Below are 66,653 nucleotides of genomic sequence, written 5' to 3' on the forward strand. Positions count from 1 at the left end.
TGGTGGCAGATAGTGCTATCGTGGATTGCGACTATTGGCAAACAGGATCCAATTTTTTGGGTATAATGAGACCAGCTATGAGTGCTTTCCATGAACTTGGTAGCATGATAATGCTGTGAAATTTAGTAGAGGAATGTGTTTTAGCTTAGATTCTTGAGTCGACAGAAAGATGACATGTTATCCTTCAGTGCCAAAAGCACCCACTGTTCAGCGCTTTTGGGTCCTACTAGTTGAAGGAAACTACAATGTGGATCAGTGAGGTTGGAAAGATATATTGTTGAGATATATAGTCTCACATTGATTGTGTGGGCAACTAATGTGGTCTTTATAAGGTCTTGGGCATTCCCACCTTTTGAGCTAGCTTTTGGGGTGGTGTATCCCAAGGTTCTTTACATGGTATCAGAGCTTGAGTGACCATAAGTTCACGAGTTCGATCTTCACGGCCCCCCACTTTAAAGTGGAATTAAAAATAAAAAAGCACAAAAAGGTAAACCAAAAATTGGGCCTGTGCAATTCCACGCTTCAAGCCTAAAGGGCTCTTGCGTGAGGGGGCGTGTTGAGATATATAGTCCCACATTGATTGTGTGGGCAACTAATGTGGTCTTTATAAGGTCTTGGGCATTTCCACCCTTTAAGCTAGCTTTTGGGGTGGTGTATCTCAAGGTTCTTTACATATATCTTGAATTATCACAAGAGTACATAACGAATCCATAAGTTTTAAGGGTTGAGAGTGTGAATAAAGTATATAGGTTTAAATAAAAAATAAAATAAAAAATAAAATAAACTTAAAAGTGAATTTATTAATTAACGGTTTAAAAATAACTATATTAATTTTAAATATAACACGTCACAAATGAACTTGTTGAGTTCCAGTTTGCCCAAATTGGGCTGTACTATTTTATATTGAATTATCCTAATGTGTAAAAAGACATTGTTATATCAAAGCATAATAGTATATCTCCAAAGCTCGTAGTTAAGGCTGCCCTCCTTTCTGCTATACAAGACTTATATAAGAACAAATATAATGCGACAAATGTTAGAATGAACTGATTAAGGGGGGGTCCGTTAATTGGACCATTTGGTCCACCTACTAACTAATTATCAAAGCTATATAGAAGTAGAAGAAACAATGATAATCGGTTTGGAGAGAAACAAAAAGAAATAAAATGGATCATTATTCGTGCCTCTAATCAGAGTAGCTAGCTTAAGGTGGACAGGGGTATAGATAAGGTACACAAATACGAATTTTTTTCTTCTGGGTCATAACATAAAGACAAATATAAGGCACGAAAATGTTGGTTAAGCTGATTGAGGGGGCGAATTGGGACCTCCACCGAATAGGCCGTGGCAGCGACTATTAGAATCTTATGATTAAAGATGAATCTCTTCGAAATCAGAGAAAATTGTTAGTAGGAATATAAAAAAAAAAAAAAAAAAAACGAAGTCTATTGTCTTTCAAATCAAAGAATCAGGGATATGGATCGTCTTATATTTAAAAAATATGACATCATTATCTAAGAAATCATAACCATACAAAAATAGATCAATGGTAATAAAAGAAGAGAAAAAAAATATATTAAAAAAAATATTTTCAAAATTATAATCGTTGATTCACGTTTGTATGATTGTGATCTTTCTACATAACCATATCATTTTTTTTTTTCCACGGCACACGAGCTTCAGAAAAGAAAGTAAACAAATGTCTGCATTAATTCAGCCCTATTAACTACAACTCTCATATCGGTTATCTCTAAATATTATTTAAGGTTGTAACTTTGATTAAAGAAAAATCATCAAGTTCGATAAGCCGTATGATATATTTAAAAGATACAAGGACTTCAACCGAAGTTTTAACGTAAAACATAGGAGGGTCTACGAGAAAATTAATTATAAAGAAAATACACTTTTCTATCTAGAAAGGTAAAAGGAAGAAAAGAGAAATTGCATGGGACTGCGAGGTTTGTGCACCGTAAGACAAAGCATGCTCAACAGGAGAAATGGCGCGCAACGCATGCTAGACAACATACGGACCCACCAAAACTCCCCATGCTAACCAACGAACACGATCAATCTAATTCATGCACCACTCTGTTTATACTTTATATAGTTTCAAATGTGTGATTGGTGCTACTTTTCATCCTCAGTTCTTGACTTCAATTTTAACTTTTCCCCCCCACATTCTTTTGGTTGCTTTTCTTTCCGTCCTTTAGGCTTGTCTGGTTATCAACTATTGTTCTATTTGAACTTGGAGTGCATGGTCCATTGTCTCTTTTTTATCTTGCTTCTACTTATGAGTATTGATCATAATTATTGAACTTGTGAATATTCATTGAATTCACTATTATGAAGAATAATACAAGGCTGAAGTCTTTATATACAACATCAGCTTGAGTAAATACTGATAAAGTAAACAAACTAATCTACAACAGAATCGAACTAACTCTATCTATGAAGTTAACGGATTAACTGCATCTGCCACATCAGTTTCTATTCTTTGGTGATTAGTTGGGTCACGTGGAGAATGAGTTGGAAGTATATCTGCACTGCTGTATGGCTTTGATACGTGAGAGCTTGTATGTGGGTGTAATACCCCCCCGCAAGCTGGAGTGTGTATGTTAAGCAAACTCAGCTTGGAGAGGAAACCAGAAAACAGTGATGGGACTAATGGTTTAGTAAAAATGTCAGCAAGTTGCAATGAGCTAGAGATGGGAAGTAGATGGAGTAAACCAGAGTGAAGCTTCTCACGTGTCACATGACAATCAATGTCAATGTGCTTGGAACGCTCATGGAATGTAGGATTTTTGGCCAAGTAAATGGCAGATCGACTGTCACAGAACACGGAGGCAGGTCGAAGCCAAGGTATGTGAAGGTCGTTGAAGAGATATTGCAGCCACTGTAGCTCACATGTCAAGCTTGCAAGAGCCCGGTATTCCGCCTCAGAAGATGAACGGGAAATGGTTGATTGCTTCTTGGAGCGCCAAGAGACAAGAGAAGTACCAATAAGGACACAATATCCAGTTATGGATTTGCGCGTATCAGGGCAGCATGCCCAGTCCGAGTCAGCAAATGCAGATATGGTGAGATCAGATTGAGAGGAGAAAAATAGACCAGTAGAAGGAACTCCATTTAAGTACCGAAGAACTCGTTTTGCTGCTGCTAAGTGAACATCAAATGGACGAGAAACAAACTGGCTTAGTTGATGTACGGCAAAGCAGATGTCGGGTCGAGTGGTGGTAAGATAAAGCAAGCGACCAACAAGTCTTCGATAAGGTGAGGGATCAGCAAGAGGAACACCATTGTCATGAGAAAATTTCGTTGAGGACTCCATAGGAGTGGATGCTGGTTTAGCTGCCAGCATACCTTCATCAAAGAGTATATCTAACACATATTTTCGTTGATTGAGGAGGATTCCAGTTTTGGAGCGTGCAACTTCAAGGCCAAGAAAGAATCTGAGAGACCCAAGGTCTTTGATCTTAAACTTGATGTCCAGAAAACCTTTAACACGATTGATTTCATTCATGTCGTTGCCAGAAAGCACAATATCATCGACATATATGAGGAGTACTGTGAACGATGAACCAGCAGATAAGGTGAACATCGAGTGATCAGATTGAGCTTGAAGATAGCCAAGAGAGCATAAGGCAGAGGTAAGTTTGGAGTACCATTGACGACTTGCCTGCTTTAAGCCATAAATGGACTTGAGGAGTTTGCAAACTTGGTTTGGCCGTGTAGAGGAGAGACCAGGGGGCATTTGCATGTATACCTCCTCATGAAGATCACCATGCAAGAAGGCGTTATTCACATCTAATTGCTCAAGGAACCATCCCTTGGCTGCTGCAATGGCTAACAGAGTGCGTACGGAAGTTAACTTTGCTACAGGCGAAAAGGTATCCAAGTAATCAGCACCTTCTAACTGAGTGAAGCCTTTGGCCACTAGGCGCGCCTTAAATCGTTCAATGGAGCCATCCGATTTATATTTGATGCGGTACACCCATTTGCAGCCAATGGGGTGTTTACCATGTGGAAGATCTACTATGGACCAAGTGTTATTTTGATTGAGGGCAACTAATTCTGCATCCATTGCCTTTTTCCAGTTCTCAGATTTGAGTGCTTGAGTATAAGTGTGAGGCTCAGAATGAACAGAAACATTAAGACAAAAGGATTTATAATGGGGTGAACAAGAATCATATGATAAGAAATTAGATAAAGGGTAAGGGGTAGTGAGTGAGGAAGTACCTGTATGTGATTTGGTATGGTGAGCTGTGGAAAGGCCATAATGATAGTCAACAAGATGACGTGGTGGCCCCTTGTCACGTGTTGAACGTCGAAGAGCAGGAGAATGAGGATTAATGGAAGTGGTATATGGTGGGATAGTAATACTAGTAGGTTGAGTGTTGCTGATAGGATGAATGTTGCTGGTAGGTTGTGATGGTGATGCTGGTAATGGATTGAAGGGTAATGGTTCTGGAATCTGGGTAATTGGTAAAGGAATGTCAGTGTCATAAGTTGGTGGGATTGGTATTGGGAAGGGAGTGGTATGTGGTTGTAGTGTTTCGTGAAAGGGAAATTGGGTTTCATAAAATGTAACATTTCGGGACAAAAATAAGCTATGGGAAATAAGGTCATATAAAAGATAACCTTTAGTACCTTCTTTATAGCCAATGAACACAGCCTTTCGTGCTCTAGGGGAGAACTTTGTGCGATTGGAATGAAGTGTGGAGGCAAAGCAAAGACATCCAAACACTTTGAGATGGGTAAGAGTGGGAGCAATTCTATGTAACAACTCAAAGGGTGATTTCTGGGCAAGGTTGGGAGAGGGAACTTTGTTGATCAAATGGACAGCATGGGTGACAGCATAGCTCCACAAATTGCTTGGTAGTTTGGCTTGAAAATAAAGTGCACGAGCTGTATTTAAGATGTGTTGATGCTTACGTTCAACAATCCCATTTTGTTGAGGACACTCTACACAACTGGTTTGATGCAAAATGCCCTTTTTAAGGTAAAACTCACGCATGAGAAACTCCTGGCCATTGTCACTGCGTAAGTTCTTAAGCTTGGTATTGAAATGGTTTTCAATAAAAGCAATGAAATTCTGTAGGTGCATGCGTGTTTCGGTTTTGTTTTTCATCAAGATAATCCAAGTGAATTTACTGAAGTCGTCGACTAATGTGAGAAAATATCTATGGCCATGTATTGAAGCTATAGAGTATGGACCCCAGATGTCAGCGTGCAAAAGTTCAAACACTTTGCTACTTTATTAATACTTGTACAGTAAGGTAGTCTCCTCTGTTTAGCTAGGTGACATATGTCACAAGGGTTTGGGTGAATACAGGGTATGAAAGGAAATTGCTGAGAAATATTGCGTAAAACATCTTCTGAGATGTGACCCAGTCGTTGATGCCACAAGATGGAGTCATCTTTATTGACAGCATTGCACTTTATTCCATGAAGAGTACCAATGTGCTGGTTGTTATCAACCACGCTGTTGACTATCACATAGAGCCCATTCCTGAGCTCAGCAGTACCAATCATCAGTTGGGTACTTATCTGCTGAATAACACAACAATTGTCAAGGAATGTCATGGAACAGTTAAGGGAATTAGAAAGTTTGGATACTGAGATAAGGTTTACATGGAATTCAGGTGCATACAAAACATTAGTAAGAGTTAATGTGGGTGATAACACTACTGTGCTAGAATAGCAAGCAATGATTCGTGAGCCATTAGGTAAAATTATAGCAATTGGAGGAATCTTGTTTAGTAAAGAAAATTGAGATTTAATATGATCAATATGGTCAGTTGCACCTGTGTCAACTATCCATTGTGCACCTGAGGGCTGTGATTGTGAAACTGTTTCTGCATTTGAAATGGTGACCGAGTTCACTGCTGCATGTGTTGTTTCATTGTTCTGACTCATGCTTGGATTCTGTAAAAGATCCATAATTTGCTGGTATTGACTGTGTGAAAGGTTGACTCCTGAATAAGAGCCATCATTTTCTGGAACTGCCGCATCAGTTTCTTGATTGAATGTTGTATTTGCTATGTGTGGAACATTGATATTGGTTCTATAACCTGGTGGAAAACCGTGAACGTGGAAACAAGTATCCAAAGTGTGATTTCCTTTGCCACAATGAGTGCACATGCGATTAGGTGCTGAGTTTCTTCCTCCGTAGTTAAATCCTCTTCCACGGTTATTAAAACCTCCTCGATTAGGTGCTGATCGACCACCATTGTTGAATCCTCCTCGATTGTTATTGAATCCTCCTCGATTGAATGGAGTAAAATTACGATCTCTGTTGACATTCAAAATCTGAGTAATTGCAGAATCGTTTGTGTGACTTTCAGTCATGTATTGTCTTTCTTGTTGCACAATCATAGAAAAGACTTTGTTCACATTTGGTAAAGGATCTACCAGCATAATTTGTGATCGGACTGGAGCATATTGCTCGTTCAATCCTTTCAAGAACCTGATGGCATGATCACGTTCACGATAATCTCGCATCTTGATAATTGCTCCACAAATGCAAGGAATTGGACAACTACATGTTGGTAATGGCTTGAGATTCTCAAGCTCATCCCACATAGTTTTCAACTCAGTAAAGAATTCAGTCACACTCTTGGATCCTTGCTGCAGTTTATACATTTCTTCTTGAAGATCCGATGTACGAAACAGATCGGATTGAGAAAAACGTTCTTGCAAATCTAACCATGCTTCACGAGCACGTTCAATCCATATTATGGATTTTGTTATCGATTCCGAGATGGAACGGTGTATCCAGGCCATAACCATGTTGTTACAACGCTGCCACACTGAAAAGATTGGATCTTTTGCGTTTGGAACTTCAATGCTTCCATCAACAAATCCAAGTTTATTCTTGGAAATTAACGCTACCTTCATACCTCGCGCCCAGGTATGGTAATTGGCTCCTGTCAGTGGAGGAGAAACTAGCACCAGTGAAGGACTTTCATTTGAATGCATAAAGAAAGGACTTGATGAATCTATGGCTGGATTCGCCATTGTTGGCAAAGAAGAAGAAAGAAAATTTTCAAGAAAGAGAGAAAATGTAAAGAACTAAAGGGCGAAATACCATAGCTCTGTTTAGAGCTCTGATACCATATTGAACTTGTGAATATTCATTGAATTCACTATTATGAAGAATAATACAAGGCTGAAGTCTTTATATACAACATCAGCTTGAGTAAATACTGATAAAGTAAACAAACTAATCTACAACAGAATCTAACTAACTCTACCTATGAAGTTAACGGATTAACTGCATCTGCCACATCAGTTTCTATTCTTTGGTGATTAGTTGGGTCACGTGGAGAATGAGTTGAAAGTATATCTGCACTGCTGTATGGCTTTGATACGTGAGAGCTTGTATGTGGGTGTAATAATAATACCTAAAAGCGAATTAAACTACACAGTTCTTCGAATAAAAGATTTTAATTTATTAATGTGTTGAATAGTGTCATAGAAATATAATACAAAATTATTGAAAATCGTCATTTAACACCATTGAAGACCCAACGCTTAAGAGTTTGAGCTTTTAGATGAGATAATTATTTATCAAATAATTCTTTAAAACTTTTAATTGAACATGACATGTAAATAGGTGATTATTGAAGATAAATAGGTGATTATTTAGGCCTTCTCCGTTGAAAAAGGTTCTACTTGACCGTGGTGATAACTTGTGGTAGAACAATCTAGTAAAATTAACGGTTTAGAGAGTTCTTTGTAAAAAAAATCAATTTAACACAAAAGCTGTTTATATTTTTTCTAATATTCTCCGTGGTTTCTAGGCAAAAATTGCATGCATCCCAAGATGCAAGTCTTATATTTTCTTTCTCCCTCTTTTCTGTTTATTTGCTTGCCCAAGAAAAACATTGCATAATTTTTCCTTTATTAGTTTATTTATAGATCATGAATCCACGATTTTTGGCTAACGAATACCAAAACATTCACCTAACTTTTACACTTATTTCTATATCAATTGTATGTTGACCACTAATCAAGTCAAACCATGGTTGTAACTTGTTCAGAATGAATATCCAAAAAATAAATAAAATGAAAGTTTTTGAGAATTTTTATCTTTTTAAAAAGGCCCATACCTCCCTATCCCTATATATTTTCATAGTTTGTTGAGAAATGTGGTTAATCACGAGGAATGACTGTTGGCGAAAGACGGTGTGGTTTTTAGTGCTTCTGGTAGAAGAATTAATATGATGGTTCATCACTAACCCTTAGCCTAATGACTTGGTGAAGGATCGAGCAAATCATTGAGGCTTTTCGTCAAATATTGTTGATTAACTAGCTAGATCAGTGCTTAAATTGTTCTACGAACGCACGCATCTTCAGCCATGGTGGATGTTTTTGGCAATACCGATGAATAGCTGTTGTAATATGAGAAGGCTTCTTTGTCACTGCTTGTGTAGTAAAACATTACGGCGTGTATCATTTCTAATAACCCAACTAATAAAGGAGCTTAATTAGCATTAAAAATTCAAAATAAAATAAAATTGGAAAGATAAAAATGCAATTTTAGTATGCGTACGTTAGCATAATATAAATTAATCAGATATGTATCTCAGACACAAACATATATGGATTCGTATAAAATAATTGAATTCACCTATGAATAAATCTATTTTTAACAGTTTTTTTCTGCATACACTATAAGTTCTTATACTTCTTACATAAGGTAGATGCATAGTAATTAGTAAATCCCTCGATAAAAATCAAGTTAATCTTATATAAGAATGAAAATATAATAAAATTGAGGAAGTGCAAATATCAGAATCCAAGGTAAGTACATATATAAGTACGAACTGAAGAACTTTGTTTGTAAAGGAAGCAGCGCGTAATTAATTAGTTTGAAACATGTCGCTCATGATCAGTTGCATGCACTAGTGGAGTTTTTTTCTTCTTCTTTTATAACCTTTATCGATATTAATTATATAGATTAAACAAATTAATAGTTCAAAAAGCTTTAACGCACTAATATGGTTATATAAGTGGCATTTGAGCATTCATTCCGCGTACGAGCTTTGAAATTTTTACTATATTATACATAAAATTAAACAGTGAGGATTACATCATAATATTTCATTATATATATGGGGCATGCACTACATAGCCGACTATAAGTAAATATATATCAACCTCCAATATAAATACATTCTGAATCGCGTATATATATTTTGTATTTTCCACGTGTGTTAACCAAAAATTCTACCAAAAACTAAGTTATTAAGTAAAGGTTAATGACTGACTTAACATACTTCTTAGAAAACATAATTTTCAATCTGGCCTTTTATTTTTTTTTAATTTTATTTTTTTTACTTTAGTCAATAAAATGGAAGCCAACCAACTGGTATGACAGTAAACAGATATATCTATTTTATCCATTCATTAATTAATGCGTGCGAGGGGCCTCATCCTAACTTTGAAAATCAAAGAAACCCATTCATGCATCTTGTAAACAAACAATCAAAGAAAGACTAATGCAGAATAATTTTACAACATGCTTAAAGACATGAGTGCATAGAAAAAGGTTTCTTTTAACCAGAAATTGAAGAACACATGCATTTAATTTGGAATAACAGGAAAAGTGTGGAGGATCACTTTGTCTGCTGTCACAGCTGCCATCTCTTCGTCTTAGGCTTGAGAGCCAGAGCCTAGAGCTAGGACTCATTTTATGGCATGACTATACCGTACCTGCTTGTGATATATAATAAACTTAAATATAAAACTATCTAGATTCTAGAGCCATCTTAACGCATGCATCTCAATTTGCACACACACACACACACACAACTGCACTCACGCAGAAGGGCAGAGAAAGTTTAATTCTTCCACACATATTTATACAAAAATATATAATATGTCTCAGCATCCATCGAACAATTATATGGTAATAGCTACCAGTAGAATCGTTTCCATGCACTTCTTGTACTTCATTTTTCAAATACGCATATCCCAATATCACAGTCTGAGCTTGTACTTAAAAACGGGCTTAACTTGTTCCCTTCATCCCTACTACTCTGCAGTAGAAACAAAGCCATGTCCGAGCTGGTATTGGTTTCAAAGCTTGAGAGTGCGTTAGTTTCATGCATGTCTTCTTGACTCAGTTGAGAAGCCACAAACTTGTCAAGAGCTCTCCAGTCAGTCACTTTCTCTGTGTTGTTGTTGGATAATTTGTTTTGATTATCATCTTCGTTATTGTCTGGTATTAAGGACACTGTGTTTGGCCTCTTTAATAATGGCAAAGAAGGGCTTTCTAGCTGAGGAAGCTGTACAAATTGGTCTTGGTTCATGAAGCTCATGTTATCTGCTTCTATCTCTTGCTTACACATGAAACTTTGAGCTAAAAAGCTTTGAGGTTGCCGTGAGAGGATATCAAGTGGATCAACCACGGTGCTGACCCCACTTGCTTCTTCATAGAAGTAGCTTGAGTCCCATCCTTCAGCACTCTTCGTTTGGGCAGTGGCTTTTTTCTTGAATGCTCTGCACACAACCCATCCTTCTTCCTGCACAAACACAATTTAAGTTTGAAAGTTGAGATGAAACTTTCTGCACTTCTTTTTCTTTCTGTTGTTATGAAAGGGGGAAAAAAAAGAAAACATTATTTTTTTAGTGTTTTTCCTTTTATGTTCGTTTTCACTTTAGCTTTTACAAATTTGCCATTTGTTTGGTGAGAGGTAGTAGGTGTAGTCAAATAATTAATTACATGGAGGTTTACGTTTGACAATGAAAATGGCAAAAAGCCTCTTTTGAAGAAAAGGAATTAGGAAAAGAAGTTCAATTATTCTCTGTTGAAAGTAGTGACTTTTGACTTCTTGTTGGTGAAAGTTATGTTGCAAGAAAGCGTGTACGTACGTGCCTTGGTGAATATTCAGATGTTAGTGGTCTATGAAAAAAAAAGAAAAGTGAAAGTGAGTTTAGAGAAAAACGAACCAAATGCATGATCTGCATTAACTTAAGTAACACTAATTAAGATCTTTTTATTAATTCCTACGAAGCACTAAGAGGGTGACTACTATACAGAACAACAACAGAGAAAAAAGCAAAAACAAAAACAAAAACTTAAGAGAATAAATGATGCTCAATCTCCAACTTATGTTTAGGTACTATGTGTATGAGTGTTTGAAAGAGCAAAAAGCAAAGGAATATGTCATAATTAACGGGAAGCCATCTAAAGCCACTAATGAAGTTTAAACGTAACGTTTCCAACTCAAGTACTGAAACTAAGTAAGCAAAAAGAATAGTCAAAGCGCGTAAAATTAAGAATATATGGTACATATGAATATGCAGTAATAACATATATGCTTGCCTGAGGAGGTCCATTCTCATCAGATTCAAGCCTATACTCATGCATGATCCAATCAGTTTTCTGTCCATTAGGGGCTCTTCCTTTGTAGAAAACAAGTGTCTTCCTCATTCCAATTAGTTTTGTCTTGTCATACACTGCCTTATCTCTTCCTGTGGCCTTCCAGAACCCAGCCATGGTAGCTCTGTTAGTTCTTGTTCCTGTTGGATACTTTTTATCTTTGTGGCTGAAGAAATACCACTCATTCTGCTCTTCATACCCAATCCTGCAGCTCTCTGCAATATCATTCATTCACTTCATGATTTCAGAAAATAAAATAAAATAATAATAACACAGATCCAGCTTAGTAATAGTTTACCAAGCGAGAATTAATGGGTCAGATCAAATATCTAGCATTTAAAACCCTAATGTTTGATTTGGAAAGTAGTGGTGAAGAGGAGAAAATTAAGAGTAGCATGCAGTATATGTATTTTGTATATATATATATATATATATATATATATATATATGTATGTATATGTATGTATATACCTTGGAGATCCCATGGTTCAATACGATATAGATCGATGTCTCTGATAACGTCAAGGTCAATCTTCTGAGAAGCTATTTTCTTCCTCAGATAATAACCAACAAGCTCTTCATCTGTAGGGTGGAACCGAAACCCCGGTGGGACACATGACTCCATCGACTCCATCATAGCAATTACTGGTACTGCATCAAATTCACCACCACCATTAATACCCACCACACTTGACTTTCTTCATCATGTATAAATTATAGCCAATGAAATATGTGATGTGAGTGATTGAATGTAATTATATATGAGAGAGAAGAGAAGCCGAGAGATAATACTCTAGTAAGTGAACACAACATAAATAAAAAAAGTTAAAAAGGCAAACCCCAAGAAAACAGATTAAGGGAAAAAATAATATATTTAAGCCCTTTTAGTAAAAAGGTGACAAGTGTTGTCAGAGATAATCATCAGCTCATTTGGTGGTGTGCAACACTCACAAAAATTAATAGAAAAGGAAATAAATATAAGCGCGTGTTATAAACAAAACCCCATAATTTCAGAAACAATGATTTTTCTTCCCCGGGCCGGGTTAAAAGATGAGGAGTTGAAGAGAGAGGGAAAGGGAAAGAGAGAGAACCAAATCATGAGAGTTTGGTTTTGATAAAAAAAAAAAACCATGAGGAGATGGAGCTTAGCCTAGCCCTTGTGTTTGTTGTGTAAGGGTAAGAAAACGGACAGCTACAGGCTTGTGCTAATGATGTTGTCTTGTGTTAGTGAATGGTGGGAATGATTCATCAGAGAACGGGGTTCCCCATTCCGCATTACTATTAATAATTATGTATATTCACAAATAATTAGATACATAAGTTAACCCGTTAATTAACCTCAATAAAAAACATATATGACATGGATAAAACAAACCAAAACAATAGTTCTAATATGCTTATGTCTGACTTAAGAAAAATACCAAAGCTAGACCTATCTGAGCAAGCTAGGTAGCGAGCGAGGAACTGGAGTCGTTAAATGAGATGTATATATAAATAAAGAAAGAAAGAATTGTATAAGATTTTAAATGTGATCTTGAAATTATGAATAAAGAAAGGGAATGCCAAATGGGTAGAGTATGGATTGGGATGGGAGTGACGTTATCACAAATTGGGCACGCGTTTCTCGAAAGAGAAAAGGTTGAGAGACAAAAAGAGAGGTACCATTCTATTGGATCAAGGCCTGCGGATGATAAAAAGCTAAGGTTGAGAAAGAATAAAAAAAAAGGGTGTGAGGATAGAAGCACAGTACTACTACTGTTGAACTCTTAGGCATATAGAGTCTTCGTTCGTCTCATTGCGGAAATTGGGTCTCTGACTTTGTTGTCTCTTTGTCGAGAATTTCCATGGCACACATCTGACCTCTTACCTTAACGAACTTTGAGAAAAATGCTGACCCCAATAAAAACCAGCACTTTTATGGATACCCCCCATACCCAATATGTGCAGGGTGAGTGCAGGTGCACCCTTCTTTCTTATAACTTTGGTTTTTCAATCTCAGCAATTTCTACAAACACTCATAAGAAATTACTACAAAACGAAAAAAAAAGGGTAGAACTAAAGCTTTACATGAGATGAGGTTAAATATAATATATGTAATTTTGTATATGATTGTGGGATGGAGATGCAGAGGAACAATATATGAGCTCACCTGATGAGTTAGTAGTTTAATTAAAGACAAGTGGAATGAAGAGAAGAAGAAGAAGAAGAAGAAGAAGAAGAAGGAGATAAGAAAAATTCCATTAGGAGTGAGGGAATTGTAAAGAATATAAAAAGAAAAGAGAAGAAGGACCGCTGAATTGCGCATGGCTTGATGGTTGTCCCCCCAGTAGGCGACGTCATTGCCTAACTTCCTACACCCATTACCTTTTTCTTTTCTTTTTGTTTCTTCTCCTTTTTCTTTCTTTCCCTTCTCTCTCTCCTATATTCTCCTTCCGTATTTATTTACCGTATATATCACTAGGGATTATATGTATATACATAAAAAAAAAAAAAAAGACATTTAACTGTAATTATTAGCTAAGAGAAATAGGAAATAAAAGTGGAGGCCTTTTTCAGATGATCAGGTTTTTAAACAATTGTGCTACGCGTGTAAATCATAACTGAGTTCATCCACTTCCAAATTTTTTTCTATTTTCGTATATTCCATGCATTTTTTGTAAAAAAAATATAAATTGAAGAAAAAAAATCATTATGAGAAAAAGTCTGAGTTTGTAAAAAAAAAATTTAAGTAGTATAACTGAATATTTAATCAAATATTTCATTGGGGTTATAATTATATTTAGGGATGTAAATGAGCTGAGTCGAGCCAAACTTTAACTTAAACGAGCCAAGTCTATGAAAAATATTTTGAGCTTGGCTTGACCTATTAGGCTCGTACGAATTAAATTCTAGACTTGGTTTGGCTTCTTTATAAAAAATAAAAGATTGACTTTTATAAAATGTATTTTTTCAAACTCACGTACGTCCAAATGTTGAGACTATAAATGCATCAAATTCTATATTCCTTTGTCAAAGAAAAAATAATCATAAAACTCACTCGGTTCACATATAATTTACATAACATCTTTCATGCTATCTAGCTGGAACAAAAAAATAACATTTTCAATACATTCAATATCCCATTAGAGATTCAATTCATGGACTAGTTTGGAACCAATTCAAGATACATTTAATTATCCCATTAGTTTTTTTGTGAAACTGTGACCGTGAGAGAATGTCAGTAGACAATAGTAAAAAATAAGGTTAAAAAAATAGAGTTAATCATTCAATTACATAAAATTTTTATTATTTATTATAGTAATATATCAGGCCAACTCAGGGGCTTTTAAGCCAAGCCTCATTAAATTAGGCTTGGACTTGTTTGCTAAACAATTTTTTTTTTAAACTTAAACCCGTTCTATTTATTAAACAAACTAGACCAAGTCTAGCCAAGTTTAAAGCAAGCCAAGCCGTAAGCCCTAACAAGTTGTCCGACCCATTTACACATCTAATTATATTGCATACAATAATTGTCTCCATTAATGTGTTTTATTGACATTTAAAATGATGATTTTTTTTTTTATAATACTAAGATATTATTTTATTTTATTTTGGTAAGCACAAAGATATTATTATTTGGCTTATAATTTACATCTTCGTACATTTTATTGACATTTTTTTTTCATGGCATAATACTTTTCATTTTGTACAAATGAAACTTCGAGGACTCTTTAACCTCCAGGTTCATTTTGATGGAGATTTTAGTGAGTTAGAAATTAATTATTAAAATAGCTCAAATTGAACAATGGAAAGGGGCCAAGTCATGAGACTAGATTTTTTTATAATTTTTTTATTGAAGTGATATCATTAGAGTATTAATGGAAATAGGTTAAGTTCAGATGATTCTTTATCTTAAATAAACTTGACGTGTTTTATAAATATAAAGTCCTTGTTATGTGACATTAGATTTTTTTTGGTTAATGAAACTTGACTTTTTTAAAAATCTAACTTCCGGTGAAAACTTACTTGAAAGATTATTTTGCATTAAGATTTTAAAATAAGTTGATAACTCTACTTTTAAATACATTGTTGATCAATACATTAGCAAATTGGGCTTTTTAAATAGACAAAATAAATTTATGATATGAAAATTATATATAATTATAGTATATGTTCAAAAATCCATTCCAAAGATTTGAAACTTGAGATACTTAATTAAATGGGGGTAGGTTACGTTTACAACTTTTTTTGTTTACAATTTTTTTTGTTTACAACTCTTACAACCTCAACTATCTTCTCCCGGGAGAACACTACTGGAGAGTGATCTCTCGAGAGAACATAGTTGAGGTTGTAAGAGTTGTAAACAAAAAAAGTTGTAAACGTAACCCTTCTCTAATTAAATAATAAAAAATTTAGTCTAATAATTTTGTTAATAATTTGGAAAATAATTTTAATATTCATGTAATACTGACTATTCGGTACATTACTTATTAAAAATGCAAAAAGTAATGCACCTAACATTATTTATTCTACCCATCCCTTACAATTAGCTTTATAATGAGTATCACATAAATCCCAGTTTTTACTATTTTAAATAAGGAATTACCTACTACGGAAGCAGTAAAAATATGCTCCACGACTTTGCATACAATAATATATATAAAAAATAAAAAATAAATCCTAACCAAATTCATGGTCGAAAATCAGGACTTCAGTAAAAATATTATTAAAATAAAGACTAAATATCATTTTTGGTCCTCATAAAATTTCATGATATCCGCTTTAGTTTCTAGAAAAAAAAAAAAGGCTATCCGTGGTCCCTAAGAATTTCAAAATGGACCCATTTAGCTGAAATTATGGTCCCTTATAAATTCAAAAAAGACCCACATTAATCTCTCAAAAGGACTAAAATGGGTTCACTTTGAATTTCTTAGTGACCACGAATAGCCTTTTTATTTGCTATGAACTAAAGCGGGCATCATAAAATTTGCAGAGGATTGAAAATTATATTTACTCTAAAATAAACTTAGCCCTAAGTCATATACGCCATACTTAAGGCTTGGCTTTGTCTGGGAGTTAGTTTTAGGAGGGGAAGGAAAGGAAACAGAGAGTTTTAATAAGTCCTTCCCTTATTTGTGAGTTAAAAAAAAAGGGGAAGAAATTGAGAATTTTTACTAAACCCTCCAAAACCTCCCTTCTTCTTAAAATTAAAGTTACCCCAATTTAGGGGGTTTGAGGGAGAAAATATTAAAAATTACTTAACTACCATTAGCATTAAAATGTGAAAACTACATACATGTGAATCATTTTTAAATGTGACATTATTAGAAGAGTTTTAAATACCGACAGAATTTATTGACAAAAAATATTTCGTCAAAATATAGTGATGGAATTTTTGATGAAAATCATATACATCAAAAAATTTCCATCAAAACTAAATACAAAATTAGAGACGGAACCAGATTTTGCCATAATCACTGACATAAACTTTTTACATAAAAAAAAATCAGTCAAAATTATTGATAGAATCTAAATTCCGTTAAAACTAACAAAAATATTTTCGTTCAAAATTTTGACGAAACACATTTCCATCGAAAAAGTTTCAACATAAAACAATTACGTCAAAATTTTTTACGGAAAACATTTTCATCAAAATATTTTGCAAAATTTTTTGACGAAAAATAATTCTATCAAAATTTGTGACTAAAACCATTTCTTTAAAAAAATTTGACGAAATTTTTTTTCGTCAAAATTATTTACGGAATCTAAATTTTGTTAAAACATTTCCCTCAAAATATTTCATAAAAAAAATATTCATCGAAATTTTTGACGAAAAATATTTTCATCAAAATTTTCAACGAAACATAATTCAATCGAAAATAATTTACGAAAAAAAATTTCATCAAATTTTTTTACAGAATTTAAATTCCGAAGAAAGTTTTCGACGAAAACATTTTTGACAAAAAAAACTTTTGTCAAAAATTTTAACGAAACACATTTCCATCAAAAAATTTCGATAAAAAATATTTCCCTCAAAATTTTTTACAAAACAATTTCTGTCGAAATTTTTGTCATAACACACTTTCATCGAAATTTTGAACGAAAAATATTCCGTCAAAATTTTTTACGGAATTCTTTTTTCGTTTAAAACGTTTGATGGAAGAAATCATTTTCGTCAAAACTTTTGACGAAAACTAAATTTCGATAGAAAATTTATTTTTGTAAAAATTTTCATTGAAGAAAAAATTCCGTCGCTTTTCGATGAAAATTGTTCAGACGAAAAAATAATTTTGTGACGAAATTTTTGTCGTTTGCAATGTAAAAATTTCGTCGAGAATATGATCTTTTTTAGTATTGTGAAAAGTACATAAGTAATTTTTTTAGAAATTTTAAATATAATATAATTTATAAAATATAATAATTATATTAATTTTAAAAAAGGAGTAAAATAGTAAAAATATCTCATTAGCCCTCTATTTTTTCCTTACCATTTTTTAAACTCTCAAATAAGGAAAGAGAATACCCTTCAATTTTCTTTCTCTCCTTCCTCTCCCTTTCCTTTCCCTCCAAACGACCAAAGAACTAGTTTCCTACATATACCACATTATTAAAACTTTCATTCCCAGTGAGAAAAATTATAATGAAATAAATAAATAACAGCTTTGAGCATATAAAAAAGGTGGGTCAAGTACCGAATTTAAAACATTAGAAACACCTAAATTTTAAAGATGTGGGTTGCAAGCCAACGTGTCAAAAACAATATTATTTACACAATTTTAGGATTATAAATAGACAAAATTTGTGCATATAAGTGTATTGAAAATGAAAGTTAAATGATTTTACTTAAAATATTTTTTATCCAGTCTATATATAACTAGTGGTACGTGAAGAAAGTTTGTTTTATGTATTGTTTTTTAGAACTCAAAAAATAAATTTATTAAAAAGTATTCTTTTAAATACACACAATTAATGTGAAGAAGTATATATAGAAACAATTTATAGAGATTACTTCATCTTATTAATTTTTTATATACATAAATTGACCTATTTAGATAAATACTTCTTGTACCCAAAAAAATCTCATGCTTATTTTTATTTTTTATTATTTACGGTAAGGGTAATTTAAAATCTTAAAAACGCATCCCTATATCAACATGATGTATTTAAAAGAATTAATTAATTCTTTACAAACTAGTTCAATATCTTAGTTGGAGCGGGATTATATTTATAAATTATTTATTTATAAATTCTAACAAATTATACTATATAATATGAATAGTACATTTATTTGAACATGTACTATCTATAGTACGTAATATAATTTGTAAATATAATTTGTAAATATAACTTACCAACCCCTCTAAGTTGAGTTTAACTATAAAGTCAATCCTTTAAATATTTAATATACTTATTATTTTTTTAAAAAAAATTAAATTGAATACAAACTCTCTTTATCTCAAATTTAAACAAACTATCTTATATTTATAATGACATTATAAAGGGAAAAAAGAAGTATCCTTTTAAAGGATATAAACTTGTGTCTTTTTAGATGATTTATACAAAATTTGATCAGTAAAACTTCGTGTAAATTTGAAAAGTTACTTTTTTTTCTCTCTCCCTAATCACATCGCTGATGTGTACAGTAATTTTTTTTCTTCAAATTCACATAAATTTTTACTGATCAAACTTTTTACTAAAAGGACACAACACAAAACATCCACTTGAACCCCATTATAAATTAGGTACTGACGAAAACTTAGACATTCCAAATACCAAAATAGAAAAAAAGAAAAGTCAAAAAATGCCTTTAGGGGGTGTTTGGTTTAAGTTTTTGATTTGCTTCCCCATCCATCTTCAAGTGGCATTCTATGATTGTTTTGTTTGGTAAAAAGATTAAAAAAAATTAGCTATACTTCTATTTTCCCCATCTTTTGACAACTAAGTGCAAAATAAAAAACAAATCATGGTAGAACTTTACCAGTATTCCTAAAAAAACTAGCTAAAATGCAAAAAGGTGAATGAAGAATGTTACCATATTACCCTCTTCTAAGTACACATGTCTACATCTCTAAAATATCAAGGGTTATTTTTGGTATTTCAACACATTTACTCATCATTATTTCACCTTCAACCAGAGACGGATGTAGGTATTAGAGAAGGGGGCAAGTGCCCACCCTTAAAATTTGATATGAAAATACGAAAATACCCTTCTCTTAAAATTTAAATTTTTTTAATTTAATTTTGGGGTAAGATATTGTAACAACCAATTAGGGTTACTACTAATGTTACTACCAATCAATTTCATCGTTAGATCAATTATGTTGATCCAACGGTTATATTTATTTTCATCTTTTTATGATTATGATTCTCCATATTTAATACTTTATATTTATTTTTACCATTATAATTTCTCGTATTTAATGCTTTTACATTAAATATGGAGATCATAACTATACAAAGATGAAAATAAATATAATCTTCGATCAACATAATCGATCTAACAGTAAAATTGATTGGTAATAACATTGGCAGTAATCCTAGTTGGTTGTTACGATATCATACCTCTTTAATTTCTCTCATTTTATTTTATTTTCTCGTGAGCTTTTTTTTCTCCTTCACCTTCATGATCCAAACCTAACAGCAGAAAGCTCTACTTCACACTACTAAAAAATGCTTTTTTTTCGACGGAAAAATTCCGTCGAAAATGGTTAAAATTCCGTCAAAAATGAAGTTTTCGACGGAAATGAATCCGTGGTGTATCTCTTCGTTGGAAACGAATTTTTCGACGGAATTAGCGATTCCGTCAAAAAATTTCGACGGAAAAATAAATAAAATTCTGTCGAAAATTTTTGTGATGGTTTTCGACGAAAAATGAATTCCGTCAAAAAATTTCGACGGAAAATCAATTATTTTCCGTCGAAAACTGATGTAAAGATTATCGACGGAAAACAAATTCCGTCAAAAATTGTTGTTATGGTTTTCGATGGAAAATAAATTCCGTCAAAAATTTTCGACCGAAAATCAATAAAATTCCGTCGAAAATTGTTGTTGTGATTTTCGACGGAAAATAATTTCCGTCGAAAATTTTCCATGGAAAATCAAAGAATTTCCGTCAAAAATAGATATAAATATTTTCAACGGAATACTGTCGAATAATTTTAGTTTTTTTTTAATTCCTCAATACAAAATCAATATCAATTTTTTGTATTCTTGATAAAAAAATATAATCAAAGTAAATAAAATATCAAAATCAAATCTCTTTAATCAATACATTAAATGCACAAAAGTCCATATGATATATTGGGCTAAGTATAAAAAAAGACCTATACAATTAGCTAGAGGTGTACAATAAGTATATATTGTAACCTTAAAAAACTATCAAATAAAATTTAATATATCAATACACAATACGAAACTGACTCCATAATTCAACGAACCAATTATCTCTATATCAATACACATCATTTGCATCTACATACTGATTCATCTCCTCTCAAATCTCAATATCAGATATTGGAAGTTGAAACATTTGTTTCTTCCTCTATTACTGATCCAGTTGAGTCGCAATCCGTCCAGATCTAGATCTAAACCAAATCCAACCAGCCGGCAACGGCTCGCAAATCGCGTTCAAGACCAGACCTAGATCTATATGTACTTGAACTTATTGAGTGTCCATCCTTCATTAATTTTCTGGATCCGCCACTGCCTTCAACCAAACAAAGACTCACAAAATTTAAGCCAATTTTTCTAGTAAAATTTTGACCAACCAAATAACTTTTTTTAATTTTCCTACCAAACTCATTTTTCTATCCCATTACCGGTAATTGCATTTTCCTAATAAAAAAAGTTATCTCCTCTACGAAACGGCCCTTAGACATTCCTTGGACAGTGCATTTTCAATCTTCTTTGACGAACATACGGCGTTGGCCCAACAGAGGAGAAACGCTCGCGCCAAGTGACCGCTCGTTAACGCTGTGCCTTTCTCTCTAACGTCATGTCATCATGGTAGTTTTAAAATTGCACTTTTACATTTTTATAACTTTTTAAATCAAAATATTTTCATTAATAATACAAGCTCTTTTATCTTTTTATAATTTTTTTAATTACGATTTTATGTTTTATAATTTTTATTTTTCTTTTATTTTTAAGTAAAAATTCGATTTTAATTAACTTGAACGTCACCCAATTTTACTGCAGCATCGTGACTTTTATTTTTTTATAAAGCTTCGTATTGTGTGGCACTCTAATATTAAAGACAAATTTATACAGAAAAAATGTAAGGTTAAATAATTTGCGTGAGATCACGGAGAAAATTCTTAACCCGTAAAATTATTACATCAATATCAACAGCGTCAACTCGTAAAATTATTAATCAAATATAAATATGTTTAACAAATACATCACATACATACTTTTGCTATTATATATTGCGGTTGAGTTGAGAATTTTTTGTTTTTTTTTGGCCAAATGAGAATGCTTAATTTATCTTACGCAGCTTCGTTTTCTTATTCTGGCAAAGCAACTAAATTTTGTCCAATTAATAAGCTAAGCTGTCTGCCTTGTTTGGATAACATATATATTTTGTTAATTAAATGTCGTAAACTGGCTTATAGCTATCAATTTTTGTTAATTATGGCCTTAATGGTAGGATAACAAAGTCGAATTATGCGCAGTACCTTCTGAAATCTTTTTCTTTCGTGGTCTTCTTTTTCTGAAGGGCAAACAGTGTCCATTTTAAGGTACACATTACGGTCTGCAAATCATTTCTCGACAAGTTTTTTGGGGAAGGATCTATAGAAAAGGAGAGAAAACGTAAGTTGAGCAACAACAGTGTGATCAACCAACGTGTAAGTCACGGGTTGGTGAATTTGTCTTTCAACTTTACGTAGAAGATAAACAAAGAAAAGACAAAAATAACTTAAAAACATTCCTCCTAAGGCCAATAGGCCATGCCTTTGATGGCCCAGGAACCCCACCCTATTTGCCTATTTGGTCCTCCAACGGAATTACAGTTGAAATAAAATTCTTTTCTGAAGTTAGCATCAGTCTTCACATTATAATAAATATACGATAGAATTATATTTATAAATTTTTTATTTATAAATTTTTACAAATTACATTATATACTTCCGGAAGTACACTGGATTACATTATGTATTTTCAGGGATACATAATATAATTTACAAAAATTTATAAAAAAAAATTTGTAAACGAATCATTCCCTGTGAATATATTACTTCTTTCATATAAATTCTACCGACCATTCTTGCTGATGATACTGTATCAATAAGTTTTCACCAATTTAAGTGGTGAAACAAGATACTTGTTTCTTAATTATTTTAGTAATTATATATTTATAACATATTTATTTGTAATATAAAATTAACAAAAATATTAGCTGCAAGGCATCATGTCGCTACTTGGTATTGGGTATTACTCATATTTCGTATTTAGATGATTGATTCTTGTTGGCAAGATGTAGAGAAAGTCAATAGAAGCCTAATACTGTTGTGAGCCTCAAGCTTATTTTATTTTTTTTCTCTTTTTTTAGTAGTTTGGATTTTGTCCCATAAATATCTACCGTTACTTAGAATTTCTAAGCCTATTTATATTTTTTTTTATAAACAAAATACTTTATAACGAGTGCAATAAAAAAAATATAATTAATCATTAATGGATGTGGCCACGTTAGGTGAACCAAGATAAATTTGTGTCTTTACTTTTTTTTTTCCCTTTCCCGTTTTTTTAATTTATGATTGTGTGTGTGATGGTTCGGTACGACACTTGAAGTAGAGACTAGAGAGCATTTGGTATGGCAATGGCTGCCCATCTAAGAATAGCAAATGATAAAGTGGCTTCTCCTGCTACTTAAACAATTAAAGAAAACTAACACATCAACCTAAAGGGTAGAAGAATGAGGAATCTATGACATTTTATTAGTTCATTAATTAATGCTTTAGATATTGGATCAGTTACTATCATGCATACACAAAAAAGAATTAGAGGTTTATTGTCGGCAAAGGCATGTAAGCATTAGTGGTTCTTTTATACATACAAGTGTTCATATATGTGTAGTTCTTTCTTTTCCTGAGATTGCCAACATGAGTGGACCATTTGGGCCAATATTGGAAGAGCAAGATTTTTTATCACAGTCTGTTTCAGTCTTTCCGCCAGTACATAGACGGGTGCGTGGGTTGAGGGGTGTTGATAGCTTGGAATGTAATTAATTTGTAATAATTAATGCCCTTTTTATTGCATATGTCCCAGTTTCCTTCTGGAGGATTAAAAGAAAGTGACAAGTCAGACAAAGATATTGAACTTGGGAGGTACTTATTCAAAGTGGTCTCTACCATGCCATCCTGAAAGAATATCCAACATCCTGAACTATTATTATGTTTAGCAAAAACCTCACATCAATGTTAGTTGTAGAATCAATCAGTAGCTAGTTATAGCAAATTGCTAGTCAAATCAGTTTGTTCTTACTTCATTAAAACAATATTTTGAGTTTGTTAAATGTTCGGATACATAGTTTTGAAATGGTATGGTTAATGTTTAATTCTATTTCATAATAATTGAGTTTCATTAGTTAAATTCATGATAGCTGCACTAAGACATCAACAACAAAATCTAATTGCAGTAGTTATGAGTTAGAACATATGCCAACAATAGTTGAAAGGGATGAGAAGATTAAGCGTTTGCCAAATACCTGACGGTTTCTCATTGCCATTTTACATTTGTATGTTGTTATCTTCTCAAGTCAGATGCATTAATTTTTCAGCTGAAATGCCTGCTCCTCCCTTCAGTTTCAAATTGCCAAGAAACTAAAATATGTATAATCCGACGTATAATAATTAAGTCCTACTAATTAAGAGTTACGAGAGAATAAAAAGACATATGTATAATATTTTATGGGTTTATGTTTCTCAAAAATTAAGTCAGGGTTGAGAGAATTAATCAAAGATGTTTTGATAAAATTCATATAACAAAAAAATAATTAAAATTTCGATAATATTATTTATTAGTTCTCTCAATCCCTAAAATGATATAATTTTTGGATTGCTATAGATAATTTTATCTTCTATAACAAAAGAAAATTTTCCCATAATTTATAGCATACACATTATACTTGAACTAAATCCAATTACCTTAAATTGCGTATTCCAGTTTAATTTATGAGTTGCCTTGGTGATTTTGATTTATAGCCACATGCATGGCAGATGGTAATCTATTACTAATAGTGGTGTATTGGATAGAATCTTCTATTCTATGAAGTGGTCTCATCGTGGACAATACGTGGCCCAATTGGTGACGAAAGAGAAACGATTCAGGCCTTACCGGCAGTAGATGACTGATGGGGGGGGGGGGGGGGGGGGGGTGCAGGAAAGTGAAGTGAAATGCGTTTAGCAATTTATTGTTAGTAAAAAGAGTCATATCTATGTACCCAAAAAAAAGAGAGTCATATCTTTTGTATAAAAAGAAAAGAAAACAGAGTCATATCTTTTACGCAAAATCATTAATCATTAGTAGTTATTGTGGAATCATAATAAATGGAGCACATGTCTTTCTAATCTCCCAATTTGGTTGCAAATTATTTTAACTTTACTGCTCACCTTCTTTTGTGAGGTACATCTTGGATCAAAAGGGAGGGAAAGCTACACTAACCATAAACTATCGAATACCCACTCCACTTATATTGTTTACTAACAGAGCACGCTTATATTTATAATTTTTTTTATAAATTATATTATTTTAGTAGAGGTAGGATCCTTTGACACCGGTGTCAAATTTAAAGTTTGACACCTCATCTGAGAGCCGTTAGATCAAAAAAGATTAATGGTGTCACTGTTGGGATATTGTACGGGGGAGCCCAAAACCCTTTGCAAAGGGTACATCCACCAATAGGCCAAATGACAAACCATAATAAGTGGGCCGACACCACATCTCAACCCAAAACCTTAAGGCTGTAGGTTTATGGGTCTTTTGCACTTATATGGTCATCACTTGGTCTATGTCTAGTCTATGTGATACTTCTTTATAACTCATACTTGATTATTTCCAACAGTCACATGCTTACAAATCAGAGTCGTTGATCTTTTTTGATCTAACGGCTCTCAGATGAGGTGTCAAACTTTAAATTTGACACCGGTGTCAAAGGATCCTGCCTCATTTTAGTATGTACTATTCATAACATATAGTATAATTTGTAAAAATTTATAAATAAAAAATTTATAAATATAAGGTACGATATTCATACAACCAATTATTTCTATTACCACTCTAATTATCATTGGATTCAAAAGTTATTTTTCATTTTTCTCTCCCATCATTCAACGGAACGGTGACCAAAATGTCACTGTTCATCAAGTTTTTTACTCAAATGTCACACGGATAGTGTTATTTTCCAATATGTCACGTGGGCAAGATCGCTGGACACTGTAGCGAACTCGTTTGCTGAGTGTCACATTTTTAGTGGACACCAAGTTTCTACACGGGGTAGCGAACTTGGTTGCAATACATATTCCAACCAAGTTCGCTACCCAATGTAGCAAACTTGGTACTTTTTTTTTAACTTGGTACTTGTTATCCACTAGAAACGTGAAACGTCAGCAAACTGAGTTCGCTACAGTGCCCAGCGAACTTGTCCACGTGGCATATTGGAAAATAACACTGTTCGCGTGACATTTAGGTAAAAAACTTGGTGAACAGTGGCATTTTGGTCGGTGTTCCTCATTCAACTTTTCCTCTAATCCAATGATGATTAGAGAGAGTGGTAGTTGAGTGATAGTAGAAAAAATTGGTAATAAAAATATCTTGCCTATGTAAATATAACCTTCCCTTAGTTTTATATATATATATATATATATATATATATATATAGGTAGGATCCTTTGATACCGGTGTCAACTTTTAAATTTGACACCTCATCTGATAGCTATTAGATAAAAAAAGATCAATCGTGTCACATGCTTACAAATCAGAGTCGTTGATATTTTTGATCTAACGACTCTCAGATGAGGTGTCAAATTTCAAATTTAACATTGGTGTCAAAGTATCCTACCTCATATATATATATATATGAGGAGGGATATTCTCACTACCAAAATTTTCCACTACCAACTTAGTACCTATCAAATCACCATTAGATTAACATTTTCTCTCTCTTCAAAAACTTTTTAACATTCTCTCTCTTTGATCCAATGGTGATGTGATGGGTAGTAAGTTAGTAGTAAGAATTTTTTATAGTTAGAATATCCTCACTCTATATATATATATATATGGGAAAAACATTTCTCAAGCAGCTTGAGATAAGTTTATCTCTGGCTACTCCAAAACTACGTCTTTTTATTTATTTATTTCCTTATATCAATTGATTCACCTTTGAATGATTATGATTCCCATTTTCTCTCTCTTTCTTTATCACCATTGATCCATCTTTGTACGGTTATGATTTAGTAGCCAGAGATAACATTATCTCAAGCAGCTTGAGAAACGATAAGCCATATATATATATATATATGGGGTTTGATTTTCTCATGTTGCATGAGAATTGAATTCTTATGTTGTGACTCAATTAGTGGTGGGCCCCACATTTTTAAAAAAAAAGAAAAATTTTGCACGCAAATCGAAGGGTCACAACATGAGAATTGAATTATCATACAACATGAGAAAATGTTTTTCCATATATATATATATGGTATGGTAACGTATTTCTCCAGTCACTCGAGATAAGTTATCTCCAGTGACCCTCAAAATTATGTCGTTTTGAATTAATGAAGGATGATTCTGTAATTTAATTTATTTTTTATCATATGAATTTTATTGAAACATCATTCATTAATCCCCTTAAAATTACACAAACACCCTTCATTAATTCAAAACGACATAGTTTTGGGGATCACTGATATAACTTATCTATAGTGATTAGAGAAATACTTTACTCATATATGTATATATATGAAAAGTGGTTTGTCATGTGACTGAATATAAGATTTTGTCCAGTCTCATATTTTTTAACTATGTACTACATGTAGTACATACTTATAATATTAAATTTGTTTTTTTAACTATGTACTACTCATGATACATAGTTATAATGTTAAAAAAAAATTAACTATGTACTACGAGTAGTACAAAGTTATAATATTTGTGTTGTTTTGCAATCTATGCTTTAATATTATAATTCTGTACTACCTGTAGTACATAATTAAAAAATATGTGACTAGACAAAACCTTGTATCAAGTGTCATGATAAACACTTAACCCATATATATATATATGTGTGTGTGTGTGGGGGGAGGGGGGGATGAGATCCTTTGACATTAGTGTCAATTTAAAAAGTTTGACATGAAATTTTAACTGTCGATTTTCGTCAATCTAACGGTTATAAATTATTGGGAATTAATAATTAATTAATAAATATCACCCAATAAATTATAATCGTTAGATTCACAGAAATCAACAGTTAATATTTGATGTCAAATTTTTAATTTAACACCAGTGTCAAAAGATCCTATATATATATATAATGATATGATCCTTTGACACTGAATTTGACACCAAATCCTAACCTTTGATTTTCGCCAATTAATGGTTATCATTTAATGGGAATTATATATATATATATATATATATATATATATATATATATGAAAAAATATATTTCTACAGCCACTTTAGATAAGGTTATCTACATCTACCCTTTATAACTATGTACTACCGGTAATACATAATTATAACATTAAAGTTGCTTTTTTTTCTCTTTACAAGTCGACAGACAGGTTTTGAAACGTGACCGAGGAGAGGTAAGAAAAAACAACTTTAATGTTATAAATATGTACTATACATATATAGGGTAGTTATAGATAATTATCTAAAGTGGCTGCAGAAATATTTACTTCTATATATATATATATGCTTTAATGTTTCTACAGTAAATGTAAATAAGTTATCTATATTTATTCCTAAAACGACGTCGTTTATGGTTGAAAGATTAAAAAATTATAACGAGAAAGACTATTATAACTCTGAAATGAATTATAATTACAAAAATACCTTGATTTCCGCTCCAAAACGACTTTGTTTTCAGCTCAATATAGATAATTTATCTACGTTAACTGCAGAAAAAGTGAACCCGTATATATATATAGAGGGTTATATTTTCTTATGCAATAGGAGACAAGATTCCTTATGTTACACTCACAAAACTTATGTGGGTCCCACTATATAGGAAAAGAGGAAATTTTTTTGAAGTGGGCCACGTATCTTTTTGAGTATGTAGAAGAGACTTGTTATCTCCCATCACATAAGACTAATATTTCCATATATATATATATATATATATATATATATATATATATATATATATATATATATATATTTAAATGGGGTAGTTTTTTTAGTCGATTAATTATTCTTAAAACAATTATAGTAATAATTATAGGTAGAGGTGGCAAAGTTGGCGGCCCGCCCCGTCATCAACTCGCCAAAAATAAGTCAGCACGTCCCGTCCCGCTTTTGAAAGTGGGCTGAAAAACTCAGCCCGCCCCGCCCCGTTTGGCTGGTTGGGCGGGTTGGCCCGCCAGCCCGAACCTATTTTACACTGACCCGCCTCGGTCCGTCATCAACCCGCCAAAAAATGAGCCTGCCCATCTCGGCTTTTGGGATGGGTTGAAAAACTCAGCCCGCCCTGCCCCGTTTAGCGGGTTGGCCCGCCGAGCTGAGCCCGTTTTGTCAGCTCTAATTATAGGCTTTGCATCTCTGTAGTTGCTGCAAAGCTTCCTCTTCTGCAACTGAGACATAGACATGGTGGGCCCACCATTTTTTTCTTAAAAAAAATTGAAAATTTGGATGTAGGGATGTGCATAGAGCGGTTCATAACCGATTTTAACAAAAATCGAACCGAACCAGTTTTAAACGGTTTTGTTTGCAAACCGAATCAGTTTTCTTCTTTTAAAACCGGTTTTTAATTTTCTAAACTGGTTCCGAAACAGTTCCAAAATCGGTTCCAAAACGGTTTATGGTTTATAACCGATTTTGAATTAAAACCGGTTTTAATTCAAAATCAATTTTAAATCAAAACCGATTATAAACCATAAACCGGTTATCAAATTCAAAACCGATTTTTTAACAAATTCAAAATCAATTTTTGATGAATTGTGCTATTTTTATAAGTTCAAAACCGGTTATGACACCTGTTGTTCTTCCTTTCATAATAGTTTTCTTTGGCCTGGCCTATGTTGTGTTCCGTCATCAGGTACAGAGATGTTAGATTTAAAATGTGCAAGTCAATGATAATTGAATGCATTTTTTTTTATTCTGGTACCATTAATCATTCAATACGAATGTACACAACAGAGTAAGAACCATAACGGCTTATACAAATAGATCTCCATTCATTGATGAGTATTTTAAAAAGTATTACGAAGTGTTCCTGGATATGGCTTATACAACAAAAGCCTTCGCCTTGTCAAGATATGGTTATACATGGTTTTTTTTGTTTGGAAAAAAAGTTGTTATGTTATATAAGAAATGTTTTTATTAAGATACGACATTTCGATTTATGTGTAATTTTTTTTTTTAAATATATGTTTTCCTTAATTTTTTTTTGCTAGTTTATTGTTTGAAAATTTGAGTCAATTGACTAATATAATAGGCATAATAAAAGATAATACTTATTTGTTCTTTAATTGTAAAGCAGTTTGATTATGGATAATCAATTATTTTTATGGTTTGGTAAATAATCCGTTTATAAAATAAAATATAGTTTCATATGAAATCGGTTTTAAAAGTAACCGATTTTTAAAATGTGGAACAGTTTGGTTATGGATCGATTTGATTCTTTTGGACATTTTGAACACCCCTATTTAACTACATCATTTGCTGGATTTGAGCCAGATAACGTAGATTTATACATGATATATAGTATTTTAATAAGAAATTTATTTTGACATCAAGCGAGAATATTGTTGATTTAATTTTAATCTAAGGTAATAAAATGATTTAATTTTTTCACAAATTAAGAGTATTTAAGACTTGTTTTAAGGATGAGAGTGATAAACAGAAAAGAAGATAAAGTAAGTAGATTTTATTTCCCAAATAAAGTAAGTAGAATTTGTTTAAAAAAAAAAAAAGTAAGTAGAATTTCGTGTTGAAATCAAAGTTCAAAGGATAAGAGAGAGAGAGAGTGAGAGAAAATATTTAAAACTATTGAGCAACGACTTTGTTCGTAACCAGTGAAGAATATTAGATGCTTTAGACAATGATGTGGACAGGCTTAGTCCACGTAGGACGGTGGTGGTGGTCGGCGGTGGGTCTTCAATCATGCGGCGGAGTGCATCATTGAACTCTTTGTAGACCCCACCGACAATTTCCTTTCCTTTCTCTCTATGAGCTGTGGCGGTATATAAAGAACAAAAGGAATAAAGTGTCCCTATCTTGCTCTCTCTAACATATCAATTATACCGTGTCAACATTATTTTTTGAATAAGAAAATGTGAGAGAGAAACACTGGTTTAGCGTAACCAGCTAAAGGTGAAGATCCTTGCGGGGTCCTAGAAGGATCTTAGTCCCTTTTGACACGGACTCTGCTCCAAACCCCTCCTTCTCTCTATCAATTACACCTTACCCTTCAAATTATTTTATGTTAGTTATGCAATTTTAATTTGCCGATGGTTCGGGAAAGAGAAATCACCGTATTGAATTGAACTCTGCCTCACATGAAATGACATTAAATTGAAAAGGAATAGACAAATAAATAAACGAATAAAATGGGGTTTGCCAAAGTCTTCAAACTCACTCCCCCGTTTTGTATCTAGGTGTGAATCACAAGCTTCTTTCAAGGGGGACATGAACCATGATTGCACTCTTATAGGGGCTAATTTTTACATTTCACTTACAGCATTAAGAATATGTATGTTCACTTTCTAGAGCCCAAACCCTAGCTTCTCACTCAATACACTATGATTAATACCAATTTTTAGACCCCCTTCCCCTCCATGATGGAATTTCTCTGTGCCCTTTTTCTAGATTTGTGGGTGTGAAATCATATGCATTAAATCAACTTGTAATTTTTCATTATATGCGATGATGATTGATTTTTTATGTTCATCGGGAGTGGACGTGCCTGTGCCTAATTTCTATTAATATCAGGTAAAAAGTTAAGATTGATTGAAAATTGTACCAATGATTTTCTAAAACGGAGGCATTGTGCTGTACCAATGGATTTTCTTCTGGATGTATAGAATGATTATAGGAAGAGATGACATCAAGGGTTGAAATTTTGTGCCAAGGTTTATCAATGGAGAGAAAAGGAGGTGTGTAACATATGTCTCAATATGATGGATGATAGGTTGCGTTCAATTTGTACTTACTATGAAGTTCAAGAGATTGAATGTATGCCGAGTGCAGTGAAAATTCATTCTCAGTAATATAAGCCATTTGCTAAAGCCTAAAATTCAACTGGAGAACACAAAGCATTGTGTTCTACAAATTGTCATGTTTAATTTGGTTTGTTCCCATCAACAATTAGGTATAAGAAAACAGAGGAGTACAAGAACTGAAAGTGATGGATAAGTAATTCATTTGAACACGAACTCTCGAGGCATGAAATATAGTGGGGCATAAGATGGACCTTTGATAGAGAAAGAATGACAATTGGCAAATAGAATGTATGATGGTCACGCGCGAGCTGAAGGGTCCTTCTTCAGAGATGATGGTGAATTTCAATGAAGAGGCTTCGACTCTGTCTCCTATTGAGTAGAGTTTTCTAAGGTTTCAGTGGAGGGTCCAACTCAAATCGATAACGCGTTAGGAATTGACAAGTTAGATCTCTTGTTGCTTGTGTTACACAGACATGCCTCATTATGTTGCAGTTACATATTCCGCATTGATAAGGAATTTTCCTTTGTTCTAGTTTGTCAAAAAAAAAAAAAAAAAAAAAAACAGAATAAAATAAGGTATGATTCTCGTTGCATTACCTTTTTCTTACTTTCTTTATGACCAATTTGTAGTCAATGAACTTCCTTACCAAGTCCTAATTGAGACTTGCCACCCTTAATTAATGAAAGATATTCGCTACTTCTTGAGGTGGACATCGTAAGCAGACAAGAGTTATGTTCTCTTTACATGATGCCACAATAAATGCAGACTTAACAAAAAGATATACGTAAAGAGTGGGAGCGGTGCTGGCTACCATATCTTAATCCTCACACGGTTGCTATTTGCTTGCCCTAAGTTGCAACTTTGTAATAACACATGCTCATTTTCCTTAGCTATGACAGGCTTTTCAGTTCTAGGTCAAAATCTAAGAGAGCATGTCATGTATGCCATTCTAGTTCTAGTGTTGCAATGTCAAACTAAAATTAGACGGCATTGCAATCTAAATCAAGCAAACTGCAGGATAATCGTGAAAGATTTCAATATAATTTTCTTCCACACTATACTAGGCAACGGTGACAGGTATTTATCGCTGGACACTACTATATATTAGTGGTAAAGCATTACAAACACTAGGAAAATTTGACTTGCTTTTGCCAATACTAGCAATATTTGATTTACTTTACCAAACATGATGGGGAACGCGGAATGCTGACCAAGGACCCAAATAACTGAGTGGAAGTAGGTAATGTTGTAAAAATCAAGTTTTTACATAAAAATCGAAGCGGCGGTAGAAACTTAAATCATAGACACGACACAAAACCTAAAATTTTTACTATATAAGATTAATATACAAAATTATATGTACAGGGAAGGGTTATATTTATAAATTTTTTGTTTACAAACTACATTATGTACTTCCGGGAGAACACTAGGTTATACTATGTTCTTCCGGGAGTACATAGTGTAATTTACAAAAATTTATAAAAAAAAATTTATAAACGAATCTTTCCCCATGTATGTATATATATATATTTGTGTGTGTGAAAAAATTACATAAATCACTACTCAAAATTTAATGAATAACTTTATATTTTTAAGACATAAGTCACAAAACTATATAAGACATAAATCCAAAGATACAAAAAGAGTTTAACAACTCTTAAACCAAATTCCAAAAGAAAAAACAAGCAGAGACACACACTTATCATTACTGTTGTTGCTAATAAGAAAGGTTAATTGACAACATCATTGGCGCCATTGAAGGTAGGAGACAAGCGACACTAAAAGCTGCGGTGGACACGAAATTGCTTAAGAGTTTGATTTGAGTTCGATAGCTTGAAGAAAATAGTCGAAGTCTCTACGTATTTTGATTTAGGGAAATGGAAAATAGGGCTTTTAAAAAAAAAAAGATTGAGTTTAAATAAAGACGTAAAAACTTGCGTTTATACCATTTTTACGTTTTTATCCGTTTTTACTAAAAACTGTTTTTGCTTGGATTTTAGCATATTTTTATACTCCTTTTTTAACGTTTCTATGTTTTGACATTAATTTTTTACAACAGTGGAAGTAGGGTCGTGAATGGATAATAGATTGATAGGTATAGCTGGTATTCTCTTCATTTGTAAATAAACTTTCTTTTTCACATACCAATTTTGGTGTAGATATATTTTAGGGTTTTATTAAGTAAAAAATAAAAAGTGTTTTTTAGTTTTGAAAAGCATTTCATCTCACAAAATAAGCATTTAATGTTTCTTTTTTAAGTAATTAAGATAACTTATTAAATGCTATTTTAATTTTGTGTCTTAGGAAATGTGTTAATAAAAGCCATGTTTTATCTATATGTATTAAACAAAGTGATAACAATAATTTTACTTCTTTAATAATTAAGTATTCTTAATTTTTCTTAATATTAGATATGAACAAATTTGGCTTTTTTTTTCAAATAAGTAGTTTTTAACCCGAAAAGTTTAGGATGAAGAAATATCTTCTTCTAAGATAAAATACCAATCTTAACAGTAAATTGTAAATTTGAACTAAAAAAAAATTCTTAGATTCTTATCTTATCATTAACTAAAAAATCGACTCTATTTATATACAATTATCTAAAGATCCGGTTAAATTTAAGTACAAGTGAAAAAAATACGTGTTCTAAAAAGACAATCTCAACCTAACTTGTTAAGGTTGCATTTGATCTATATTGAGAAACAGTACAAACAAAATAGTACAACATAAGTAATTAACTCACATGTCAATTTTTTTGTGCCTTTAGCAAATCAAACATATCATAACTTTCTACCGTATATTATAGGCATCTGCATTGAAGTAGAAAATAAAGATATGAAGAAGAAAGAGAATTTGGAAAAAAAGAATATTTTTATATTATTTAATAATTTTGATAACATATAATATAAGATGTTAAATTTATTAAATAATATCACAATATATTATTAAAAAAAACATTGTAAAAAAATATATTTACATTCACATAGCATTCAAATTAAATTGTTAAATTATTGATATTGCCTTCTCATCTCAATTTATGAAAATGATGAAATACCAATGATGACCTCTTTATTTTCATTCTTACCTTTTATTACAGCACAAGCATACATTGAAGTCCACTTTTCATTTTAACGGTTCCAATTATAATCTCACAGTTGTCACACGTACCAAACACACTCTTGAATCCTTACCCAGCTACAGTTGACTTAATTTGTCATACCTTTGTTTTGGCAGTTGTAAGCTGCAACTTTACCATGAAATGTTCATTTAGCTAAATGGACCAACGTTTTTGTAGTTTGAAATCTGTTTAGGGATGACAAGGGAAAAACAACAATGATGGAAGTGATATTCAATTCAGACAAACCGTGTGCAAATCATAAACGATCTATATATAAATTTCTTCCACCCAATAAGATGAAATGCAAGCAGAAATAGATGCTCTTAAATAATTATGACTGATGGGGCATTAGTGTGGATTCGAATTGAAGATTTACTATTTGCTACGGAAAATTTGACAACACACAAAAGTGATGTGAAGGCTTTGAGAATAATTACACTTCCATATCAAAGTGCCAATGCCTCCTATAATTATTTCTATGATGTTTCTATTGGACTTTTATCATACATCTTTCTCGCCCCATACCATATCTGAAACGAACATGTGGCTAGTAATTGTTCTTCAGTTTGAAGGTTTGAAAAACGTGGTAACAATGGACATTATTAGAACTTAGCCAATGATAACAATTTTGTTCTTACGAAGAAAAGAAATGATTTATTTATTTTCACCCAAGGTGTTGTAAGCGATTAATTTGTTCACTTCAAGTTTGGATAAATTTAATGATGAAAGCATGGTGCCAAAATATATTTTAAATGATGAAAGTAAGAGTTCAATGTTGATCCCATTTTATATAAACCAATATCAACCTGCATTATGTGGCGCACTCAGGAATTTTTTTTTATGTCCGCATATTTAGTGGCAGAGTTCGGGGGCAGCGCCCACGAAATTTTTTTTTGTAAAAAAAGTTTAAATCAACGCTTGAACTCGTTCATAATCTAGTTGCTTCCATAACAAGCTGCAGCAATAGTTTGACCAATTATTTCCTCCCCTAAATCTTACCAATCCTCCAAAACAAATATGAGAATATATTCCAGTACATCCATATATCATCATTCTATTTTATAGTGGTGAATAAAAAAGTCAACACTACCTATACAGAAGGCAAACAAGATCACAGTGAAGACCTCGTTTATAGATATTAACTTATTTGAGAATGTCAGACCTGCAATCAATCCTCTCTTTTTATAAAAATGAAAAAGAAAACAAAGGATGAAGAGAGCATGAGAATGAGTACGTGACATGGGGAAGAATAAGTTTTCTCTCTAATCAATTTGTGTTGCTACGTTGCTAACTAATATAAGAATAAATATCATTTTTTGTCTCTAACAAAAAATTCGGTCTCCATTTTAGTCCATTATAAAAAAAAATTAGTCACCTGGTCCTATGAAATTCAAAGTGGGTCCATTTTGGTCTTTTTGAGGGACTAATGTAGATCTTTTTTGAATTTGTAAGGGACCACGATTTTAACTAAATTGATCTACTTTAAATTTTTTAGGGACCTCGAAACTAATTTTTTTGTAAGGGACTAAAATAGGGACTATATTTTTTGTTAGGGACTTAAAATGATATTTACTCCTAATATATATTGAATCAAGAGACAAATAAGAACCTGTAACCAAGAAAAGAAAAGAAAAGCTGAAATAAATTTTTTTATGTCGGCACTTGCCCGCAAGTGGGTTCGCCACTGATTATATGTCACCTGGTCTAACACCTGGTGTCTCTACAGTTGTCGAATGATATTAATTATTAGGGATATGTTTTTTCGTGTTACATGAGATAACACTTATATATCAAAAGTTATACTAATATTTATTTTTTTATTTTTTAAAAAATGGACCTCATATGTATAAAATGTTGAGATATATAGTCCCACATTGGTTGTATGTGCAACTAATGTGGAATTTATAAGGTCTTGGGCACTCCCACCCTTTGAGCTAGCTTTTGGGGTGGTGACCTCAAGGTTCTTTACATGGTATCAGAGCCTGGTCGTCCTCCACTTTCTCTTGTGGAGTTTCTTAGCACAGGTAGACTGGGCCTGTTGCATTGTCCACTCTTCAAGTTTAATGGGCTCTCGTGTGAGGGAAACATATTGAGATATATAATTCTACATTAGTTATACGTGCTACTAATGTAGAAAAGTATGAAGGAGATGATAAAGTTACTAAAAAGTGATGGATACTTATAAGTTATTTGCATTTTAAGGGATGAGTAAAACAACTCTTTTATTGTCACTGAAGAGTTGTTTTTCTCCTGTACACTCATAAACAAATAAAGAAATAAATGAAATTTAAAAAAATCATTTAATTATTAAAAAATAAACTGAATATAATTTAGAAAATATACTGAAAATGTGTATCAAGAAATTATTTTCTACTAAAGACAAATTCTGTTATCTGTAAACAAACCCACCAAACTGCAATATATTTTAGAGCTCCCGTGCCACAGTTCAATGACAACCACACACGAGTCCAAGGAAAAATCCTAGTACTGAAAATTTGCTAAAGCCCAAAACATCCTGATACCGACTCGCATGTAAAAACTACCAAATATAGAACCCAATAAGTATTAAGACTCATATGCTTCTATTATGGGTCGCAACAAACGCTTAGATTGAAATACTTTTACTTTGTGGACAGGCTTAGTTAGGTATGGGCGTTTTCTACTTTTCCATAGTTGAAGGTTAACCAACCTTGCCCATAAGTTGAGGGGAATGCAATTCCTAAATTTCAAACCAGGCCCTTTTTTTTTTTTTTTGGTGCATGGAACCTCATTCTTGTGCTGTTTTTCTTTTAAGTAAAGAAATTATCATTCCATTCTACTAAAAAAATATCAGATATTTTTTCATTATTTTTTTTTATACATTCTAACATTACCAAACATAAAAATGCAATTTAAAATAATATTTTATTTTAAACTCACTCATGTTCCATAAAAAATAAAAAACAATTTTCTCCGAACCTAAAAGTTTAAATGAAGGATTTAGTTATCTCCTATAGCTTTAAAATAATATTCTTTTGAGATTTGAGAAAAAAAAATCATAGCATTTTAAAAAAGTTTTTATTCTAAGACATAATTAAAATTTTCAAAATACCTACTATTCTTTTTTCAAACCTTAAAACATGGTCGATATGATATGCATAAACACGAAAATTAATCTTCCATTTAATTAAATCAGCAGAAGTTAAAAGCTTTATTAAATAGGGATTAATATTTCTTATGTTGTTACATAAATAAAAATAAATGGGAAGGAATATACTTATCACAAAAAAAGTTTACCACTCTTGCAACTAACTTAATCACCGTTGAATTTCGTCATTCTAACGGATATAATTAATTAGAAATTAATAATTAATTAATAAGTATGATCCAATAACTATTATTAGTTTTTAATAAATTATAATATTTAAATTGGTGAAAATCAACGATAATTAAGTTAGTTATAAGAGTAATAAACTTTTTTGTGATAACTAAATTCCCAAAGTATATGAGTTTAATATTATCTTTTTCTTTCTCTTATTTTCACGTAGGCCTCGTACAATTATCACCTGTAAAATAAAAACTAATAATCCCTGTTAAGTATAATCAATGAAAAATTGAATGATGTGGATGCTACCATTTTGTTGAGGGGTTTTAAACGGGATTCAGCTGAGGAAATCAAGGCATATGAAAAATATTACTCTTCTTTTATACGAGGTAACTTATTTTATTTTCTCTTACTTTGATTTTCGCACCTCACTTTTTTTTTTTTTCTTTTTTCTTGTAATGATGGGTCCCACCCATTTTCTCACTACCACATAAGATAATTAATTATCTTATGTGGAAGGAGATTAATAAAACCCTTATAATATTGTATCAGATAATTTCATTTTCTATACCTGTGAGATTCATATAAGCTTATAAATAATAATAATAATAATAAAGGATAGACACATTTTTATGTATATATAAAAAATAAATTTTTAATTATTTATAAAAAAATTATTCTTTATATACGCATAAAAACAAGAGTAAATATTCTTTTGAGTCCCTGACAAAAAATTACGGTCCCCATTTTAGTCTCTTACGAAAAAAAATTACTCGTATGGTCTTAAAAAAGTTTAAAGTGGATCCATTTTAATCTTTTTGAGAGACTAATATGAATCTTTTTTGAATTTGTGAGGGACCACGATTTTAATCCATTTTGAATTTATGAGATAACCCAAAACTAATTTTTTTTTTTTATAAAGAACTGAGAAGTATAATTTTTTTTTAAGAATCCAAAAATATATTTAATCTGACGTGCGTGATCACAAATATAGCGGAGGACCGCAGAAGAAACTACCAATTCGTCAAAAAAATAAATAAAAATAAGAGAATCCAATAAAGTTAATAGATCTCCTTCTTCTTCATTCTGATTCTGATTTTTGTTAAAAAATAAAATAAAAAATAAAATGGTTGCTTTCAGCGGCGATGAAACTGCTCCATTCTTCGGGTTCCTGGGCGCCGCCGCTGCCCTAATTTTCTCCTGTAGTAACCCTTTTCCTTGTTCTTAAAAAATCAATTTTTGTTTATGAATTTGATTTGATAATGGTAATTGGAATTGCAGGCATGGGAGCGGCTTACGGGACTGCAAAAAGCGGTGTTGGGGTTGCGTCGATGGGTGTGATGAGACCCGAGCTTGTGATGAAATCGATTGTGCCTGTTGTGATGGCTGGTGTGTTGGGTATCTATGGCTTGATCATCGCTGTCATTATCAGCACTGGCATTAACCCTAAGGCCAAACCTTACTATCTCTTTGATGGCTACGCTCACTTTTCTTCTGGCCTTGCTTGTGGTCTCGCTGGCCTTGCTGCTGGCATGGCCATTGGTATTGTTGGCGATGCTGGCGTTAGGTATTCTTGTTGCCCCCCTCATTTATCTACTCTTTTTGTTTTAGTTATTATTGCATTTACCCTCTGGGCTATGCATATGTGAAAATTGAACATGTCAAAGTATACAGATTTGAGCAGAGTTGGAATTAAGTGTTGTAATTAAGTCTCAAATTGATTAGGAATGGGGACTTATAGGAGTCAATACTAGTTGAGAGAGAGTATATTCCATATTGTGGAGTCAAGAATCTTTTTCTTTTTTTTTTAGATTTCTTCACTAGTTTATCGATTTAGTCGACCAAACCACGACAGCGGCAAGCTCTCCCTATTAAGTTTTTAACACAATTGCATACCTAATAATTTGTGCAGTTGGTCAAGACTTCACTTTTGAGTCATAATTTGGATGGTTGTGCTAGGTACTTCGTGCATTGAATTGGTGGAAATTTATACCTAGTCATAGTTAATTTGGATTAGAATTAGTGCTTAGTCTATTTTAGTATTTTGCATGGTTGCAAGTCTACAATGAAGAAACAGCTGTTATGACTTGATTAACCTCTTTGACAGCATGTGGGAGCATACACCTGAATTACAGGTCCAGAAATTACTTAATGCTAGTATCACTACTGCTGCCACTGCTTTCAGTATTTTGATGCTGTGCCTGTGTTCACTGAGAGATTGTTTAACACTTTAACTCTGACCGGATAAATGTATCTGAGCTCTATTTTACTGTATTGAATTTGACATGCTGAAAATGAACGGTTTTTGTAGAGCAAATGCCCAACAACCAAAGCTTTTTGTTGGAATGATTCTCATCCTCATCTTTGCTGAGGCATTGGCGTTGTATGGTCTCATTGTTGGCATCATCCTCTCGTCCCGTGCTGGCCAATCCAGAGCTGATTAATGTAAATTGTGAAATTTCATGTTGCTTGTAGTGCACAGCCATGGATTGTGAATGTTACTAGCCACTTGGGCTTGGTAAGAGTGGAGCTTTGTCATTCTCTTCATTTGTCTTATGACTCTTATCTACTTGTTATAAAATTGAGTTTATCCTGTAATAAAGCCTGTCAAACTATTTCTTTGGCCATTACTGTATTTAATAATGTTAAATCCAAAGTAGATTAGAGATCTCTGCCATGAAACAGATGTTTTTGTTGATTTCAATAATGCTTAGTATTGTGTCCTACACAATTCAACACTCCAGCCCTAACCCCAAGATCTCTTTTTTTGGTTGTATTAAGATGTAATATGTCAATCTGGTTTCTTTTATGGGTTTTATAATTCTCAACACCCTTCGATTTTCGTGCTGACGTGAGTTCTACACATAATTTTTTCTAACATATGGGTCCCACATGTTTTTTGTCTCTACAATATAATATTTCAATTATCATGTAACTTAGAGAATTATAAAACCTTTCTTTTATAACAGTTTTCAGCATTATGAATCATTTCTCACATTTAAGTGCGGCAAATAAGTTTACAGGTCATGGATGAACTGGTAAATGAATAATGCTGTTTGTGTTGTTGATCTTGGATAAAAGGTCGGCTTGGTATGTTAAATATAGGATCTTGACTTTGCATTAGGCTTGTTTGTGAAGTACTCATATACAAATAACTTATTATGAAAGATTAATTGTATGTTTTAACATTAACAAAATTAAAATATTATTATGAAAGTAATTCACATCATTGAGCTGAATTTTTATCTATAGATTAGAAATTAACAATCGTAGTACTTTTTGGTGATTGCAGAGTAAACGTATCCTATTAAAAAAATTCTCTTTGATTTTCGAAAGAACTTCAAAGCTTCTTTAAAGTTTAATTCATTGAACTCATCTATCAAACATTGTGGAACTTGAGAAAGTTATGGCTCGTGTTGACTTTTTACACCCTTTATCGTGGAGGAAGACTGATGATGATCTGAATACCGGAATTTTTTTTCGAGAGTTACCACTCTCCAAATTGAATATACAGAAAACTCTTCTTAGCAATTAGGCTCTGTTTGAAAACTATTTTAAAAAATAGTTTTTTAATAGTTTTTTGATTTTCATAATAAAAAAACAAAAAAAAAACATTTGGTAAGGTATGTTTTGTAAAAAAAAATTAATTTTTTTTTTAGAATCAAATTTAAATAATGTGTCTGGGTTATTTTTGTTTTCTGTTTTGATTTTTAACTTAAAAATAAACTTGTTTTCATAACTAATTTACAAAATAATTTTAAGAAGAAAAAAAACAGAACACAATAAAAAAGGCTCTTTATATCGTATTTTTTTCTCGTTTTACTGAAGTTGAAGGGTTGGTGGATCCTTGTTAAGTACCGAATATCTCATTCTTTAGGCCCATGCTTGTCGGCCTTGTTTAGGATACCACAAGATTGTGTATTTTAGGGTGTCTTTAAATTGTGAAAAGTCTGTTTTTAAGGGTGAAGAGTTAAAAAAAGTCATTTTTCTAAAAGCCCATTCTTAAAAAAAAAAAAAAAAAAAAACCTTTTCGAAAGACCATCATAGGGATTGGGTCACCCATTTTCGGATTTTGTGCAGAAAGATATGGAAGGAGTGGAAAAATTTTGTTTCAACTCTAAGGCAAGATAATTTAATTCGAAGTGCCCTCTGCTGTAAGGGAAGTATGAAAAGGGCCATGGATTTACTTTTGTCTGGGGTTGGTGAACAAGTCTTGAACACCCCATAAACTAATCTTCTGGGAGATGAAAATCTAGAATGACCCTCCATTAGAATTATGGCTTTTGTTATTGGAAGATTTGGTGGGAGTTGGATATCCACGTATGTGTTACAGCAAGCATTGTTCTGTTAGTTTGATGTTTTCTATTTCCTTATCATATTAAAAAAATATTGTGATTTTTTTTTTTTTTTTTACAAGAATATCACTTTTTTTTTTTCTTCAAAAATAAAAAACATTTTCACAAAATAAACACAGCTTAGTTTCCACCTGATTCGGAATTGTCACTTGTCTGAGGACGTTAGTATTTAGTTGCCCATCAAAAGAGCAGTACCTTTCATAATTCATTCGGATACCGGAATCCTTTATGTAATAGAAATGTTGCACTGTTTTGTTTAATTTTCCTTGTATTTCCAAAAAGAAGAAGAAATGTTGCACTGATACGATTCGTGCGGGTTTTACACATAATCTCAATCAATTCTAATTTATTAATTTAAATATGAGTGAACCCAAAATGATATTATTTTGAGTTGAGAAAAAGTAATTTTAATTTATTTCAAAATATATTAGTTTTTATCTTTTAATTTTTCAACCTCCAAACGACGTCTTTTAGGACTCCCTTGGAGATAACTTTATATCCATTCATAGACAAATGCTTTTTTCCTTTAATTTTAGTGATGTCAATAATTAATATTTGAACATGTTTGGCACTTTTTAAAAAAAAATATTTTTAAGCTAAAACTAAAAAAAGAAACTTTAAAAATAAAGCTACAAGCTGATTGATGATTATATAAAAATTTTAACTTAAAAATTTTTCATTTCAAAAAAGTTCACATTTCAAAAAAAAATTATACAACTTAAAAAAAGCTCCTCTTAGAAATATTTGACTTTTGACATTTTTTTTCATTATAAAAAAAGCTCTTTTTATTATAAGAGTTTTTTTGTAAAACTGTATACCAAACCCAAACAAGGATCTTCCCAGCCTTCCACCAAAGCCACAACACTTCTTGTATCTGTTTGGCTTAACTTCACTAATCTACCAAACAGGCACTAAGAGTATAATTTACAACTTTATAAAATAATCTTCCAATACATTTATACTTACTAAATGGAGATATATTTGGTTACTTTAGCCGTACCCATGCAGCATAAACAAAATTCTATCTTTTTTTTTTTGTTTCCAGTAGTGATTATATCATTTAAATTAAAAGGGTTAATTTTTTTCAATGTTATATGAGAAAAGATTAATCTCTTACTTACACACACAAAATAGAGGAAAAAGGAAAGAGGAAAGAGATTAGAGGAGAGAGGAGAGAAAATATAAGGTGGACTCCACCTTTCATTTGTGTATGTAGGAAAAAAAATATTTTCTCATGTAATATGAAAAAATATTATCTCTTTAAATTAAGTCCAATTTGGATGGGCTTTAAAAAAAGCCATAAAGTCTTTTTTTTAAAGTTAAAGCTATTTTATGTTTAGATTGAATACATAAAAAAATATTTTTAATTAAAAAAAAAATTCATGTTAAAATTAATAAATACTTTTTATATATAAATTATTTAAAAGGGTCAAGATCATTTTACACCAGTGTAAGTTACACCTTTAATCTTGTTCGTTGATCCCACTTATATCTAAGGGCTCTAATTTTTTAGTAACATGAGTCATTGGATACAAGTGGATCAATGGTCAAGATTGAGTGTAAGACTTCTAACTCTTACACCAGTGTAAAAATATCTTGCCCTTATTTAAAAATATATTTGATGATAGTGGGGTGAAATAATTGGAGTGAAGTTGTGATAAAATTAAATTTTCAAAAATTATTTAATTTCTGGCTTCTGTTTTTTTAAGAAGCAAGAAATCATGACTTCTAAAAAAAGCATTATTTTAAATTTTTCTTTTTAAAAACATTGTTATTCAAAAGCATAAAATGACCCCAAAAGATTATTTAAAAATAAAACAGCTTTTTTAAAAGAAAGTCGAAACAGTGATCAAAATGCTACTTTTTGGTAAAATTGTTACCTAAATGTCACGCGAATAGTACTTTTTACTAGATTATCACGTGGCGTAATTCGCTACAAATGGTAGCGAATTACGTTCGTCAATTATTTTGTGACACGTGATGTGGCACACTTTCGCAGGAAAAAATTGACATGTCATAATTCGTTACAGTGATAGCGAATTTGGTCTGCAATATGACCGCGTGTCACGAAATCATTAGCCACGAAATTCGCTGGATTATTACACATTATAGTCTGATAAAAAGTACTGTTTGCGTAGCATTTGGATAAAAATTTTATCAAAAAGTGACATTTTGGTGACTGTTCCAGAAAATTCCATCCAATCGTCCATTAAGAACATTTGATATTTAAAAAAATATATAAATAACTAAATATAGGCCCAATTTCTAGCCCAGCAAAAACATAAAAATTAAACAAATCTATCTTATCTTACTACATAGAAAGGAGAACCAAACTTTGAAAAGTTTGCTGACGTGTCGCTCTCTCCTTCATTCTCAGCTTTGTGTTCACACTGGAGGATAGTTTGAAAAGTTACTTCTTTTGGAAAAAAAATTTATCTTGTAAATAAAAAATTCTAAAAAGGATGGAGAGTCTCTAAAATTATAAAATACTTGGTGGCAGACAATTGCATTAATGACCTTCAAAATTCGAAATTTAAATTTGAAATGGGTATGAAGAATAATTCAAAATACACAGTGGAAGACACAAGTATTAATGATCCACTACTTTCTGCATGGGTAGGTGGAAAAATATTAATATCTCATTACTTTTTGCATTGGTAGGTGGAAAAGTATTCAAATTCAAAATTTAAACTTAAAGGTGGAAAAAGAGGTCATCATTAATATCTCACTACTTTCTGCATAGGTAATTGTTAACCCCATTAATATTCCACTACTGGGCTTAATTATTAAAAAACGAAATTAATTTGTGTATAAATAGGATATGTGTTACTGGGTCTTTTCATTTGGTAATTAGTTTTTGCGCATATGTTCCTTCTCTTCTCTCTCTATTTATCTTCTTCATCTTATCAAGTTGTTCTTCTATTAGATGAACATGTAATATTTTTCATCTTATCAAGTTGTTCTTCTATTAGATGAACATGTAATATTTTTCATCTTATCAAGTTGTTTCTTCTATTCTTTCTCTATTTGCCAGCCTGACGAGATGATTTGGAATCACTAGAATATGTATTTCATTTTATGCTTATGTTTCAGGGTTATCAATGAGGAAAACGCGAAAAATGCATAATGGTGAAAAATTAAAAGATCAAGGCTTTATAATAGTGAAAGCCAAACAATCTACCACAAATGTATAATATAAATTTAATTTTAATAAAAAACTCATCATTTTTCTTATAACTTTTAAACTATTCAGACACTTAATCTTCTGCTCCTGTGTGTTCTCACTTACTTGCCAATTTTGAAAATAAATAAATAACTAAAAATTAAGTTTTAAGTAAATTAAATATCGAAATTAAAGTATTAGAGGCAGACATCAAATTAATATCCCACTATCATTTTTACCTTGGAATTGTAAGGTTTTTAATTATTCTATTGGAAGGTGAAAGTTGCATTACCAATGTTATTTGAAAATAGAAAATTCATCATTTCATGGAGAATATACACAAGCTTCTATGCATGTTTTCCACTACTTTTAGTATGAAAAATTATTAAATCTATTAATAATATTTATTGGGTGAGAAAATATTTAATATTTGAAAATTCAAATTTTTAAATTTGAATTTTTAACTTGATAGGTGGAAAAAGAATTCCGCATTAATGTTTCTGTAGTGAAATATATATATATATATATATATAGATATATAGTAAAATTAAATGAGGAGAGATATTCTCACTACCAAAATTTTCCACTACCAACTTACTACCTATCTAATCACCATTCGATTAACATTTTCTCTCTCTTCAAAAACTTTTTAACATTCTCTCTCTTTGATCCAATGGTGATGTGATGAATAGTAAGTTAGTAGTGAGAATTTTTGGTAATTAGAATATCCTCACTCAAATTAAATTTAATATGTTAAATTATATATTAAACAAAAAAATATTTAAAATTTATATAAAAATATTTATAGTTGATAAAAAAATAATTTAAATTTGAAATTTAAATGAAAAAATTAGAAATGACATATTTATATCTTAAATAAATTAAAATTTTACTAAATCGAAATACAAAAAGAGAAAAATATTTCCACACAAGTGAAAAAAGAGTTCAACATTTAATGTTTCTGTAATGAGAAAAAGATATATATATATATATATATATATATATATACATATAAAATTTGAATTTTAATATAAAATTATAGATTAAACAAAAAATATAAGGATGCTGATAGTCAAAGGTTGCATACTGAGCTTGGCACATAGGGTCTGCCTGCCCCGCCCGCCAACAAGTTTTTATAATTATATTAAAATTCTATTATTCTTTTTTTATAATTAAATTCCTATTTCAGATTTCAATTTTTGTAAATACAAATTTATAAAATTTCAAATAATAATGACACAAATCCTTGCAAAAAATAATTATTTATATTATTTTGTAAATCTAATTATAATAAATGAAAGTTCATCTTTGAGATAAAATATAAAAACCTAGACACAACTATAAGAGCCTTTTTTGAGGATAAATATTAAAACCTATTACATTCTAATAGTTGGAGGTGGCAAATTGGGCTTAGCCCGGAGGGCCGGCCTACCAACACATTTTTATAATTAAATTGAAATTTCATCCTTCTTTTTTTATAATTAAATTCCTAAATATTATTTTGATTTTTGTAAATATAAATTTGTAAAATTTCAAATACAAACGACACAAATCCTTGCAAAAAATAATTATTTATTATTTTTTTAAATATGATTGTAATAAATGAAAGTTCATCTTTGAGATAAAATATAAAAATCTAAATGTGACGATAAGAACCTTTTTTGTGGATAAATATAAAAATCTATTGCATTCTGATAGTTAGAGGTGGCAAACTGGGCTTGGCCCGAAGTGCCGGCCCACCAACACTTGTTTATAATTAAATTAAAATTTCATCATTCTTCTTTTATAATTAATTCCTAAATCTGATTTTAATTTTTGTAAATACAAATTTGTAAAAACAAAATACTAATGATATAAATCCTTTCAAAAAAATAATTATTTACGTAAAATGCTGATAGTTAAATGTTTCAAAATGGGCTTGGCCCAGAGGGCCTGCCCGCCCCGCCTGCCAACACGTTTTAATAATTAAATTAAAATTTCACTATTCTTCTTTTATAATTAAATTCCTAATTCAGATTTAAATTTTTGTAAATACTAATTTATAAAATTTCAAATACTAACGACACAAATCCTTGAAAAAAAAAATTTATTTATTATTATTTTGTAAATATAATTGTAATAAATGAAAGTTCATCTCTGAGATAAAATATAAAAACCTAGACACAATTATAAGAGCTTTTTTTGAGGATAAATATAAAAACATATTACATGCTAATAGTTAGAGGTGGCAAACTGGGCTCGTCCCGGAGGGCCGGCCCACCAACATATTTTTATAATTAAATTAAAATTTCACTATTCTTTTTTATAATTAAAATTTTACTATTCTTTTTTTCCCGTGCATCTCGCGAGTTATACTTAACTTTGAATGAGTTTTTTATGTAGGGTGCTGATTTGGAATATTATTCAAGAAAACTTAACATTCTTAATGAAAAATCCATATTATTTAATGTCAACGTAAAAAAAAACAATTTGGAGTCATATAATGAGCCAAGATATCATGTTTCAAGTGTTTGAAGCAGCGAAGCTATTGTCACATCATTCTTTAAGTCTTTGGTGGACCCGAATGTATGTTGTTGTTTTTTAAAAATTTATCATCGTGGGTTCTTTATATTGTTACAAGTTTTTAGCATGTGTAATGATTTGATGTTGTTTAGACACATTTGTTCCAGTGTAAGCAAAAAATATAACTCATACATGACCATTTGATTAATTTGCTTTCAAATCCCTTTCAGACAACGTTTTTTAGGTTCTATAAAAAAAATAACCCATTTATTTTGCTGAGACTATTACTTCTGGGTGTTAACATATTAGCGTAATTTATTTAAAGAACATTTGCATTTTGTATCGCAGGCATAAATATGATGGTAGAAGAGGATGTTCCTGGTAATGCATAAACATAGAAAATCACATGTTTGGTATGTGTTGAACTCATCCCTCCAATGCTTGCTACAGAATTATACTGAATTAATAGTGTTTTCTTATTATAGGTACAAGTTGATCTTTTAATTCCATATTTGCTTAGTTTGTTTGTTACCTTGATTTTATTAGTCGCTGTTATAGTTAGCAATAAGTTGTATGCATTTTTCTCTTTTTAGCCATCCTCATTTTAACATAGTCAACTATGGCGTATTTATTTTTTCCATAACTCATCAAGTAGATAACTATATTTAGTTTGCATAATATTGATCACTCTGGATAGCAGATTTTTGTTTATGATTGATATTTGTAAAATTTTGTGTCAATGCTGTAGTTTTTTTCACCTGAAATATAAAACAAGATAGCAACACGAGTTTTTGTAAGTATAAGGTTTGCAGTGCGATTAACCAACCATGGCAGACGGCAAATTTTTTGTTCTTTCCCCCCGGGCATCGCACGGGTAATACACTAGTTATATATATAAAGGAAAACCAAAGCAAACCCCATTTGTGTTCACACTGTGTGTTCACACTAGAAACCCTCCAAAAAGTTGACGTGTCAAGCTCTGATTCGTGTTTAGCTGTGTGTTCACATTGCGTGTTCACACTGTGTGTTCACACTTGCTTTAACATTTAAAATAAAAACAAAAGAAAAATTCGTCATAATGACATTTTATGAAAAAACGAAAATCGAAATGGATCATTAATGACCCACCATCATTAATTGTTGTATTGGGAGATGAAAGGTTTTTAAAAATTGCATTGGAAGACGAAAAGTCGATTAATGATATTTGAAATTATACTACCTAAAAATAAAACTTTTCAGTTCTTCATCTCTCTCAATTACTCTTTTAAATACCAAATTCCAAAATGACATCTTTATTTTTTTCCAGCGCCTTTCTCAGCTCTGATTATTCACCCAAACTCCATCCTTTCCTTTCCCTACAACCACTCTCATTCTATTTCTCATTTTCTTGAACATTAGTCACGGAGCCGGTTACCTCTTTCCAGCCAAAGAGGAAGCAAGTTGGGGTCTTTAGCAAAGAAGGGATTGGACTGAAAAATTACTTGAAACAGCTCCAGCAACACCCTTTGAGAACCAAGGTCCCTCTTCATTATTTACTGCATCTATCTCATTTTTAATTTCCCTTTGCATGGCTTGCTTTCCTTGCTTCTTTTTTTCATCCATTTTCATTGACCCGTTGTTTTGTTAGTCCTAAAAGAGCTACCTTTAATGGTTCATGTTATAGATTGTTTATAGGTGGCTAGCGACTAGCATCTTAGAAGATTGTGTTGCTTTACTGTGAAGGGTTCAATTTATTTATGCTTGCATCATTTCAATTGTTTCGATCCACGACTACCAAAAAGAGATCTTTATTCACAATGGTAATTCATTCTTCTTCCACGACAGTAGTGAGGGTCTTTATGCTTCCAGAGTCACCTCTTTCAATGACACTCAACCTTTCGAAGAAAAGTCCCTCAATGGTAAATCTTTCATCAGGTATTCCTTCTTATCTCTTTATCTTATTGTTCCATCCACAAAATAGGAATGTTTGATCCATTTTTTTCTCGAGAAACAGATTGACTTTCGTCCTTTTCTCTTGGAAGTGAGTCGAGGAAATTGAATATATGACTTTTCTCTTCATCAAAGAAAGAGATGCACATTGTAGAGGACAACACAACCGCACAATAAAAAGAAGACAAGGAACAACGCAGAACTGAGCAACTCAACAAAGAGACGAGCATTGCACAACTGTGAGATCGAAGAAGATATGTACAAAAAGTTGGATTTAGTTAGCTAACAATATTGATTTAAATAAAATGCAGAGATATATTTATATGATTTGCATTAACTTTTACGAGACAGACAAACATATTCCTTTTTTTTTTCGTGCATCGCACGAGTTATACTTAATTTTAAAGGAGTTTTTTTTTTTTTATGCAGGGTGCTGATTTGGAACATTATCCAAGAGAACTTAATGTTCTTAATGGAAAAATCCATGTTATTTAAGATCAATGTAAGAAAAACAATTTGGAGTCATATAATGAGCCAAGATATCATATATTTATCATTGTGCATTCTTTATGTTGTTACAAGTTTTTAGCATGTGTATTGATTTGATACTGTTTAGACACATTTGTTTCAATGTAAGCAAAAATATGACTCATACATGACTATTTAGTTAATTTGCTTTCAAATCACTTTCAGACAATGTTTTTTGGGTTCTAAAAAAAAAATAACTCATTTTTTTGTTGAGACTATTACTTCTGGATGTTAACATATTAGCATAATTTATTTAATGAGCATTTGCATTTGGTATCGTAGGCGTAAATATGATGGTAAAAGAAGATGTCCCTGGTAATGCATAAACATAGGAAATCACATGTTTGGTATGTGTTGAACTCATCCCTCCAATGATTGCTACAAAATGACACTGAATTAATTGCGTTTTCTTATTATGGGTACAAGCTGATCTTTTATAAAATATTTGTTTGGTCCGGTAGTGCATAAAATATTTGTTTGATCTTTTAGCCATCCTCATTTTAACATAGTCTATTATAGTGTATTTATTTTTTACATAACTCATCGAGTAGATAACTATATTTGATTTGCATAATATTGATAACTCTATATAGCAGATTTTTGTTTATGGTTGATATTTGTAAAGTCTGTGTCAATGTTGTAGTTTTTTCCACCTTAAATATAGAACAAGATAGTAACACATGTTTTTGTAAGTATAAGGTTTGTAGTGCGATTAACCAACCACGACGGACGACAAATATTTTGATCTTTTTCATCCGTGCATCGCACGGATAATACACTAGTCTAAAGGAACATACAAATCAGACTGATAAATCTAAAGTAAACAGATGAAGCAATTTGCTTCATGTACTCATGGTGGTACATAGATGTCTCCTATGGAGGGTGAAGTATGTTGATATAGGGGGTGTCCGTAGTGGCAATGGTAGAGACCAAGCACTAGTGGAGCTTCCTATGGTGCATAAGGGGGGTGTGTGTGGAAGTGGCTAAGGTGGCTCTCCATAGTCACAACCGTGGAGGTTGAGTGGAGAAGAAGTCCCTTCCCTCAATGTGAGAAGGGGTATTTAGAGCTGAACCTGGTCCACCTAGTCAGTCTAGCCTTTTCAGGCTAGGCATGCTGAACCCATGCCCTTGTGCAGGGGCAGCCTTGTGCCTTGAGAGGAGAGGAAACCCTAAGTTGGCTTTTAGAAGTGGACTCTTTAGGCTGAGCCCAGTAGTGGGCCTAAGCTTATGGGCTATCCAGAACACTTCCTATTGCTATCACTGCTCAGCTTGCCATGTTATCCAAAGTAAGATCAAATTTGGCTTGTTGCATTTGCTTCCTATTGCTATCACTGTTCAGCTTGCAGATGTTATGACCAAACCTCTTTCGTTTCCGCTGTTTCACTTAGCTATCTCCAAGTTGAACTTGTTGGGGATATTGAAAGAAAAGCCAGATCAGCATGATACTGCAAATTCGCATGTAGAAGATTGCACTAATGTGTTAACGCCACGTCAGCATATAGCTTAACCAATTGCAGTTACAAAGTCGTTATTTTGTTACGCTGCTAGCTTTCTCTTTAGAGCTTTAGGGTCATGTATAAATATATGATCTTCTTGTATTATCTTCACTTTTCTAATTAATGAAATTGATCACAGAATTTTAGAACTATCATGCAACCAAGCATGTAAGTCCATGGAGAAAAAACCCATCTATTCAGTTGGGTCAAGGCAATTGAGCCAAACTGGGATAGCGTCGACCTTGCGATCTCGTAAGACATAAAAAATATTTTCTTCATTAGTTGGACATTTGTTGCAGTAGGTATATACATGATTTCATTTGCTTGTGTAAACTTTACAAGAAATTCTCCATAGATTTGAACAGTGAGGTTTTAGCAGAAATATACCTCCAAAGTTCAATTCCTCTAATATACTTAATTAAAATCAAAGAATCCATAATTTATCTGCCTTCGAAAGAATCGTCCATGGTTTAGAAGGTGAAAATTTAAAGTAACCCATTAATTAAGGAACAGTTGAAAATTTTGAGATCGTGGGAGGTAATGTGCTTTGCGTTAAAATGAAACGCTGTCAATTTGTTATTAATTTTTTTTCTTTCTATGAGCTGTTTAAGAATAGACAAATAAGTTTAAAACAAAAAAAAAAAATAGAAACTTATGTAGCTTGATCTTCCATCTGAATATTAAAAAAGGAAAACTTCAAAAATCTCCTTACAATTTTTTTCAAAATCAATTAACTCTCTTCCCGAAATTTTAAATCATTTACTCCTCTACTAAATTTTTTTTATCACTTACCTCCTTAATTTGATTTTTCATCCAAAATTTTGTTAAATTTTTTAAAAGATACCAAAATTACCCTTAATAGAAAAAAGAAAAACATAATTTCCTCACAAACTACTTTGTAACTAGTTTAATATGTCTTTTTAATTTAAGGGATGATTGCTTAATTTTAAGCTTGCAAACAATTGTTATAAATTTACGTTTAAAATATTCATATATACGAAACAAGTAGGATGCTGTATTTTATATTTTAATTCCTGTAGAGAAAGTTTGAATTTTTTACTGTAAAACCTGCAAGATATGTAGCGAAAGTTGAGTACTATCATAGAGGTTGGCAAAAAAAACCTACTTCATTAACAAGCCTACTTTTATCAAAATCCATGAGGTCCAAATATATGCAGAACACTTGCCCCACTCACACCATCTATTTAACTGATATACAACCAAAAAATTTATAATATAATTCACATACTCAAAACAAAATTCACCAACAAAGACTAATATTGACATACAGTGAGGCTTCCAAGTTCCAAATCTTGTCTCGAAGAAAAAATTGTAACTGTGGCAAGTTTTATATCAAATCATTTGTTATTATTATTATAACAAGGAGGTATTCTCACTTAATCCCCTTAAATCACCTTGCAGTTCAAGAATTAGCTATGATAAAATATAAAGTTTTACAATTGGTACCTTTTAAAAAATTATGTTTGTGAGGAAATTATGTTTTTCTTTTTTTTATTAAGGATAATTTTGGTACCTTTTAAAAAATTTAACAAAATTTTGAATGAAAAATCAAATTAGGAAGGTAAGTGATAAAAAAATTTTGAATAGAAAAGTAAATGATTTAAAATTTCGGGTGGGGATTAAACAATTTTGAAAAAACTTCTTTGGAAAATTTTTGAAGTTTTCCCAATTAAAAAACTATGACACTCACTAGCACATGATTCAAGCGATTATAAAAATTTTAAAGGACCCTTAACGGTCACTTCACGGTATTAGGATCTTGTGTCCCGACTCTTTTGTTCACAGCCAGTCAACTTGTTCGTTATATTCCAGATGCTTGTGCGTATTGTATATTTTACCACTTTATTAAAAAATAATATGCTTCCTTTACCAATTGTTATGCCACTCCCACAGGAGGAGAATCTGGTGCGTTGCTTCCTTACCACGTACTACGAAATTGGACCTAAGATTAAAAATTAAAATAAAAAAAGGATAAAAAGTGCAAACTGGACTTATCCACGCAAAACCTGACCTGATCACAATTAGAATAGGAAGCTTCTCTCTTAGCACAAGAGATTTTAATAGAGTAATAAATAAGTATCCATTATATTTCACCTGCATTTTAGATTTAAGTTAACTTTAAAAAGTAATTTTAAAAAATAAATAAAAATATTAAAAATATATGTGTTTATTTCAATAGAATTTTAATTTAAAACTTAAAAGAATAAATTAAAAATAATACGTGTAATTCCTTAAAAGAAAAAAACTAAAAAATTAATTTAGTTTTAAGACAATATACTTTAATTTAAATAAAGAGAATTAATTAATTAATTAATTTTTTGTAAATTTTAAAAATGTACACTTTATTGTAATTTAATTAAAAAGAATTAATTTACTATTATAACTCTTAAAATATTGACATACAAAATTGAAAAATAATTATTTTCACAATATATACAAGCAAAGCTTAAAAAATCAATAGAAAATTTAAAGATATTAAATAACCATAAAGTTACGCATCTTAAATTAATAAAAAGTTATCTCATTTAAAAAAAAGAAATATTACTCTCTTTTTATATAAGATAACTTCTCTCCTACTTTCACTTCGATTTTCGCACCTTATCTTTTTTCTTATAATAGTAAGATCCACCCATTTTTTCTCTATAACTATTTTATGTAAAAAAAATAATAAAACCCTTAAAAAAATATGTATCTTATTTTATTATAAAAAACAATATCATAAAGAAAATAATTCTTTTTATTTTATTTTTCTCCTCCCCGAATCCCTGATGTACTGTCAAGTCGCAAAAGAAAAAAATGGTAACCAGACAGAATCCAATTCAAAACAATAAATGCTGGATATGAGCATGACCCGCAAAAAGTTCAAGATTTGTTGAGCCGTGGGCCAAATGGCCAATCATATATCCCCTCTAATGCCGTCCCTCACGCCTTTTTTTTTTTTTTTTCTTTGCTTCCAATAAACCATAAAATAAGAAGACACTGATTAGGGCAACAGAAAATGCCACTTGGCGCACCATTGGACTACATGTCCTTCGGGCTGCACCAAACACTAATGCCCTACTTGGGAACAGCATGTACGTAGGACCCACAATGTTAACGGCTCCATCAACCATCTCCGCTGCCTCAACCTGCGCCGAGACCACATGATGATGTCAGAAAACCAGGTCCGTCCCGCAGACGGGAACAGTACCAAATGGATGCCGTTACGTTTGGCGCGACACGCCACATGGGCCCCACCCCCCATGTCCTCATTCATTCGTCCATCCGTATCGCAATCGCGCTACATTTGTCAAAAGACGTTGACTGGCTGTGAGCTCGAGACAGGGAAAGAGACAGAGAGACAGGTAGATAGCATTCAAATTCACACCTTACGCAATTCCTGTGGTCCCCATATACGACTCCGGCACCACTGTGAAGCAAACCTTAAAAATGGCCGCAAAAAATGGAAAAACTGGCTGCAATGTTTTTTTTTAAGTCTCGGTTGAGAGAATAATAACTAAGAGCTACTACTACTGTTACACTTCTGAAATTGAATTACAAGAAAAAAAGAAGTTTCTAAAAGACAAAAAAATTGTCAAGCGGAAAATGTTTGCAGTTTTGGGTTATGCAGGAGAAGGTTGAGTGGTGGGATCTGCGGAGGATGGGATATCAGGACCAACTCGGCAACCTTCAAGCATGAAAACGATGTCAGACATGGTTGGTCTGTCAAGAGGGTCAGGTGCTGTGCATAGCAATCCTACTTTCACACCCAGCAAAAACTCTTCCCACTCTGATGATTCAGGGTCCAACTCAAGCAAACCTGGCTCTAATAGCTCAGTTATTTGACCCCTCTGCAGTTGTTTTTTCACCCACTTCACTATGTCTTCGTCCTGGGTGAACATGACTGGTCGCTTTCCTGTCAGAAGCTCCAGTAACACAATGCCAAAGCTGTACACATCAGACTCCTTCGTGGCTTCACCGGTTAAGACTGCTTCTGGTGAGACGTAACCTAATGTACCAACGGAAGTTGATGTGGAGGCTTCGCCTGGAGTGGCTATTGTGAGCCGGTCTAACCCAAAATCTGATAAATGAGCTTCGAAATCTGCATCGAACAGAACGCTTTGTGGTTTCACGTCGCCATGAACCATCGAGGATTGGTGTAGGAAGGCTAAACCACGGGCAATTCCTAGTGCAATGAGGTGTCGCATTGGCCAATTTAGAACATGGCCATCTTGATGAGAAGCTTCTTGGAGGAGGGTTGCAAGGTTTCCATTGGGCATGTAATCGTAGACTAGGAGTCTCATATCAGGTGACCCAGCATAGTAACCTCTGAGAACGGTTAAGTTTCGGTGCTTGACTTTGCCTAGTGATTCAGCTTCTTTTCTGAACATGTTCTCATCCAATGATCCATTAGGAAGCCTGCGAATGGAAAGGACCATCCCATCGTTATAGCAGGCCTTAAATACTAATCCATACCTTGTTCTGCTCAGCACATTCTCTTCGTCGAATTGTCTTGTTGCTTCGACTGTTTCAGCTAGTGTAATTTTGGCGTTGAACATCACAAGTTTTGGTCCACCATTCTCAGAGCTGCCACGACCTCCGCTTGCTCTAGAACTAGCTCTTGCAGGACTCGTTTTCTTTTCTCCAGAAACTCCTTCCTTAAGCTTTTTACGCCATCTCAATAAACTAAAAATGTAGAAACAGCACAACAACACTAAAAAGCAAGCTCCAGCTGCAATGATAATAACTAACACAATCAACCTCTTTCTGTCCCTTTCGTTTGTATCTTCGCACTTCCTATCTAATGGCTTCCCACATAAATCCTGATTACCTGCAAACAAAGTGGGGTTGTTGAATCGTGATCCCAACGTTGGCGGTATCTCACCTTCCAGGTTATTCCCCGAGACATTGAAGAACACCAAACCAGGGATCACAGAAAGTTTGCTCGGAATATCACCACTCAAGTTGTTAGCAGAGAGATCCAGCATTGTTAGGTTTGATAGATCCGACAATGACCCTGGTATGGAACCTGAAAGATGGTTGTGATCCACTAACAAAGTGGTTAATGACGAGCATTTGGAGATATCCTCAGGCATATCCCCCGTTAAATTGTTCCTACCCAAATCAAGCACTTTCAAATGGGTGAGGCGAGAGAGATCACTAGGAATATGACCTGCCAAAGAATTTGATCCAAGCTCAAGAATTTCAATGTCAGAGCAGTTTCCAATTTCCGAAGGAATTATTCCTGTAATGTGATTACCAGACAATGAAAGAACAAGCAGCGAACGAAGAAAGCCATAGTTTTCAGGAATACGGCCAGAAAAAGCATTGGAGCTGAGGTTCACATACTGCAAACTCATCAGACTGCTAAACCCTTCAGGTACATCCCCAGATAGCTTGTTCTCCTGAAGAGCAATAACTTGCAGATTGGGCAGCCCCGAGAGCTCAAATGGCAACTCTCCAGAAAGATTCTGTTTGCTCAAGTCAAGTGTAGTTAGCTTGAAAAGATTTCCCAAACTCGCAGGAATTTTTCCAGATAAGCCATTACCACTCAGATTGAGAACCATTAATCTATTCAGATTCCCAATATTGCCATAAACTTGACCCGTAAACTTGTTTCCACTAAGGTCTAGTGTCGTCAAATTGCTCAATCTCGTTATCGCCTCAGGCATACTTCCATTTAAGCTATTGCCTCTTAAACTCAAGGTTTCAAGAAAGGAAAGGTTTCCAAAACTCACCGGAACTGAACCAGAGAAGTGATTCCCACCAAGGGACAACACCTTCAGGCCCGTCATATCGCCGAAAAACGAAGGAACGTCTCCGCTTAATTTGTTGCCTTCAAAATCAACAACACTCAGGAACCCACATTTCTTGATTTCCACCGGAATGTTGCCTGTAAACGAATTGTTAGCCATCCTCAACTCCTCCAACTTGGCGAGGTTTCCTATTTCTGGCGGAATCTCGCCGGAAAGTGCATTGCTCGAAACATCAAGCACTGTTATGGTAGTCACATTGGTTAACCACAAGGGAAACGTGCCTCTTATGCGATTGTGCTGAATGTCCAAAACCTGAAGCACGCTGAAACACGTGCTCGTCTCAGGCCCAACGAAATCCGTGAAACCATTGAATCCAAGTTGAACAATCCGAAGCGACGGCGCGTAGACCGAAACATTACAGAAAACGGAAGCTGGAATGGAGCCAGTTAGATTGTTCTGGGAGAGGGACATCACCTGAAGATTCGGAAGCGCCGAAATCGCCGACGGAATCATGCCGCCAAGTGCATTTCCTTCTACACTCAGATGAACAAGCGAAGAGCAATTAGCGACTGCCGAAGGCAACGTTCCTCCCAGGAAGTTGTGGTCAAGCCAGAGGAATTGTAGCTGCTGAAGCTCCCCGAATCTCGCCGGAATCTCGCCTGAGAACTGGTTGTACGAAAGATTGATTAGCTGAACCTGAGAGAGATTACCAATAGTGCTCGGAATCTCGCCGGAGAAGGCGTTGGATGAGAGGTCGATGTACTTGAGACCAAGAGGGAACTCGCCGGGAACGCCGCCGGAGAGGTGGTTTTGAGCCACGTTGAGAATCTGAAGGTTGGTGAGGTTCCCGATCTCCGCCGGGAGGTTGCCGGAGAATGAGTTGTCCTGCAAGAACACGGAGCGTAGGAGCGTGCATTTGGAAAGCGACGAAGGAATGGTTCCGTTGAAGGAGTTCGAACGAAGGCTTATCTTGCGCAGCATGCGCAACTCTGAAATACGGTCACTGAGTCTGCCACCGAGTTGAAGGCGAGGCAAGCGAAGCTCCGTGACTCGGTCGTTGTTGCAGGCAACCCCGCGCCAGTCACACGGAGCCGCCGGCGATGACGGATCCCAACCGTTGAGAGCTCCGACAGTATCATGAAGGTTTAGCTTGAAGGACGTCAAGGCTTGGATCTCAGCGACGGTCACAGAGCTACGATCGGCGCACGATAAGAACGGTGCACAGAGCACCATGAAGAGAAGAAGAGCAGGCATGGCAATGCAACGAACGAAACGATGGTTGTTGGTTACCGTTGCAGAAGCGAAGAGTGAAACAGAGATTAACAGAGGAAGGTTATGAGTGGGTGTTGAGGTTAGCGAGGTGTGCAGCTAAAGCGTACATTAGCATATGACAGCGAAGCAGCAGCGAGTGGCATAAGTGTGCGCCGATGTGCGTATTTTCCAGATTCGGCAATGCAATTCTCCGTTCCTAAGAAGAACCCCCCTCTCTCTCTCTCTCTCTCATACATGAAAAACACACTTGTGAGTTGTGATTGCATAACCTCACCAGGGCCTGTCTTTTGTTTGTAAATTGTGACTGTTTCTTCCTTTTTTTTTTTTTTTTATTATTATTATTATTATTATTTGTTTATTGTCAGGAACCCTTTGAATGAACACTTTTTTGAAAACGCACTGTGTGATGTTCTGGTGGGACCCTTACGTGTACAAACTTTTTAACCTCATATGATGGGATATGGTTTGAATCATTGAGCTCTTCTTTTACTCTTTTTTGTTTTTCCCCCCCTTTATTTTTTATTTTTGGATAAATTAAAATTATTGACAGCTCCAGGTTTTTTTTTTCATTAGTTATTATAATAACAATTACAAGATCTACTTTACAAGAAAGAAATGCTATTAAAGTAAGGGGCAGGATGCGAGTCAATTTTTAGAATTCTTTAAAAATTAAGAGTGGTAATCATATTTGTTTATATTTGGTATAAGTTTTTAAAAAAAATTTGGGAATTTGATTTTCTCGAAATTTTATTTTGTGTGTAATTTTTTTTGAAAATACCATTCAAGAATACTATGCAGGAGGTGATATTCTAAGATTTCTATGGCAAGAGAAATTTTAATACAATTAAATATAACATTAAGAAAATTAACTCAATATTCCCGAGAATATTTTAGTCTACCAAACACATTTTTGGTAATATTTTCAGAAAATTTATCTTCCCGTCATATTCCTGAAAATTGTGATTCCTGGATAAAAAAAAATTCTCCTCTACCAAACGTCCTTTAAGGACAATATTCAATTTTTTTTTTTTGAATAACGCAATATTCGATTTTAAACATCAAATAGTTTTTGAAAAAAATTTAATCCAGCTTGACTTAAGGTTATTGCCTGGTTGGACTAAGGTTGTAGATCTTTTATTAGAAAAACAATAATTTATACAGGAATAAGTTTTGTTTATTAGTTTTTGGGGTTTTGATTGTGGTTAGGAGTGTTAATGGGTCGAGCCGAATCGAGTTTTGGTCTTAAGAAACTAAGTCTATATTTAAATGTGACAGCCTAACCAAGACGGTTACCTGTTATGAATATAATTATCGATTTGTGACCTGACTTATTTACAAAAAATAAAATCTTGATTTAGCTTCATAGCCTATTTAAAAAAAAAAATTAAAACAATAAAAATTTATCCAAACAGAATATACAATCAATAGCACTAGTAATTTCATAAATATTCATAAATTCAATCTATGTTCAAACAACATAATATAGAACAAAATCATTCAAAAAGCTTGTTTAACCAATAAAATGGGACAAAATGGATTGAGGAAAGAGAGAAAGCTATTACAATTAGTATAAAAAATATAAAATAAAAATTAATATACTAGGTTAGCCTGAGAGGCTTTAAGGCTGAGCTTTTCAATTGGAGTCTGAGATCTTTTTATTAAACGAGCTTTTATACAAGTAGAAGCCTAGTTCCAACAATCAATTTTAGACATATAAGCTCGGGCCTTCACGAGCCGAGTCAAAGACCCCGATTCGTTTAGCGGATGGTTTAGTCTAACAAGTATTGTTCTTTCTCTCTTGGGGCTGTTCAATTGGAAGTGGATGAATGGTTCGGCGAAAACAATCCTATGGAGATATGATATGATTGTGTATATAGGGGGAAACTGGGGGGGCTTTCCTTATTGGGACGGCTTGGATATATTTTTACCTGTTTGGCACTTTATGCTTTCACCCCCCTTGATTTTGGCTGGGTATTAGGTGTTTTCTTTGAAAAGTTTAAAAAGTTATGCATGGTTCATTCCCTTTCAATTGAATGGTCAAATACATCAACTGCAGTTGAAAGCAAAAGGAGCCAAGTTTATCCCTGTTACTTAGGCTTTTGAATCTATTTAGACATAAAGTTCTCGTGGGAAAGTACAGGCAAAAGCTAAATCCCGAAGGGGCAAATTGGATTAAGGTCAATTTGGTGGACCACAAATCTGATAGCCACACTGATACTTTAGTTGAAAATTTTGACAATGTAAAAATACAACCCATTTGGCAATAATTTCAAATCCATATTGTGTCTTTGGACATTGTATCACAACTACTTTAGTAATTGAAGAAAAACAAGGAGGGAAAAAAAATAATAAAGAAAATGATCACTGTTGTATGCTCCATTAAGCTAATCCACACATTATGCCAACTAAAAAGGGTTTCGCTTTAACAAGATGATCCTTTGTTTCATAATTCTGTAGTAATTGAACAATGGTCCACTCAGCATTGAATGGTCTTGCATTGTCAGAAATTTATAACAAGCTTGCTAGCTGGGTTGAGTAGGAGTGACTCAAATTAAAGCTTTCAAGCTGTGTTGCGAAACTGTTGTGCCTGAATTGGTGAGTGAGTGAGTTGTAGAGGGCATCATCTCAACAACATATAGTTAATGTGGCCAGAGCAACAATGTGATTGGCAAGTCTAGGGCATTCAATCTTACCTATATATGACAGTGTTTGTGATTGAATTGAATGGCAACAGCCAACAGGTAACATTTTCACTCCATTTAATCAGCAAAGGTAAAAGGGTCTCGATCAGGAAACTTAATAAAAAAGGCTTACTCAACTCACAAATTACATTAAAAAAATCTTTGCCAATTGCTAGCTTGCTAACATTTAATAAGGCTGGACCAGCCTTTATATTTATTTGTAGATATTAAAATTTAAAAGGGTGACGGAACCTTACCTGATACTTAGTACCACGAGTACTGAAAAATTGAAAATATTTTGCTTTGCTGAGCGCGCTCGCGCCATAAGCAAAATGGGACCTGCTTGGTACGTGCGTTAGCCTGTGAAAGAATCGTGTATCTTTCTCCTCCCATGCCATTTAATCTGAAGTTCTGAACCAACGATGTATATTATGAAAATAAAGTTATATTCAAACGGAAATTATGTTATTAATTTTTTTTCTCTTTTATATGAAAATGTACTCTCTTTTTTTCTTTCCATCCAACTATCAAAATAAAAAATATTATTTCAGATACTTATTCGTTTATAGAAATATTTAGTCTCTTCGTTTATTTATTTTTGTATTATAGAACGTGATTTTTGGTTTTGTTCGGCAGTCTCTTTTTTTATCATGTTCTATTAAACTCTTCTGCGTCACTTTTCAAAATTCACGGTAAAGTTGAGAGCGAACCTTCTAATTGTCTAAATTAATATTCGTTTGTTGGCCTTTTTATATTTTAAAGTACCATTTCCCCTTCGAAAGATATTTTCAATTGTACAATTTATTAACAAAGTATTTTTTTCACAATTTATTTATTGTAATTATACAATTAACATTGGAATGGTTTAACAGAAATGAATAAAAGTGATTCCATTGAATTAATTGAAATAATACATCATAATCTAATTTATACAAGCCCAATACATAGAGCAAGAGAGAAAGAAAATAACTTATCTAACTAATCTTAACAGAATTACAGCTAAGCTAACAACTTAACAGAAAAGCTTAACAGAATTACAGCTAAGCTAACAACTTAACAGAAAGGTTGTTATCAGTTATCTCTCATGATCAGTTCTTCTTATACAAGTATTGGAAGCTTTGGAAGCGTGTGTAGTTTGGGCTTGAACATGGGCTTGAGAATGAATGCTCTTGGACTCTGGTATTATGGTTCCCCATCTCAGATTAACTCATGAACAAACTCTTACTGTTACCATAAAACGAGGGAAATTTGGGGGTTAAGATATGCTTGTTTTTTTTTTTTTGGTATAATCTGGAATGTATATCATTCAACCTTCTCTGGTCACTTTATTCTTGTAGTATGGCTTCGAAAACTACTCTTTATTAAAATAACGGATGCATTGAGCTTCGCTACCGGAACAAAGATGAAACTAATTCACCGTTCAAGAAGAGAAGTACGTCCTCTCACCCCAAAGATTTTTTCAAAAATTTATTTAAGGTAGAATTTGAACTCCCAATTTAAGGAAACCTTTGAAAATCCAGTTGTCAGGACTTGGGGGGTTAAGATATGCTTGTTTTTAGCATTTGCGGCATCTTATTTGGGACTCCAGCTTAAATAAACATTCAATTTGAAGACCGAACAACAATAAAAAACAACTAACCTGTGAGGCATTATTAGTAGTAAGTAGGAATTTCTCCCTCTTGAATGTACACCTACTATCATCCGTTCTAGATGCACTATATTTCGATAAAATATTTTTGTAAGGACAGTTATACAATTTACACTTATTACGACATTATGTTATAATTTTTTATTCACTCTTACTCCAAGAACAGGTTTAAGAATGCACAATGGAACCGGAATATTTATCACATGTTAAGATTTAAAAAAAAAAAAACAATTGATGAGTACAGACCAAACAGCAGTAGGGCATAACGGTGACCATTTTCAATTGAAAAAAATGTTGTTAATGTAACTACTCAATAATATTTTTGTATAATGCCCTATATTCCATGTAAATGAGATGAAGGCTTCAGTTATCTCCAAATCCTATCTGTTGGGTTGAAAATTTAATCTGTCAGTGATATGATTATGTAGCAGAACTAGAGTGGAATTTAAAATTTTGGTATAGACATTGCAAGCAGGAACTGTTTAAGAATGGTCTTTTCTTCGTTAATTTGTTTTTTCTCTACATTATGATTAGGTTTCATTTTTCTTTTCTCTTCCAGCATCCACTTGAAAATTTCAGGTTGTTGTTCTTCAGGGATAGGAACCCACACTTCCACATGTTTTGTGACAGGTACAAAGAAATCGTCAGGAGGAACTTCAACAATAACTTTTTTTTGAAAATACTTCAACAATAACTTTGCTCTTATGTGCTTTTTTGCGCCGTTCTTCCGTGAATTTCCATTGATTCTTTCCATTTTGTATATGCAAATAGACAAGTTGCAAGTCATGAACTACAAATCACGAAGCAACAAATGCAAATACTGATCCGTATATTCCAGATGTTCCCTCTAAACCAAAGCCAAATGCAAGTCATATATTCTATGGTACACATTCGATTTTTTCCTTAATATCAGAAGCCTAGAAAGGATATAAGAAGTTGACGAACAAACGCATAAATGCTTTTACTTATGATGCAACATCATGCGACTGTCAAAGTGGTGATTTATAACGATCGCAAATTGGTAATGACAGGTATGCCTTGACTAGTGATTTATTCTATGTTAAACCTAACACAAATTTATAAAAAATAATGTCCTAAAGAGTAAAGACATTAGATTTAATTTTCTTTAAATCAGACTGCAAGGGATTAAATCATCAGTAGGTGACGATGACAACTATGCCTTCACATTGCAGTGCCAAGTGGCCAATAACTTCACATGGTGGAATTATTGAACATAGATATCCCATCAGACTGCAAGGTACCAAAGTATTACTTACTAAAAGGCATCAATCACAAAACCGTCATTTTCTTATATTTTCATTGATGTAACCAGGAACCAAAGAAAGAAATTAAGGACAATCTCATTCTTAGACTCGTACGCTTAAACATTTTTGAACCAGCTGAACCACTGAGTTATTCTTATTTTAAGTTTCTTTTCGAACATAACATAGTTATATGCAAGTTGCAGAAAAATCACCTTAGACAAGTCCAAATAATATCAAATTCTCGATCACAACATGCAGTTACATAATAGAGTGCTCATTTACCAAAAAAAAATGGACTAAAAGTCTCCAAACCAATACCCCATCCGCAATAATAACCTTTAAGATGCGCCAATTATTTTCCTTGAATCCTCCCTCCCATGCTCCCAAATAACCAAACTTGCACTTTATAATTTCAACCTCATCAAATTTGGATTCAAGAAGCTCCTTTCTGAATGTCATATGATCAACGTGATAGAAACACTACTGATATTACCCTCAGACCTTAATATAGTGATAATTAATAGCTCTTTGCAGCACAACCATCTATTCAAACAATGCACTCGAATTGCTCTTTATATAAGAAATATTTCACTACATAATAATGTAGTGCATCTTGAATGCCGTTGTCTCTATTCAAACAATGCACTCGAATTGCTCTTTATATTAAACCTTTCAAAGAAAGACTCAAGGTAGCAGCAAATTAGCCAATTAATAAAATACCTTAATCAAATATATGTTTTGAAAATTTAATGATGTCTGACTGGATTCTTTCGACTTATCATTCTATATTTTCATATAGAACAAGCTTAATCGTACATAGAATTTGAAAAAGGTGTATAACTGTAGTATGTGCACGTGCCATGTGGGCATCTTAGTGAAAGCAAAAGCTAAGAAAGTTGAGTTAGTCAATATATCGAACTCGTGTAAGGCAGAGGAGCAACAAGGAGATGAAGTACTAAAAAACAACCCATTATTCTTGTACTAAAAAAACAAATCAAACCCGCAAGGAGCTCAGTTGGCAGCTGAGCTCCCAAGGGATTGCTTGGTGCAGGGATCAAACCATGTCTCGAGCAGTTTCTTGAAAAAATTTTGGAGGCCAGAGGATAAGTCAAAAATCTTCGGTTGGGGATTAGTCTCGTCCTTTCTCCGTTTGCGAAGCTTAGTGCACCCACTGTTACAATGAGGGGCTAGCCCAGACGGGCCGTACCGTACCCCGAGGGCATGCCCGGAGAAGGTTGAATGGAGATACCTACTCGCAATGTACCAAAAAAAAATTCTTCAGTATTCCCATAATAAATTAATAACGCATGAAGAAGGCGTCAAATAAGCTTACATTGCTTCACGACCAACCCGGTTGGAGGCATGTAACCTCACTTATCTTGAGACTCACGAGTCACCAACCATAGACATTTGATTAGACACAGTATTTTGTTTTGTGTCATTTTCCTTGCTTTTGGTACACAAAAGTAAGTAACAACCGCTGATCCTTATTAATGGGCCATGGTGACGGCCCAATCCTTGTCACTCGTCTCAAATTTAAAGTGTTGTCACTTATCCTATAATACAATTTGAGGTAGGATAATTTGATACCAGTGTCAAATTTTAAATTTGACACCTCATCTGAGAGCCGTTAGATCAAAAAAGATCAACGACTCTGATTTGCAAGCATGTGATACCGTTGATCTTTTTTGATCTAACGGCTATCAGATGAGGTGTCAAAGGATCCTGCCTCATACAATTTAAACAGTTCAATGAGCTTATTTAGATTTTGATTTCTTGAAATATTATTTTAATAAACCCTTGTCAACGATGAGAATATTCACACGGCTTGTCAAGGAGTGGTGGTAGAGGTGTCAAAATGGATTGAAGCCCGTGAGTCAGTTTGCAAA

The 66,653-nt window shown here is 32.9% G+C and overlaps 3 protein-coding genes across 3 annotated transcripts; 1 reads left to right on the forward strand and 2 right to left on the reverse strand.

Annotated features, from left to right (window-relative positions):
- Positions 1-9,926: 9,926 nt before the first annotated feature.
- Positions 9,927-12,029, reverse strand: LOC133291405 (NAC domain-containing protein 37-like). The gene is made up of 3 exons (XM_061489670.1): positions 11,861-12,029; positions 11,333-11,604; positions 9,927-10,529 (listed from the first exon to the last, which is right to left on the reverse strand). The coding sequence occupies exons 1-3, from the start codon at positions 12,024-12,026 to the stop codon at positions 9,957-9,959; spliced, it is 1,011 nt and encodes a 336-aa protein (XP_061345654.1). The 5' UTR covers positions 12,027-12,029; the 3' UTR covers positions 9,927-9,956.
- Positions 12,030-39,195: 27,166 nt separating this feature from the next.
- On the forward strand, positions 39,196-40,925 carry LOC133291360 (V-type proton ATPase 16 kDa proteolipid subunit-like). Its single transcript, XM_061489616.1, has 3 exons — positions 39,196-39,371; positions 39,451-39,736; positions 40,481-40,925. The coding sequence occupies exons 1-3, from the start codon at positions 39,296-39,298 to the stop codon at positions 40,611-40,613; spliced, it is 495 nt and encodes a 164-aa protein (XP_061345600.1). The 5' UTR covers positions 39,196-39,295; the 3' UTR covers positions 40,614-40,925.
- A 14,835-nt stretch (positions 40,926-55,760) lies between these two features.
- On the reverse strand, positions 55,761-59,152 carry LOC133291417 (probable LRR receptor-like serine/threonine-protein kinase At4g36180). The gene is given in 3 exon segments (XM_061489680.1): positions 55,761-58,900; positions 58,902-59,011; positions 59,014-59,152. Coding segments are annotated over 3 exon segments (3,384 nt in total). The 3' UTR covers positions 55,761-55,765.
- Between the last annotated feature and the right edge of the window lie 7,501 nt (positions 59,153-66,653).

Source organism: Gastrolobium bilobum, unplaced genomic scaffold (assembly GCF_033153095.1).
Source record: "Gastrolobium bilobum isolate Gb01-03AN ecotype WA unplaced genomic scaffold, APGP_CSIRO_Gbil_v1 utg12132, whole genome shotgun sequence".
Classification (NCBI taxonomy): Eukaryota; Viridiplantae; Streptophyta; class Magnoliopsida; order Fabales; family Fabaceae; genus Gastrolobium; species Gastrolobium bilobum.

Bases quoted from the DNA above. Each gene is read 5' to 3' on its own strand.
- LOC133291405 (XM_061489670.1), bottom strand. From the start codon at position 12,026: ATGATGGAGTCGATGGAGTCATGTGTCCCACCGGGGTTTCGGTTCCAC. The intron at 11,605-11,860 runs GTATATACATAC...ATGATATTGCAG, and splicing joins TGAACCATGGGATCTCCAAG to AGAGCTGCAGGATTGGGTAT. The intron at 10,530-11,332 runs GCAAGCATATAT...GTGTTTGTGCAG, and splicing joins ATGAGAATGGACCTCCTCAG to GAAGAAGGATGGGTTGTGTG.
- LOC133291360 (XM_061489616.1), top strand. From the start codon at position 39,296: ATGGTTGCTTTCAGCGGCGATGAAACTGCTCCATTCTTCGGGTTCCTG. The intron at 39,372-39,450 runs GTAGTAACCCTT...TTGGAATTGCAG, and splicing joins CGCTGCCCTAATTTTCTCCT to GCATGGGAGCGGCTTACGGG. The intron at 39,737-40,480 runs GTATTCTTGTTG...CGGTTTTTGTAG, and splicing joins GTTGGCGATGCTGGCGTTAG to AGCAAATGCCCAACAACCAA.